The 72,089-nt window shown below is 43.8% G+C and overlaps 2 protein-coding genes across 3 annotated transcripts in view; one reads left to right on the top strand and one right to left on the bottom strand.

The window, feature by feature from the left end:
- Window positions 1-14,712: 14,712 nt before the first annotated feature.
- dpysl3 (dihydropyrimidinase like 3) lies at window positions 14,713-62,597 on the top strand. Of its 2 annotated transcripts, none has more exons than XM_041893618.2 (14): window positions 14,713-14,915; window positions 23,170-23,258; window positions 24,241-24,425; window positions 26,243-26,407; window positions 30,236-30,297; window positions 30,890-30,970; window positions 33,249-33,317; window positions 45,315-45,435; window positions 46,553-46,709; window positions 48,491-48,632; window positions 50,021-50,191; window positions 56,601-56,780; window positions 58,947-59,103; window positions 60,918-62,597. In XM_041893618.2, the coding sequence occupies exons 1-14, from the start codon at window positions 14,868-14,870 to the stop codon at window positions 61,004-61,006; spliced, it is 1,716 nt and encodes a 571-aa protein (XP_041749552.1). In that variant the 5' UTR covers window positions 14,713-14,867; the 3' UTR covers window positions 61,007-62,597. The 2 variants fall into 2 exon arrangements, with proteins under 2 accessions (XP_041749552.1, XP_041749551.1); XM_041893617.2 differs by having other exon boundaries at window positions 14,714-14,915; window positions 58,947-59,121.
- Window positions 62,598-69,990: 7,393 nt separating this feature from the next.
- stk32a (serine/threonine kinase 32A) overlaps window positions 69,991-72,089 on the bottom strand; it is a 98,177-nt gene continuing 96,078 nt past the window's right edge. The window contains exon 13 of the mRNA XM_041893616.2: window positions 69,991-71,945. Coding sequence (XP_041749550.1) covers window positions 71,828-71,945 — 118 coding nt within the window. The 3' untranslated portion in view covers window positions 69,991-71,827. The remainder of the gene's footprint in view (window positions 71,946-72,089) is intronic.

Raw genomic sequence — 72,089 nt, 5'->3', positions numbered from 1 at the left:
CGATCAATCAAGTCCCTGAAAATGTCATTCATGAACGCCTGAAACACTGAGGGCGCGTTGGTAAGTCCATAGGGCATGACACAATATTCATAATGCCCTCGATGTGTGATGAAGGCGGTCTTCCATTCATCCCCCTTCTCTAATGCGCACCAGATTGTACGCACTCCTGAGGTCCAGTTTACTGTAGATTGAGGCCTGCCCCACCTGCTCGAGGGCTGCCGGAATCAAAGGAAGAGGGTAACGATTTTTAATGGTAATGTCGTTCAAACCTCGATAGTCTATACAAGGACGCAGTCCGCCATCCTTTTTCTTAACGAAGAAAAAACTGGATGCGGCGGGAGACGTAGATGGGCGAATGGCCCCTTGCTGTAGCGCCTCATCAATATACTGGCTCATAGATTCTCGTTCCGGCTGTGACAAAGGATAGATTCTTCCGCGAGGAGGTGTAGCCTCGGATAGCAGATCAATTGCGCAGTCCCAGGCCCGATGAGGTGGTAACACGGTAGCCCTCTCCTTGGAGAACACCTGTGCGTAATCCTGGTATTCTGTTGGAACGACAGTAGACACCGCACCCTGCGCATCCTCCACAGTAGACGTTTTGCAAGGTAAATTAAGGCACTCCGCCCTACATACCTCACTCCAAGTAGTGATAGTACCAGATTTCCAGGAGATGACCGGATCATGGGTGACGAGCCAGGGGTGGCAGAGAACTAGCGGCTCCCGTGGAGCGGCGATGACGAACAGAATTATGTTCTCATGGTGCAGGGCGCCCACTTGTAACTTTATTACCTCTGTACGGTGCGTAATGAACCCAGTGCCCATGGGCTCACCGTCTAGCGCGTTGACTCGCAGGGGTGGTTGAATTGGGATAAGTTGTACTCCCAATTCCTCAGCGAGGCCCACATCCATAAAACTGGCAGCCGCCCCGGAATCAATAAGACCTTCCAACCTGCGCACTCTCTCTCCGACCGATAAGGTAACTGGCACATACATTTGTTTAGATGTAATGTTGAAAACTTGAGTCTCACTCACCGGTTTGGCAGTTCCGAGGCGATATTCTGGGGTACGGTTTGGTCGTACCGGACATTGACGAATGAAATGACCCGACTGACCACAGTACAGGCATAGTCCGTCTTGCCGACGTTGTTGTCTCACCAAGCTTTGTAAGGGTGACCGTCCCAGTTGCATGGGTTCCTCCTCAGATTCTCTCCTCCGCTCTGTCGATTGCTTAGGACCAGTGACCGAGGGCTCCCGGACTGCGGATACCTTGTGTTGCACTAACAAATTATCAATAGAGATGGCTATGTTGATAAACTCATGCAGCGCAGTGATATCTCCCCGACAAGCCAACTCAGTCTGCACTTCTTTGCGCAGCCCTCTTCGGAAAACGGTGAGCAACGCAGTCTCGCTCCATCCGCTACCGGCTGCTATTGTACGGAACTCTAATGCGTAGTCGGCTACTGTGCGACGGCCCTGCTGAAGTTCGCATAGTTGGTCTCCCACACTACGCCCAGATACTGGGTGGTCGAACACCTCTCGGAACAGTTTCTTAAACTGAACTTCCACATTCAACTCGGGGACCTCAGCTTCCCACAGCGCAGTAGCCCAATCCAGTGCTCTTCCCGTTAGCAGAGAAATCATGAAATCCACCCTGCTACGGTCATCGGGAAACATAGTACGATTATAGGATGTATACAGGAACGTCTGGAGTAGAAACCCCTGACATTTGCCAGGTTCCCCGTCGTACTTTGTCGGTAGAGAAATCGGAGGTGCATGACGAGGACTGACCGTGCTCGGGGTGGTGCCTTCAGCCGCACCAGCGTTGAGTAGCGGCAGGAGTTCATCCATCCGTCTCTCCTGTATCTCCCATCGCCTCTGTAATTCCGCTGGATCCATGGTAGGGGCGAGGTATTCTGTAATGAATACTCGGACAGAGTGGTAAGATCCAATCGCAGAATTGCGATGTTTTATTAAAGTACAGACAAGGGAATTGCTTAATCGTGGTCGGGCGAGCTGTGGTCAAAAACCGGGCAAGGCAGAGACAGGCAGAGGTACAAAGGGAGCGGGCGTAGTCGTAGTCGAGGGCACGGGCACAGGATCAGAGTACGGTAATCACTGGGAGAAACAAGCAGAGGATTAAGCAATTCGGGGAGTCAAACAACGAAGCACAGGTCTGATACACTGGTAATCAAAATAACAAACTCTCTCTCTCTCTGAACAAAATGCTTAGCAAGTCACGATGGAACAATACCTCGCACCGACTGAACTTCTGAGCACACCTTATATCCTAACTCTAATTACTGACAGGTGTGCTCAGAACTCAGGTGAAACAGATTGAGTCTGATGACTCCCCCTCTCTGTAGATCGGGGGAGTGTCAGACTCTGTCTAGACCCAGCCAAACCCCGATCCCTTATACTACCCACCATTGTGACCTGTACGCTCTCGTTGGCTGGCCCTCACTACATATTCGTCGCCAAACCCACTGGCTCCAGGTCATCTACAAATCACTGCTAGGCAAATCCCTGCCTTATCTTAGCTCATTGGTCACCATAGCAGTATGAAAAATGTATGCACTCACTAACTGTAAGTCACTCTGGATAAGAGCGTCTGCTAAATGACTAAAATGTAAATGTAATAGCAACACCCACCCGTAGTATGCACTCCAGCAGGTATATCTCACTGGTCATCCCCAAAGCCAACACCTCCTTTGCCGCCATTCCTTCCAGTTCTCTGCTGCCAATGACTGGAACGAACTGCAAAAATATCTGAAGCTGGAGACTCTTATCTCCCTCACTAACTTTAAGCATCAGTTGTCAGAGCAGCTCACCAACCACTGCACCTGTACACAGCCCATCTGTAATTAGCCCACCCAACTACCTCATCCCCATATTGTTATTTATTTTGCTCATTTGGACCCCAGTATCTCTATTTGCACATCATCTTCTGCACATCTATCACTCCAGTGTTAATACTAAATTGTAATTATTTTGCACTATGGCCTATTTATTGCCTTACCTCCATAACTTACTACATTTGCACACACTGTATATAGATTTGATATTTTTCTATTGTGTTATGGACTGTAAGTTTTTGTTTATCCCATATGTAACTCTGTGTTGTTGTTGTTTTTATCGCACTGCTTTGCTTTATCTTGGCCAGGTCGCAGTTGTAAATGAGAACTTGTTCTCAACTGGCCTACCTGGTTAAATAAAGGTTAAATAAAAATAAAATAAAATAAAAATTCCACCCAGAAATGTCCGGGAACTTGCAGGTGCCTTGGTAGAAGAGTGGGGTAACATCTCACAGCAAGAACTGGCAAATCCGGTGCAGTCCATGAGGAAGAGATGCACTGCAGTACTTAATGCAGCTGGTGTCCACACTAGATACTGACTGTTACTTTTGATTTTGACCCTCCCTTTGTTCAGGGACACGTTATTCCATTTCGGTAAGTCACATATCTGTGGAACTTGTTCAGTTTATGTCTCAGTTGTAGAATCTTGTTATGTCCATACAAATATTTACACATGTTAAGTTTGCTGAAAATAAACGCAGTTGACAGTGAGAGGACGTTTCTATTAGCTAGCCGCTAGAGAGGCGACTCCGGGATGCTGACCTTCTAGGCAGAGTTGCAAAGAAAAAGCCATATCTCAGACTGCCCATCCATCTTTTATTTTTATTGGCCAGTCTGATATATGGCTTTTTCTTTGCAACTGCCTAGAAGTTCAGCATCCCGGAGTCGCCTCTTCACTGTTGACGTTGGACTGGTGTTTTGCGGGTACTATTTAATGAAGCTGCCAGTTGAGGACTCTGTTTCTCAAACTAGACACTCTAATGTATTTGTCCTCTTGCTCAGTTGTGTACCGGGGCCTCCCACTCCTCTTTCTATTCTGGTTAGAGACAGTTTGTGCTGTTCTGTGAAGGGAGTAGTACACAGCGTTGTACGAGATCTTCAGTTTCTTGGCAATTTTTCGCATGGAATAGCCTTCATTTCTCAGAAGAAGAATAGACTGACGAGTTTCAGAAGAAAGTTCTTTGTTTCAGGCCATTTTTAGCCTGTAATCGAACCCACAATTGCTGATGCACCAGATACTCAACTAGTCTCAAGAAGGCTAGTTTTATTGCTTCTTTAGTCAGCACAACAGTTTTCAGCTGTGCTAACATAATTGCAAAAGGGTTTTCTAATGATCAATTAGCCTTTTAAATTGATAAACTTGGATTAGCAAACACAACGTGCCATTGGAACACAGGACTGATGGTTGCTGATAATGGGCCTCTGTACACTTATGTAGATATTCCATTAAAAATTAGCTGTTTCCAGCTACAATAGCCATTTACAACATTAACAATGTCTACACTGTATTTCTGATCAATTTGATGTTATTTTAATGGACAAAAAATTGCTTTTCTTTCGAAAACAAGGACATTTCTAAGTGACCCCAAACTTTAGAACAGTAGTGTTTGTTTGCCCATTTCAATGGAAATCTATTACAGTAAGGTACTTAATTGTTACCCAGAAATGATTTGATATTGATATAACAACGGCTGCATTGGGCCTTTAAAACCTTGGCATGGTTGTGTTTTTCCATCTCCTTAGCCAGTTGAATCCTTCAGTTGGTGACTGTGCTTGTCTCAGCACTCTGTCACTTTTAGACGTCCTAGAATCTTTCTTCCTGCGGACTGGACCCCTGTCTGTCTAATTTCTGCTTAATCAGGCCAGTGTCAGAGAACAGTGATGCTGTCCTCTGCAGGCTCAGCTAAGTGCTTAAATATATAGCTATTTTCTGGGTGATGGAGGTAAATTGTGTGTTTGAAGTTTGAACAGCCATTTCCACTGTCCAGTAGATATGAGCGACAAGGCCCTATGAACAGGTAGTTTCATAAGGTGTGGCACTAAAAGGACAGCGCCGAAGATGGGCGTGGCCGAAACACGTGCATAGAGAGCAACAACCCAGAATAAGTTTACCTGAATAAATGAGTATATCTTAGGCTACTCCCTTACAAAACAATAATACGTTTTAGGCCTATTCAGATGATATGACAGTTAGCCTCTAACACCATAATTTGAGGTGCAGTTTTTTAATAATTGAAACATTCAAGGTGGTCAGTGCATTGGTGTTAAACCATGTTTTACAATGACGTTTTATGCTGTGTAATGATGAAAATCTAAAACTTGTGACTGAACAGCTGGATTGGGTAAAAAGAGCTCGTGCTGCGTAGGTATCACTTTGTTGTCATCGGACCCAGGGCAGCACTGCCACCTCTGGTCTGGAAACCTACTTCCTCTGCTTTCTCCTGCCCTGTGAACAGCGCAGCTACACACTAGAACAGTTTCAGGACTACTTTCGCCCTCTTTCCTCTCACTACTACCACAATGGCTGAGCGTAAGCGGAATTGGGACAAGGAGGAGAATGATGACTTACCGGTGTATCTCGCCATTCCCGGAACTGCAGACCAGGTACCCCAGCAAAAATACGGAGGTATGTTCTGCAACGTCGAGGGAGCATACGAGCGCAAAACAATTGATTTTGATGCTCTGAGTGTCGGTCAGAGGGGGAACCGAACCCCTAGGACTGCTAAACGGGAGACCGCGCATGAGGCGAGAAGCCCTACAAGTGAGAGCTCTCCATTTAAAGAAAGTGTCACTTGGCACGACATGAAAGACTCCGGCAGAGATAAAAACTACCAGAGGCAAGGAAGTCATACAAAATCTGGTGATGAGAAGGTACGTTTTCCTCTTGTTTGCATGCTACAGATGTCTGCAGTAATCAACTGCACGTCACAGTACCTGACAATTTTAATAATGGTGATCTGAATACAATATTACCACAAAACATGCACAGCTGACTCTCAGAAAGGACTCTCACAACTTATATGCAGAGGGACATACAGATGAAAGTGTGTCATGGCAACATCAATTTGACAAATCATCATTCTGTATATATTAAAGGGGTCCTTGAGAAACTTGCCTCCCAGAGAGGCTTGGGTTTATGCCAACTACATGGTAAGTGCATCCAGATAATGAATGATGTAAGAGAGAGTCAGAGTTGATCAAGTGAAGCTGCAGTCTGACACCCTAAACACCTCAATACAGCACAATAGGCAATCCACTTAATTACAAAATAATCTATCAAATGTTCCTCCCTCTTGTTAGGGCTTGACTATTAATTGCCTGTCTAATAATCTTTCTTCAATGATTTGTTGTCATCCAGTTAAATGAAGAAAGCTTAAACTGTACATCACATCATGTAAACAATCTTTCATTTCTCATCCATAAGTTGCATGATGGTAATGTTGTACTGTTACAATTGTGTGTGTGTGTGTGTGTGTGTGTTGCCTCTCAACAGGCTTGTGGAAAATTATCAAAAACGTGAAACTTATACAGTATCCACCTGTACTTTATAAAACAACAAATATGTGCAAAAACTTTCAGGAGTAAAATCCCCTTTTCGACCAATGAAACTGGTTTGGTATGCAGAGGTATCTGAATGACAAAGATAGGCTATGAATGCTGCATTTTGATGCAGGCAGCAGTATACATTTTATTTGATTTGATTAGATTGGACTGTGGCTCTGGATCACCTGCTGGAGACATTAGAACCCTTTCTTCCTTTAGCTGCCACAGACACAGAGCATCGGTCATGTGAAATGCTTTACTCAATTAACTGCTTTCATGTTGTCAACACATCAAGCCTGGAGTTACATTCTCTTTAATCTCATGAAATGTGACTTTCTATCATAATTCCTCTCTCTTTTTCTCATCTTTATGATTTGTAGCCAACTTAGGCCATGCCAGTCAAAACCCATAAACCCATTTAGCCAAGTTCTATCATTCTTGTATCAGCCACATGATGTTATAATTGTTAAACTCAAATAAAAACAAATGTATTTCAATGATGATATTTCCACCTGTCATGTCATAAGAAACATATTCATATTAAAGGGATACAGTAGGCTATTTTAGAGAAATTATTCTGGCACTGGAATTCTTACATCATAACCACAACTCTCTCAGAACGTGTCAGTCTAGAGTTTCTTTAAGGTTTGAGCAATGAATACAACTTCTTAAGCATTCAAACATTTCAAATATTTTTCACTATTATGTTTGGAATCTATGCACATATTCTTATAATGGATATAATGGATGTTGGATTAGAGGGATTTCAGGACAATTCTGCAACTGATTATGTTATATCTACCATATAAGGAAATAAACAAAAAATAAAGCAGAACATTTATATTTTAGTAGATGCTCTTATCCAGAGCGACTTACAGGAGAAATTAGAGTTTAGTGCCTTTCTCAAGGGCACATCAACAGGTTTTTCACCTGGGAGATTCAAGCCAGTGACCTTTCAGTTACTGGCCCAATGCTCTTAACCGCTAGGCTACCTGCCGTCCCAACCAATAACAGACTTCAAAAGTTCTTGAATGTCATCGACAGTGTCTATTTTACATTCTGCTCTGAATACTTACATAATACGTTTGGCTTCCAGCTAGCTGTGGTCAATTTCGTCACAGGACACTTCCTGGTCACTTTAATAATGTTTACATAATGTTTACATATCTTGCACTACTCATCTCATATGTATATACTGCATTCTATTCTATAATACATTTTTACATTTTACATTTTAGTCATTTAGCAGACGCTCTTATCCAGAGCGACTTACAGTTAGTATATTCTACTAGGGAAGGAGGTTCTCACCCAAGATTTGATGGTACATGATACCGTCCATCGTCCCTTTGATGCGGTGAAGTTGTCCTGTCCCCTTAGCAGAAAAACACCCCCAAAGCATAATGTTTCCACCTCCATGTTTGACGGTGGGGATGGTGTTCTTGGGGTTATAGGCAGCATTCCTCCTCCTCCAAAAACGGCGAGTTGAGTTGATGCCAAAGAGCTCGATTTTGGTCTCATCTGACCACAACACTTTCACCCAGTTCTCCTCTGAATCATTCAGATGTTCATTGGCAAACTTCAGACGGCCCTGTATATGTGCTTTCTTGAGCAGGGAGACCTTGCGGGCGCTGCAAGATTTCAGTCCTTCACGGCGAAGTGTGTTACCAATTGTTTTCTTGGTGACTATGGTCCCAGCTGCCTTGAGATCATTGACAAGATCCTCCTGTGTAGTTCTGGGCTGATTCCTCACCGTTCTCATGATCATTGCAACTCCACGAGGTGAGATCTTGCATGGCGCCCCAGGCCGAGGGAGATTGACAGTTATTTTGTGTTTCTTCCATTTGCGAATAATCGCACCAACTGTTGTCACCTTCTCACCAAGCTGCTTGGCGATGGTCTTGTAGCCCATTCCAGCCTTGTGTAGGTCTACAATCTTGTCCCTGACATCCTTGGAGAGCTCTCTGGTCTTGGCCATGGTGGAGAGTTTGGAATCTCATTGATTGATTGCTTCTGTGGACAGGTGTCTTTTATACAGGTAACAAGCTGAGATTAGGAGCACTATGTGCTCCTAATCTGGGAGCCAGAAATTTTTCTGATTGAGAGGGGGTCAAATACTTATTTCCCTCATTAAAATGCAAATCAATTTATAAAATTTTTGACATGCGTTTTTCTGGATTTTTTTGTTTTTATTCTGTCTCTCACTGTTCAAATAAACCTACCATTAAAATTAAGACTGATCATTTCTTTGTCAGTGGGCAAACGTACAAAATCAGCAGGGGATCAAATAGTTTTTTCCCTCACTGTAATTGGTGAGAAATTACATTTTAACATGTCTTGTCCTTTAAACCATCATAATGTGGTTGAATTGAGGTTTGTGGGTTCTGTCATATATAGCTGCTGCTGAATGTCTCAATTTGGAACTGACCTCAGCTGAGCTTGTGGGCAACACAAAGTGATGATTCACTGTTTGTGTTCCAAATGGCAACCTATTCCCTATGTAGTACACTACTTTTGACCAGGGGCCATCCCCTTTGTAGTGCACTAATTTTGACCAGAGCCTATAGGGCTCAAAAAGTAGTGCACTACAAAGGGAATAAGGTGCCATTTGAGACAGAGTCACTGTCTCCTGCCCTGCTATTCTGTTCTGGCTCAGACATGAGAAAGTCCATTGGGTTGAGTGAGGATGATTACAGTTTAGTCATAGCTGCCCCGGTCAGTCCCAGATACACACCCAAACTAAGCACAGTCTGGAAGGTATACAAGTAAAGAGACAGACCAAGCAAAAAAGAGGTCACTACACTCCACGACACAAGGATTCGCCGCAGTGAAGAGTCCTCGCTCTCTGTCAGTTTGTGCTGTGAGGGCAGATTGTCTCTTGATGCGTAATAAATAAAGGGGACATTTCCATCCAGGCATCACAGTGAGGAACCTGTTGTGTGACATCATGGGTTGATGTACTATAGCTCTTGTGGCAGCCAGGGTCCCCATGTGGACAGATGTGGAACTGCAGTGCTGCAGCCCTGATCTGACTGTCTGATCTGACTCAGCGAAACATGGAAGGAGTCTGTTGTTGTGTTCTCTGTGTTGCTCCAATCTTGTGGTGGTGACATATCAGACTGACACCTAATGTCAGCCTAATTATGCCCGGGAGCATCCCTCTGTTGTGTCCTCTTATGCAAGCTAATGCCAAACGGAACTTCGATTGAAACATCTAGCTAATGCAAGTTCTGTTTCACACAAATGTGCACTTCTATCAGCACTGTATATAGTCAGTGTTTGATGAGAAGGTTATAATCATGCCCTTGAAAAATAAAAGGAGAGTCTCATTCTAGGTGCAATAATTTAATAACCAACGTGTGGACGGACAAGCTGTCTACATCAGGGTATAATGACAAACACTGCAGGTCACTAGTTTAATCATGCCCTACCACAAGGCCAGAAGCCTCACAATACAATATTTATGAAGATAGCTTGTGAAACCATGTGCTCCCATCTTCATTCAAATTCATTTTTTCGGCAGTCTCCTGTTACACGCCTAAGCTTTACATTAGCATACTGGGAATTAATCCCCTCTCTCTACTCCATTAAAAGCATTGATTTGTCCAGCAACACCAACACCACTAAGCTTGTGCCTCAGTGATACGGTATATACTTCTCCATAGAAACAACCAGAAATTGAGAGTAGCCCTGCTCTACCCTGCCTTAGATTGAGGGAGGTGGCCAGACCAGGGGAGGGTCTTTCTCTCTTTGTCCTCTGCCTGTCTGGGTATGCCCCAGCTGGGAAGGACTTTCTCTCCACATGCCCCCTGCATCCATGGAATTCCTGTCTGGTGGTAATGGGGTAGGGGCTATAAGGGGTAGGGGGGTTAATCCCCTTTGGCCCACAGGGTGGAAGGTGTCTGTCAGACCACTCTGTGTCTGGCCTGTACAGTGGCTTGCGAAAGTATTCACCCCCCTTGGCATTTTTCCTATTTTGTTGCCTTACAACCTGCAATTAAAATTGATTTTTTGGGGGGTTTGTATCATTTGATTTACACAACATGCCTACCACTTTGAAGATGCAAAATATTTTTTAATTGTGAAACAAACAAGAAATAAGACAAAAAAACAGAAAACATGAGCATGCATAACTATTCATACTTTGTAGAGCCACCTTTTTCAGCAATTACAGCTGCAAGTCTCTTGGGGTATGTCTCTATAAGCTTGGCACATATAGCCACTGGGATTTTTGCCCATTCTTCAAGGCAAAACTGCTCCAGCTCCTTCAAGTTGGAAGGGTTCCGCTGGTGTACAGCAATCTTTCAGTCATACCACAAATTCTCAATTGGATTGAGGTCTGGGCTTTGACTAGGCCATTCCAAGACATTTAAATGTTTCCCCTTAAACCACTCAAGTGTTGCTTTAGCAGTATGCTTAGGGTCATTGTCCTGCTGGAAGGTGAACCTCCGTCCCAGTCTTAAATCTCTGGAAGACTGAAACAGGTTTCCCTCAAGTATTTATCTGTATTTAGCGCCATCCATTGTTCCTTCAATTCTGACCAGTTTCCCATTCCCTGCCGATGGGGAAAACATCCCCACAGCATGATGCTGCCACCACCATGCTTCACTGTGGGGATGGTGTTCTCGGGGTGATGAGAGGTGTTGGGTTTGCGCCAGACAGAGCGTTTTCCACGATGGCCAAAAAGCTCAGTTTTTGTCTCATCTGACCAGAGTACCTTCTTCCATATGTTTGGGGAGTCTCCCACATGCCTTTTGGCAAACACCAAACGTTTGTTTGCTTATTTTTTTCTTTAAGCAATGGCTTTTTTCTGGCCACTCTTCCGTAAAGCCCAGCTCTGTGGAGTGTACGGCTTAAAGTGGTCCTATGGACAGATACTCCAATCTCCGCTGTGGAGATTTGCAGCTCCTTCAGGGTTATCTTTGGTCTCTTTGTTGCCTCTCTGATTAATGCCCTCCTTGCCTGGGCCGTGAGTTTTGGTGGGCGGCCCTCTCTTGGCAGGTTTGTTGTGGTGCCATATTCTTTCCATTTTTTAATAATGGATTTAATGGTGCTCCGTGGGATGTTCAAAGTTTCTGATTTTTTTAAATAACCCTGATCTGTACTTCTCCACAACTTTGTCCCTGACCTGTTTGGAGAGCTCCTTGGTCTTCATGGTGCCGCTTGCTTGGTGATGCCCCTTGCTTAGTGGTGTTGCAGACTCTGGGGCCTTTCAGAACAGGCGTATATATACTGAGATCATGTGACACTTAGATTTCACACAGGTGGACTTTATTTAACTAATTATGTGACTTCTGAAGGTAATTGGTTGCACCAGATCTTATTAAGGGGCTTCATAGCAAAGGGGGTGAATACATATGCACGCACCACTTTTCCATTATTTATTTTTTAGAAATTTTGGAAACAAGTTATTTTTTTAATTTCACTTTACCAATTTTGACTATTTTGTGTATGTCCATTACATGAAATCCAAATAAAAATCAATTTAAATTAGAGGTGGTAGGTAATGCAACAAAATTGGAAAAATGCCAAGGGGGATGAATACTTTTGCAAGGCACTGTACATGATACCCAGCTTCCTGTACATGATACCCAGCTTCCTCTACCTGATACCCAGCTTCCTGTACATGGTACCCAGCTTCCTGTACATGATACCCAGCTTCCTGTACATGAATCCCAGCTTCCTCTACCTGATACCCAGCTTCCTGTACATGATACCCAGCTTCCTGTACATGATACCCAGCTTCCTCTACCTGATACCCAGCTTCCTGTACATGATACCCAGCTTCCTGTACATGATACCCAGCTGTGAGCGTATGCTCTAGTCTAGTGCATAACTTTCAGAATATCAAAGACTATCATTGTCCTCTGTATTATGTATTAGGATTTTATTAGGATTTTAGTGGGAATATGAAATACATTTCTATCTGCATGGTTCAGTGTGCCCTCTGTCTGTCTGTGTTCAGCTACTGTAGCTTATTCAGCCAACTTTAAGTGCTTTGTTGATGCATTCTCCAGGGATAGAAAATGCTGAAGTAATACCTTGTCTGCCCACATGTCAGCAGTGTGCTGTTAGGAAGCCCTTTATCATTCCTTACTAAATTACATTTACATTTTAGTCATTTAGCAGACGCTCTTATCCAGAGCGACTTACAGTTAGTGAATACATATTTTTTTTTTATACTGGCCCCCCGTGGGAATCGAACCCACAACCCTGGTGTTGCAAACGCCATGCTCTATCAACTGAGCTACATCCCTGCCGGCCATTCCCTCCCCTACCCTGGACGACACATAACGTCATTATGGGTGCATTAGGGCAGGGGGTGGGTGGGTTAGAGGAGTGGTATGGGAGGGGAGGGGGGTCTGCTCTGCTGAGACCCAGACAATAGGGACTCATGGCAGGGTGGGGACAAGGAAAGGCTCTGACAGCTGTTACTCACCAGCAAGCTCCACCCTCTTTGTTCATAATAATACCAGGCAGACCAGTCTAGCCCAATAATTACCATCATCATGAACACAGATTTCAGCTTTCCCAGGAATACGGTATCTCAATATTTTGTAGCCATTAAAAAATGGGAACGGGGGAAATGCTAGAGATGTTGTGCTGTACAGCCCAATCATGCTTCCTAGTTATCACATGATACTGAAGAAACACAATAGCCAAGTCATGCATGGAGGTTACAATCAATTATACTTGATTGGTGGATTGTGGATACACTCAGGAAGTATTCTATTATGTATGAATAATGATTTGCATTGTGTCTGAAGGCTAGACCACTCCCAGTAAAATAATATTTTTTACATTTTAGTAATTTAGCAGACGCTCTTATCCAGAGCGACTTACAGTTAGTGAGTGCATTCATGTTTTTTTTTTTTTTCATACTGGTCCCCCGAGGGAAACGAACCCACAACCCTGGCGTTGCAAACGCCATGCTCTACCAACTGAGCTACACGGGAATGGTAGGCCTATTTGAGAGCCTTTCAACTGTATTTTAGCTGGAAAAAAATATCCCTTGACATTCACTGAGTGTACAAAACATTCAGAACACCTGCTCTTTCCATGACATAGACCAGGGGTGTCCAACCCTGTTCCTGGAGAGCTACCTTCCTGTATGTTTTCGCTCCAACCCCAGTTGTAACTAACCTGGTTCAGTTTATCAACCACCTAATTATTAGAATCAGGTGCGCTAGATTAGGGTTGGAGGGAAAACCTACAGGATGGTAGCTCTCCAGGAACAGGGTTGGGAAGCCCGGACATAGACTGACCAGGTGAATCCAGGTGAAAGCTATAATCCCTTATTGATGTCACTTGTTGAATCCACTTCAATCAGTGTAGAGGAAGGGAGAAGACAGGTTAAAGAAGGATTTTTAAGCCTTGAGACAATTGAGACATGGATTGTGTATGTGTGCCATTCAGAGGGTAAATGGGCAAGACAAAAGATTTAAGTGCCTTTGAACGGGGTATGGTAGTAGGTGCCAGGCATACCGGTTAGTGTCAAGAACTGCAACGCTGCTGGGTTTTTCACGCTTGACACAACTGTGGGAAGCATTGGGGACAACATGGGCCAGCATCCCTGTGGAATGCTTTCGACCCCTTGCTCTACAAGGTCCATGCCCCGACAAATTGAGGCTTATCTGAGGGCAAAAGGAGGGGGAGAGGGGGTTGCAACTCAATATTAGGAAAGTGTTCTTAATGATTTGTACACTCAGTAAAAATATCACCCTACTAGAAAATATGTAGGGTTTGTCACTTGCTGATCTTAGAAATAGGACTAGCCTACACAGGTGAAGTGGATTGGACCACCTGTTCCATCCTTGGCTACAGTAGTATCCTCCTCTAGCTCATCTGGAACAATGCAGCTGCAGCCAAAACAGTCAGGGCCACGCCCCTCTTGTTAGCGTCACCGTATATAGGCCTAGTCTACCACGTGGTAGACTACCTACTACTCCTCTTACCATTGGCTATCCATGGCCACACGTGTTCTTATGATCAATTCATCCATGAATTAACTCTTGCATTGATGTGTAGGGCCTATGCCTGCTGGGATCTAATAGTGCTGCATGCGTAGCATGTTGAACACACCAGTGAGTCTACACAAGACTGCTACAAAGTAGCCAGCTAACTGTCAGAAGCAACAAATGTTGCAGTCATTACACTGATTCTATTTCAGTGCAATTCTGTACAGTACACTGTAGTAGTCGCCTACACCTGCTGTTGAGCGTCCTCCTGTGGGAGGATTTGAGCATTGCAGCTGTAACCTACCAATGAGACTATTGAGGGAGGAGTCCGTCGGCGGACCAGAGTAGACGCTCAAGCTCACTGCGAAGCACTTCACATTGCACAGAGTTCACATTGCACAGAGGGAGGCGACCATTCCCTAATTTTCCCATCCAGCTAGTAGCCGCAGAAGCACCCAGAGGGGACTATTTCAAAGCTTTGTTCAGAGGTGGAATCTGTTTTCGACCAGTCGCAGTTATGTCTGGGCATTCTTATCAAGGCAAAAAGAATATTCCAAAGATCACAGTAAGTAGAAATAATAATATCTGCCTTAGTGGCTCTTGAAACGTGCATGCCTGATTGTCTCAAATCAATGCATTGGTTTTGTCTTGCCTAATTCCTATTTTATGTAACGGCTATTCAAGGCTGTGCCAATAGCAATTAATTAATGCATACAGGCATTTGTCATCAGTGTGGGGGTATTTTCCTTTCCATTAATGATAGTCAATTGAACACAGAAATAAATATAGTAGCGCAGAATGAGGTGGCATGATTGGCTACCATAGTGACAGTCCGAGAAACAGAACGAGGCGTTTTCTTAAAGGTAACTTGCATCTTCTTTGTTGAGGATGGCATGATACCCGTGCGCAGTGCATGTGGCTCATGTGCAATATATATAATATAATAAATACAATAATCTTCACAATGAACTGTTATAATGTAGTTATAACTGTATTTGTTACTAAATTGTGTCAACTTGAATGCTTGGGGAAAGATAGATGAAATGCTGTAGATGAATTACACAGCCTACATTACCGCGTTTTGGATTCGTTTTTGTAGAAATTCAGCCTTCTATGATAAGAAAAAACAAATAAATACAAAGGAATAAATCAGTTATAGCTGTGTGAATTGAGGAAATATATGGCCTATTCGTTTTCATTATTCAACATCCTGTGGTTTAATTATGTATCATAATAAACCACGTTGTACACACCCATTCTGTTAAAGAGAGATGTATTTGGCCAGCTATAGGCTATCTGAGCGTCTGGACTGGTGGTGCAGGGAGAGAGAAAAAACCTCCCACGCCCATGTGTGTGATCAGATGTGAAAGCACGCCCGTAAAAAAGAGCATTTCGAATTCAGCATCACTAGAACGCAATGTAATAGAATTCGCCGGTGCGGTGCTTTGCCTCAAGGGGTTGGAGTTGAAATCGGGGCAAGCAGCGTGGTGGCGGGGATGGTTGCTGCTGCTGCAGCACAGCTCTGGGTCTGTCTGAAATGGCTGCGTGTTCATTGTTGCGGCTCAGTGTGGTGATATATTCCAGGAGAGACGCCCTTTGTCTCGTCTGATATCACTGACGGATTGGGGGTGGATGCAGGCTGGCCTGCAAGGGTCCTCTCATAAAACATCAGCTATTCACTACAATGTTTTAGGGAAAGTTATGTGTAAATATTTTTTAACACATTTTATTTTTGTGTAGGCTTTGAACAACTTTGTGTGGCCTGTACAGGGAATACACCTGCTGCTCAGTCTAGGGACCTCTCAGGCTGCTGGCCCTGAGGGGCAATATTTTATGCTTCATCATCAATTCTACATATCAGCCTTCTTGTAGGTCTATTACTCTACTGTACTGTGCAACTTGACATAATGGAGATTCTAATATCTTTTAAACAAGTATTAATAGACAGTTTATTACAATGTAATTACATGTACAAAACATGCTGGGTTGTTTGGTTGATCCAACTGGATTGCAGGCATTGGGTCACTTAGTTGGGTTGTTTTCTTTCAAAACTGCTGGGTTATTGATGCTGGGTGCTGGCTTATTGGTGCTGGGTTATTGAGATACTGTATGACCCAGTGGGCCAGATCAGAAGACTGGAGGAGTGAATTTCATATAGATATTTTTAGACACCCATGAGTGTAAATGTCATTCCTGTTCATCTATTCTGTTGTATAGTTATCATGTTAAGGTCGAATATTTACATTTTAGTAGCTTTAATGAGGCTCACAGAAGTGTATACGTTCCTTAAAAGCCAATGTAAATCCCAATGTTGGGATACAATACGGTGGTATACCTTATTATAATATGTAATAAATAATCGTAATATTATAGAAGAATTAAGGAACATTTGAATTTGCCGTATGGAAACTTAATATGATGAACAATAATGACATTTACTCTCACGGGTGGCCAATAAGATCTAGCGGAAAGCCATGCACCTAATAAGCCACGCCTCCTGAAAATAACCTAAGGACTACATTCATAAAGACCCTGCTGCTAGGTCAACCCAGCATGGGAGTAGAAAATACCCAACTGATGATTAAATTAACCTATGTTTGGGTAATCCCAACAACCCAATTTGTTGGGTTATTCACACAACCCAACTGGCTGGGTCAGAACAACCCAACGTGTGTTCTGTCCAGTATTTACCCAGCGCTGGGTTAACAAATAACCCACATTTTTTTTGTGTGTAGGCTATTGCCTGACAATCTGAGAAATGAATTGTATTGGGAATGATTTTCCTAGTTTATTTCTAACCCCTATATTCCAGCTGTTTCCCTATGTCTGTCTGGGAGCAGGAGAGCAGTAAGGCTATGTCAGATTTCTAGGTGTGGTTGTGCTTTTTCCATGTTCTCACAGTATCCTACTGAAGTGCCATGCATGTCATCATTAATCCCCTCCAGCTGGAACCTGCATATGTGGGCAGGACTGACAGGCCTTACCCAGAAAAGAAACCTTTCCCCCCAACGGCACCACAAAACAGGGCCTCACCGTCCCCACACTGTCTTCAAAGTGAGCCTAACTGCAAGCAAAGTTTGTGGTCATACACACATCCTTAAAAACTTAGGTGCTGGGCTAATAAACAATACCTGTAAAGAACAGGAAGGCTGGCACACTGTTTATGCTCCCAATTCACCACTTTATTTACTACGTTTCAGACCTTCCTAACTGCAAAACATGCTGCTGTGACCACCCAGCTATTGCCATCCACTCTCCATGGCAACCAGCATACTATTGAGAAGTTGAAAATACCACCTCGGTTACCCTTGTCTCCCTGCCTCTAGCCTCTGACATGAGGCCATTTTACCACCCTGGATGGAGATTACGGTCAGGCCCAATCAGAACCAGATTTGAGTGTTGGGCTGCCTTGGAAACGGTGCTGCTTTGGCCTATCACAAGATCACGCTGCTTGAGACCGGCCTCTATGATGTGGCGGCTCGGCAACTTATTTAGATTGATAAGGCCTATTGTTTTGACTTTTCGACAGAAAAAAACATGTAATGTGCTTTTTAGCGAATAGTAAATATTTTTGTCACTAGGCAACAGCAGAGGCCCCTGGCTCCCATGCAGCAGGATGATTTTCCCCTTCCATTGGTCTCGGCCTGCCCGCCCGCCCGCCTGCCTCACACATAAGGGTCTCACAGTTAATAGACTCCTCTGGAATATCGTCTTGGCTCGGTGTGTTTTGGCTGCTGTGTTTTCCCTGTTAGCAACAACACACAGAGGCCCTGTTCCCAGTCAAACTCTCTGCAGATGTCCTCAAGAACTGCCTGTTGCAAATGCTTCTGTTACTATAATGTGTGCTCTTATCAATTTGGTCTGTGTCGAAAAAACCTTCACAAACCTTCCCAATACAGCATGTAGTACTTCCTTTAGACTATCTTTAGTCTTTTCTGGCTTGTATAATAATAGTGAAAGAGACAGTTTCCTGTAGGAAGATCTCTAGTTGTATTAATGTTCTGTGTTCTAGCATGACAATGACATGAATGTCATCACAGAGTCGTGTTTAGAGAACTTTCATCCTCATACTGGCTTCCGGTTTGCCTTTAGTAGGCTGACAAGAGAAAACAGACCTTGCTACGTTAAGATACAGTTTGGAATATATCGTCAAGAGGATGACGCGATACATATTCATCCCTTTTGACCTTCTCATCATTTCTGAAGTTCGATCTAAAGTCAATTCTTGTAATACATAGACTTATTTTGTTACTTCCAATGTCAAATTGCTGCAAATCACTGTTACTGTAGGCCTTTCTGACCTTTTATCACAAGCATGTCTCAAAATCTTAACACTTAAATTGTTCAATTTTGTATAAGCTTAAAACTATAAACCAAATCCTGTGATCTGTAACATGGCAACAACAAATCTCCCCACCCCAGTATCTGTCTGTGTGCCACGCCAGGCCAGTGCTGTGGAAGGGCTCCACGTAGAGTCAGTGTCCCAAATCATACCCTATTCCCTATTTAGTAACATGGGCCCTGGTCAAAGTAGTGCAATACACTCTTGGAATCTTCACCTGTCCCCATAGAAGAACCCTTTTTGTTTCCAGGGAGAACCCTTTTTGGTTCCAGGGAGAACCCTTTTTGGTTCCAGGGAGAACCCTTTTTGGTTCCAGGGAGAACCCTTTTTGGTTCCAGGGAGAACCCTTTTTGGTTCCAGGTAGAACACTTTTTGGTTCCAGGGAGAACCCTTTTTGGTTCCAGGGAGAATCCTTTTTGGTTCCAGGGAGAACCCTTTTTGGTTCCAGGTAGAACACTTTTTGGTTCCAGGGAGAACCCTTTTTGGTTCCAGGGAGAACCCTTTTTGGTTCCAGGTAGAACCCTTTTGGTTTCCATGGAGAACCCTCTGTGGAAAGGGTTCTAAATGGAACCGAAAAAGGATCCACCTGGAACCAAAAAGGGTTCTTCAAAGGGTTCTCCTATGGGGACTGCCGAAGAACCCTTTTAGGTTCTAGATAGCACTTTTTTTTTTCTTCTAAGAGTGTATATAGGCTATAGGGTGCCATTTGGGACGCCATATACACTACCCATTAAGCTCTTTTTGTTCTGTTTTACTGTAACTGGCTGTAGCCTGATTGATTGACAGGCGGGGGTAGGCTATATGGCACATGACTTAGTCGAGGTCAGCATAAGTGATCAGGGCGGGGCTTTGATGTCAACCAAAGTGGACAGCAGCACTAAACCAAGCACACAACACACACTCCTCTCAATTACTGTGGAAGGCAAAAGGAGACATTTTAAATGACGCGCAGTAGACTACTACTGTAAGTTAGCATTTTAATTGGAATAAAATGGTATTGGACAAAGAGTCAGTGAGGAAGACACTGTTATGCCAGAAATGTCCTTAGATATGGTATGGCTATAGTTTTCTCTCTGTGGGGTTTCCATGACAATTTCTTTTCATGGAATGGGATTTTAGCAGTACTGTAATGGTACAGTAAGTATACATATTTAGAGGATATTCATTTCAGCTGGTTCCATCCCTATCCTCAAGCGCTGCATGTCTTGTGGTTGCACCGATGGGACAGTCTGACTTGTTTATGAGTGAGTTTAACCGTGAACAATATTTTACAATCCCTGTCATGACCCATCGGCAAATCCACCAACATGGACCAATGCTGTGCAGTCACACCTCAAGGATTGTGGCTGGTCTCATATCAACACTACTGCAACCACTGGATTCTGTCAAAAGTGTTTAACCACCGAACATTTTGGGAATGCTAAGCCAAAGCCACATTATTGATTTGTGTGTGCATGTGCATGGTGTGTGCGGGCATGCGTGTGTTGCAACAGAATTCAAACTGCAGATTGCCGTATCGTTTTACTCTTTTAAGTTCTGTCCTATTTATGTTGTAACAAAGGGTGAGGAATTTATCTCTTCCTCGTTCGTTTTAGTGGGATTTCTCCAGATTTATGCATCTGAGAGTCGTATTTCCATACTGATTCCAGGGAAATCCCTGGGTTCTCTGATAATTATAATCACTTTGGAGATAATAATAATAATAATAATATGCCATTTAGCAGACGCTTTTATCCAAAGCGACTTACAGTCATGCGTGCATACATGTTTGTGTATGGGTGGTCCCGGGGATCGAACCCACTACCTTGGCGTTACAAGCGCCGTGCTCTACCAGCGGAGCTACAGAGGACCACCATTGTTTACACAGCGGAGACCACTGCTCTATGATAATAACAGTGCATTCAGTCAAAATTACCTCCAGAACTATTTGCCTTCTCTCATTTTCATTTATTGAGGAATTTATTCTGCTGTATTAATCCACGGAATAATTTTGATTGTGGGCAGAAGCCTAGCTGGTGAAATCTGACATGATGCATATTGCTTGGCGCCTACTGCTGTGAGTGGCCAGGGCTGAGCTAAGTGTACAGATGTAGGAACTTAATTTGATCACCCTGTTGCAGGAGAACTTTCCTGCAATGCAGGACATTTTAAACTTGTAGTGTATTTGAGGTTTAAAAATGCTTCTTAAATATGTATTTGCCATTTGGAAATTTCAGATTAATTATAATCCACATTAAATTTGCTAATAATGCTGCAAGATTATTTTCCTGCTGTAACAAACTGGCTCAAATTAAGATCCTACATCTGTAAGGGAAACAGAGGTTTTGCGACAGCGTCCAATACAAAAACCACACTGTATGATTACAGCAGGAGCTTGAATAATGATGTATTATTGAGAATTAATAAAGAAAGTCATATATCTTTATAATATTTTGGAGTGTGTGCAGTGTCTGCTAGTGAGTCAAGCAGTAGAGTACAAGGAAGTTAGTCAGATATGATGACAGCCTACAGTAGTGATCCTGGGTATGATTGGTGATGACAGCCTACAGTAGTGATCCTGGGTATGATTGGTGATGACAGCCTACAGTAGTGATCCTGGGTGTGATTGGTGCTGACAGTCTAGGGTTGCAAAGGGAGGGTTTATTACTGGAAACGTTCTAAATTTACCAGTAAACTACCAGAATTTTGGTATCTTTCAAGGATTTTATGTAATCTATCACAAAATAATAATAATAATATGCCATTTAGCAGACGCTTTTATCCAAAGCGACTTACAGTCATGCGTGCATACATTTTTACGTATGGGTGGTCCCGGGGATCGAACCCACTACCTTGGCGTTACAAGCGCCGTGCTCTACCAGCTGAGCTACAGAGGACCACAAGACATCTAGTGTTCCTTTTGGGAACTTTAGATTATCAGAGGTCTCTGTAATTATCTCTGGCCCTCTGTGTGGCCTTATCACATGTCAAATATAAGAAATAATTAAATAAGATGATTTTAAAATTGTAGAAAAATATGACAAAGCTGTAAAACATTATCCTAAATATAAACCATCAACTTAGTGAATACCATTGGTGTTTAATATGAGGGTTTCAGCATTAAATATATAAAAATAAAATGTACACACTTATTTATTTTACTATGTCAATATGTATTTGTTGTCAATGTTTTGGCGTCAAACTGGTGGCAGTTGTGAACAAAGTCTATAGTTGGACAAGTTGCAGAGTTACAGTCATTGAAAATAATGCCATTGATTAGATGCTTTTTTTCATGTACAGTATATGCTCTCTCTCTGTCACTCTTTCTTTCTCTCTCTCTCTGTCACTCTCTTCTCTCTCTCTCTCTCTCTCTCTCTCTCTCTCTCTCTCTCTCTCTCTCTCTCATAACAGTATGGCTTAATTTAAACCAGTAGAGAGGGGTGGGGTTCGTACTGACAAAGCGCCAGCCGGGCTCCACAACCAAGACAGTAGATCACTAATCACACCACACCATGTGCTGATGGGAAACTACGGAACGCTCGCATTCTGTTTCCTTACAGGGCAGTGAACTGAACCTAGGCATTTTACACAGTGTGATAATGGATACCTATCACACATATATTATTCATACGGTAAAATGTAAAAGAGCCATTTGCCTTTGGTTGAGGTCACTCCATCTCCTGGTGTTGTTGTAGAATCTAGTGGTCTGTCCGGTCAAGGAGAAGAGAAGAGACCTTGCCCAGGCAATGTACTGAGACACTAATGTCAACGTTCCCCTCATTCCCTCCCTCCTCCAGACTTTCTCTCTCTCTCTTTCTATGCCAGGGAGCAGTCATGGGCCATTCCCTGTTGCTCAGTGTTATGCCCTGTACCCTGTGAGGCGTGTCCTTAACAGGCATGCCAGCCCGCCGCTCCAGCCTCTCTGAGTGCTCCTAGCAAAGCGTTACCATGGAAATGGCTCGCTAGTGGCCAAGTGGCTGTCTCTGTCGCAGTAGCTGAGTAGCTAGACGACAACGCCCTGCTTACAGGCTACGTTATCTAGTTCAAGCTCATCTATGTGACTGCTAGGACCATCCATCCATCCAGCAGGGTGTAAAATGTAGGTTACTGTGTACAGTAGTTACTGTGTAATCTTTGTGAGTGGCAGGCCATTCTCATTAGCCCTCTCTTGTGTAGATGAGAGTGTCAGACATTCCAAACAAATGGCTCTTGTTTCACCCCAGCTGTTGAAATCAAGATTGCGCAAGAACAAGAACACATTACATTACATTTACGTCATTTAGCAGACGCTCTTATCCAGAGCGACTTACAAATTCCCACATCCTGAAAAAAATAAGCACAAAACAGAATGTCCGCCGGAATACTGATGAGATTGCTTTGGACTTTCTAACATTCTCTCCCTCCCTCCCTCCCTCCCTCCCTCCCTCCCATCCCCACCCCTCTCTTTTTCTATCTTCTCTTTCCTTCTCCCTCTCCTTCTTTCGTTCTCTCGCTCCAGAGCGACAGGCTTCTGGTCAAAGGCGGGAGGATCGTTAATGATGACCAGTCCTTTTATGCCGACATCTACATGGAGGATGGCGTCATTAAGTAAGAGAATGTTTGACCCATGCATTGAAATTTACATTGACATTGACGTTGACATTTTGATCATTTAGCAGACACTCTTATCCAGAGCGACTTACAATCAGTGCATTCAACTAAGGTAGGCAAGACAACCACATAACACAGTCATTTCAAGTGCCAGACAGATCCAGACAGATCCAGTCATATCCAGACAGATCCAGTCAGATCCAGACAGATCCAGTCATATCCAGACAGATCCAGACAGATCCAGTCAGATCCAGACAGATCCAGTCAGATCCAGTCAGATCCAGTCAGATCCAGACAGATCCAGACAGATCCAGTCATATCCAGACAGATCCAGTCATATCCAGACAGATCCAGACAGATCCACTGTCAGAGTCTACTCCAGTGCACAGTAGTTCATATGGTGTGCAGGGCCAGACGAGAGGCAATGTGGGTGCATTCCTGCCTGCTCTTGGAGGGGCACTCTTTTTCCCAGTTCCTGTTCCCACTCGATCAGCCTATTAGGCCCTTTGTCCTGTGTGCTCCCATAGAGGAGCTCTGATAGGAAAAGCACCCGCAGGAAGGTTAGAGCTGCATACCAATTAAACAGGCTAGCATCGACCGCGCTGCTGCTGGCACAGGAATACAGACGCTGTCCTCTTCCCTGTCTGTCTGTCTGTCTGTCTGTCTGTCTGTCTGTCTGTCTGTCTGTCTGTCTGTCTGTCTGTCTGTCTGTCTGTCTGTCTGTCTGTCTGTCTGTCTGTCTGTCTGTCTGTCTGTCTGTCTGTCAGTCAGTCAGTCAGTCAGTCAGTCATGCAACCCTCCATTTGATTTACTTTACTGTACACCAGTCAGTCATCAGCAAAACTACATTTCTTATGATATGATCATATATTCATTTCGGTTTATTCATTAGCTATTTAGCTATTAATGGCATGAATTTACAGTAATGTGTCAAGTCGATGATACCCCCTGACATGGCTCTTCCTGTCTAAACCTCCAGGCAGATTGGAGACAACCTGATCGTCCCAGGTGGGATCAAGACCGTCGAGGCCAACGGCAAGATGGTGATCCCTGGTGGCATTGATATCCACACCCACTTCCAGATGCCCTACCGGGGTACCACCACCGTGGATGACTTCTCCCAGGGCACCAAGGCTGCCCTGGCTGGGGGAACCACCATGATTGGTGAGGGGAGCCAGAAAGAGAGAGAGAGTGTCAAGGGCACCACACAAAGGGAGGGTGGGGGGCGCGGAGTGGCAAGGGGAGCCTACACAGTGAAACATTTACATTACATTTAAGTCATTTAGCAGACGCTCTTATCCAGAGCGACTTACACTTAGTGCATACATTACTTTTTTTATTTATTTTTTCATACCCCCCGTGGGAATCGAACCCACAACCCTGGCGTTGCAAACGCCATGCTCTACGAACTGAGCTACATCCCCTGCCGGCCATTCCCTCCCCTACCCTAGACGACGCTGGGTCAATTGTGCGCCGCCCCATGGGTCTACGGGAAACAATTGTCTACGGGTCCAAACGTTGTACCTGTTTCGAAATGGACCTGAGGCTTTCCCACCTGGACCCAATATACATAAATACATAGCTAGGTTATTTATCATTAAATATGATTACGTAATACCTGTCGTGACTGCATCAAACCAGGAGAAGCTAGTTAAGCTAGCTAACGTTAGCTAGCTAGGCTAACTGAGGCTGCAGTGCACGCGCATTCTCATTCTACTGTTACAAACAACAACAACTCCATTCAGAATATTAAGTAGCAGCCTACCTGTTGGCTCTTGGTCGTTGTAGCCTGTTCTTCTCCTTTAACTTTTAATTCCATCATTTTAATTCCATCTTCCATTGATTAGATATCTCCTAACTTTTGCCCCAAACGGAGCGAGGCTCTATGACTGTAGCCTATTGCCGCTTTGATGACCTATGACTGGCCAACAACAAGCTACACTCCGCTCTTGTGAAAAGCAAAGAGCAGCAGCATAAATGAAAACATTTCTCTCTCTCTCTCTACTGCCACAGTCACGTTCAGATCTGGACGGGCGCTTCCGGACAAGTCAGTTAAAGTTACACATACCCAAGACCCGTGACAATCATATCAGATCCGACCCAGACCCGTTACATTGTTTAGAATTCTGGATCCGGACTCACTCGTGTCCCAGACCAGGCCTCGGGTATTGGGGTACAGGTCGATCTGTGAAGACCTGTAGTGTGTGATGCACCCCGGACTGGGCCCAACACACAGATGAGCCCAAAGACTGGGCCCAACACACAGATGAAACAACTGGTAGATAGTAACTCTTCATTATGATCAACTGGTACTAAACTGTGTGGTGTCTGTTGCCCTGTGAAGGAAGAACTGCCTCCAGCACACTTGTGTACTATAGTAGCCTATTCATCCTCCCATTCATGTCTATGACACAGAGTTACAAGCGACAGCCTCGGTCAGAGAGTCAACTTAGTAAACAACAGAGCTTTTCTTGGCTGCTGTTGACTCAAGATCGCATTAACATGCACAGAGGGATCTGAGGAGATTGGGCGGCCTTTAATTGGATCAGGAAGTGGTCAGCTGTTCGGGACAGCAGGTGGACATATTACATCAGAGACTAGGACCACTATAGACATTGGAGGGGGTGGGGGTTCTCTTTATCTCTTATTACTGTGAGTTTATTTTCGATTAGCCTCACACTGACATGAACTGTGAGTTCGATGTAACCCAAACACACACTCAGACATACAGACATTTCCAATGATAGGTGACATTGTATTGAAAGCCGCTGGCAAAGGACACAGAGACACAGGCATTGTGAGTTATATAACACAAACAGAGTACAAGCAGCACGAGTAACATCCTCCCTCTCTCTCTCCCTCTCTCTCTTCCTAATCCCTATCTCTCTATGTCCACCCTCTTCACTCCCCTCCCTCCCTCCGCCCTACCTCCCTCCCTCCCTCCCTCTGCCCTCCCTCCCTCCCTCCCTCCCTCCCTGCAGTGGACCATGTGATCCCGGAGCCGGGCAGCAGTCTGATCGAGGCCTTTGAGCAGTGGAGGAGCTGGGCCGATGAGAAGACCTGCTGTGACTACTCCCTCCATGTGGACATTACCCACTGGAGCGACAGTGTCAAGCAGGAGGTGGACACACTGCTCAAGGAAAAAGGTAACGGCCAACTTCACAACAACAAGGGGAAGGTCTGACAGACAGTAAATGGAAATTCAAATGGGTTTTATTTCTATAGCACTTTTCCACATGCTCAGATCATATATTATGGGAGGAAACACATCGACTACCAAAGGGTTAGGCAGGGTTCTGTTCACCACAAATATCTGTCAGTCTGTATATCAACTGGATTGAGAGGACCATGCTTTTAAGTTTAGAGGTGAGGATCCACCTTGGATCAAGACAAAGTCCATAGTACTGGATCAAGCAGACAGACACACAGGCATGCAGACAGACAGACAGACAGACAGATAGACACGCATGCAGACAGAGAGACAAACAGACACACAGGCATGCAGACAGACAGACAGACAGATACACACGCATGCAGACAGACAGACACGCAGGCAGGCATACAGACAGACAGACAGATAGACAGGCAGACAGACACACAGACAAGCGTGCAGACAGACAGGCAGACAGACAGACACACACAGAAAGGCAGGCAGACAGACAGACACACACAGGCAGGCAGACAGTGCTATTATACCTAATCCTCTGGCCAAAGGCAGAGATAATGAGCAGGGTTACTGCTGGCAGCAGCTAGGAAACTCAATCAGCGGTGGTGGCTTCTTCCGCCTCCTTATCTCTGGCCCATAATCTGTCTGACCCCCAACCACAGCCACAGGCGTCCTGGTCCTGGCGTCCAGTACACTCACAGGACCTGTGGTCCATACCTGGCCCTGGCCCAAACACCCTGACCACCACTGTCCATCTGCAGGAGGGTGTGGTGCCCTGACAGGACCCCCCGTGGTTTCACACCCAGTTAGATAGCTCAGACACTGGACAGAGTGGACAGGTCCGTTTGGCCACCCCAGCATAGCCACATAATGTCCAGAGAGCAGAAGACAGGCCTCCTGGGTAATGATAGTTAGGCCCTAAATTCCAGTCACGTTCAATGAAGGGAAACTGGTTTGATGAGGGATCATCTGTTTGCTTCCAATCTAGAACCAGACTCTTTGAGAACTGTCCCTCTTTGATGTCACCAGAGTGACGTCATCAGAGTGCGCAGCTGAACACTGTATGCTGTTATTTTTATCCATTGGATGTAGTGATCACAATATATTAGCCATATCTAGGAAAACCAAAGTTCCAAAGGCTGGGCCTAATATAGTGTATAAGAGGTTATACAATACATTTTGTAGTGATTCCTATGTTGTTGATGTAAAGAATATTTGTTGGTCCGTGGTGTGTAATGAAGAGCAAACAGACGTTGCACTTGACACATTTATGAAATTGCTTTTCCCAGTTACTATTAAGCATGCACCCATTAAGAAAATGACTGTAAAAACTATTAAATCCCAGTGGATTGATGAGGAATTTAAAAATTGTATGGTTGAGAGGGATGAGGCAATAGGAATGGCAAATAAAGTCTGGCTGCACTACCCATTGGCAAACGTACTGCAAATTGAGAAATCATGTGACTAAACTGAATTAAAAAGAAGAAACTACACTACGAAACAAAGATAAATGACAAAAAGAATTACAGTAAAAAACTTTGGAGCACCTTCAATTAAAATTTGGGAAAAAAGGCAAACTCAGCTCCATCATTCATTGAATCTGATGGCTCATTCATCACAAAATGGACTGATATTGCCAACTACTTTAATGATTTTTTTCATTCATTGGCAAGATTAGCAAACTTAGGCATGACATGCCAGCAACAAACGCTGACACTACACATCCAAGTATATCTGACCAAATTATGAAATACAAGAATTGTAATTTTGAATTCCGTAAAATGAGTGTGGAAGTGGTGAATTTTTTTGTTGTTGTCTATCAACAATGACAAACCACCGGGGTCTGACAACTTGGATGGAAAATTACTGAGGATAATAGCGGACGATATTGCCACTCTTATTTGCCATATCTTCAATTTAAGCTTACTAGAAAGTGTGTGCCCTCAGGCATGGAGGGAAGCAAAAGTCATTCCGCTACCTAAGAATAGTAAAGCCCCCTTTAATGGCTCAAATAGCTGACCAATCAGCCTGTTACCAACCCTTAGTAAAGTTTTGGAAAAAATTGTATTTGACCAGATACAATGCTATTTTACAGTAAACAAATTGACAACAGACTTTCAGCACGCTTATAGGGAAGGACATTCAACAAGCACAGCACTTACACAAATCACTGATGATTGGCTGAGAGAAATTGATGATAAAAACATTGTGGGGGCTGTTTTGTTAGACTTCAGTGCAGCTTTTGACATTATCGATCATAATCTGCTGCTGGACAAACATATGTGTTATGGCTTTACATCCCCTGCTATATTGTGGATAAAGAGTTACCTGTCTAACAGAATACAGAGGGTGTTCTTTAATGGAAGCCTCTCCAACATAATCTAGGTAGAATCAGGAATTCCCCAGGGTAGCTGTCTAGGCCCCTTACTTTTTTCAATCTTTACTAACTACATGCCACTGGCTTTGAGTAAAGCCAGTGTGTCTATGTATGCGGATGACTCAACACTATACACGTCAGCTACTACAGCGACTGAAATGACTGCAACACTTAACAAAGAGCTGCAGTTAGTTTCAGAATGGGTGGCAAGGAATAAGTTAGTCCTAAATATTTAAAAAAGCATTGTATTTGGGACAAATCATTCACTAAACCCTAAACCTCAGCTAAATCCTGTAATAAATAATGTGGAAATTGAGCAAGTTGAGGTGACTAAACTGCTTGGAGTAACCCTGGATTGTAAACTGTCATGGTCAAAACATATTGATACAACAGTAGCTAAGATGGGGAGAAGTCTGTCCATAATAAAGCGCTACTCTACCTTCTTAACAGAACTATCAACAAGGCAGGTCTTACAGGCTCTAGTTTTGTTGCACCTGGACTACTGTACAGTCGTGTGGTCAGGTGCCACAAAGAGGGACTTAGGAAAATTGCAATTGGCTCAGAACAGCGCAGCACGGCTGGCCCTTGGATGTATACAGAGAGCAAACATTAATAATATGCATGTCAATCTCTCCTGGCTCAAAGTGTGGAGAGATTGACTTCATCACTACTTGTATTTGTGAGAGGTATTGACATGTTGAAAGCACCGAGCTGTCTGTTTAAACGACTAGCACACAGCTTAGACACCCATGTATACCCCACAAGACATGCCACCAGAGGTCTCTTCACAGTCCCCAAGTCCAGAACAGACTATGGGAAGTGCACAGTACTACATAGAGCCATGACTACATGGAACTCTATTCCACATCAGGTAACTGATGCAAGCAGTAGAATCCGATTTAAAGAAATATATAAAAATACACCTTATGGAACAGCGGGACTGTGAAGACACACAAACATAGGCACAGACACATGCATACACACACATGATAACATATGCTCTATACACACACGTACACATGGATTTTGTGTTGTAGATATGTGGTAGTGGAGTAGGGGCCTGAGTGCACACACTTAGTGTGTTGTGAAATCTGTTATGAATGTATTGTAATGTTATGAAAAATTGTATAACTGCCTTAATTTTGCCGGACCCCAGGAAGAGTATCTGCCTTGGCAGCAGCTAATGGGGATCCATAATAAATAAAAATACAAATACAAATCTGTTTGGCTCAATGAATAAACTGGAATTATCACAGAACTCTTCTCTGTTTGGGGTTTGGCTCATGTGCTACTTCTCTCGCTTTCTGTCTGTCTCTCTCTGTCTCTCTCTCTCTCTCTCTCTCTCTCTCTCTCTCTCTCTCTCTCTCTCTCTCTCTCTCTCTCTCTCTCTCTCTCTCTCTCTCTCTCTCTCTCTCTCTCTCTCTCTCTCAGGTGTGAACTCCTTCCAGGTCTACATGGCCTATAAGGACTTCTACCAGATGAGCAACAGTGAGGTACAGTATGCTAGCTAGCCTACAGCAACACACCATGTTGGTGAGCCCTACTCGGCTCTGCTTGGCAAGCACGTGAAACACAGTCCCGCCAAACTGTAATCAATGGAAAAAATGACCATGTCTGCAAATCATGTGGCCTATATGGAGGCATTGTGGTAATGATAGACTCGTTTAAACTGAAGCAGCCCATGCAAGCCTAGTTTAGCCGTGTTTTATAATAGCATACATTGTGTGGTTTCTATTTGTAGTCTGATGTGTGTGGACTGCGACCATTCACCTTACTGTGTTCTATTCATGTTTGTACTATGTTCTATTCATGTTTGTACTATGTTCTATTCATGTTTGTACTATGTTCTATTCATGTTTGTTCTATGTTCTATTCATGTTTGTACTATGTTCTATTCATGTTTGTACTATGTTCTATTCATGTTTGTACTATGTTCTATTCATGTTTATACTATGTTCTATTCATGTTTGTACCATGTTCTATTCATGTTTGTACTATGTTCTATTCATGTTTGTTCTATGTTCTATTCATGTTTGTACTATGTTCTATTCATGTTTGTACTATGTTCAATTGATGTTTCTACAGCTGTATGAGATCTTTACCTTCCTGGGAGAGATGGGTGGCATTGTGCAGGTCCATGCTGAGAACGGCGAGATCATCGCCGAGGTAACCCACCTGTCACAACAACCACCCACCCCCTCCTTTCTCCTCCCTGTTTTAACCTTTGACCTTTATCACAGTGCTGCCCCATACATTGTCATACATTGTCCGGTTCCCCCAGACTTATCTGACTCCCATATAGTCTGTATCAGAAGGAAAGGGTGAGTGGTGAGAGTGGCTAGTGCAGGAGTCACACTGACAGTAATGTGTGGATGCAGTTTATGTTAGTCTGTGTTAGGACTGACTGTAGAGTCCTGGGAGGGAGCTGGGTGGGCCTTAATAGCTGGTCTGGATTCCCTCAGATACTTAGGGTGTCTGGGATCTGTCTGTCCGGACTGTAAAGAGGCTTCCTCGCTGTCTGGGCCCCAGCTTTTAACCCACAGCATAGTATCATGTCCCAAAGATACCCCAAAGCTGTCCAGGGTGAATATGAGGGTGAATAGCACTAACTACACCTCTATATCAGCACTACAACAGTTAACACTCTCTCCATGCAATGTGTTATTGATGCAGGGTTCAATACTTTCTGCCATCTTTCTGTTTGGGGTGCTGGTGTGTGTGTATGTGTGTATGTGTGTACAGTGAGGGAAAAAAGTATTTGATCCCCTGCTGATTTTGTACTTTTGCCCACTGACAAAGACATGCTCAATCTGTAATTTTAATGGTAGGTTTATTTGAACAGTGAGAGACAGGAAAATCCAGAAAAATGCATGTCAAAAATGTTAAAAATTGATTTGCATTTTAATGAGGGAAATAAGTATTTGACCCCTCTGCAAAACATGACTTAGTACTTGGTGGCAAAACCCTTGTTGGCAATCACTGAGGTCAGACGTTTGTTGTAGTTGGCCACCAGGTTTGCACACATCTCAGGAGGGATTTTGTCTCACTCCTCTTTGCAGATCTTCTCCAAGTCATTAAGGTTTCGAGCCTGACGTTTGGCAACTCGAACCTTCAGCTCCCTCCACAGATTTTCTATGGGATTAAGGTCTGGAGACTGGCTAGGCCACTCCAGGACCTTAATGTGCTTCTTCTTGAGCCACTCCTTTGTTGCCTTGGCCCTGTGTGTTTTGGGTCATTGTCATGCTGGAATACCCATCCACGACCCATTTTCAATGCCCTGGCTGAGGGAAGGAGGATCTCACCCAAGATTTGACGGTACATGGCCCCGTCCATCGTCCCTTTGATGTGGTGAAGTTGTCCTGTCCCCTTAGCAGAAAAACACCCCCAAAGCATAATGTTTCCACCTCCATGTTTGACGGTGGGGATGGTGTTCTTGGGGTCATAAGCAGCATTCCTCCTCCTCCAAACACGGCGAGTTGAGTTGATGCCAAAGAGCTCGATTTTGGTCTCATCTGACCACAACACTTTCACCCAGTTCTCCTCTGAATCATTCAGATCTTCATTGGCAAACTTCAGACGGGCCTGTATATGTGCTTTCTTGAGCAGGGGGACCTTGCGGGCGCTGCAGGATTTCAGTCCTTCACGGTGTAGTGTGTTACCAATTGTTTTCTTGGTGACTATGGTCCCAGCTGCCTTGAGATCATTGACAAGATCCTCCCGTTTAGTTCTGGGCTGATTCCTCACCATTTTCATGATCATTGCAACTCCACAAGGTGAGATCTTGCATGGAGCCCCAGGCTGAGGGAGATTGACAGTTCTTTTTTGTTTCTTCCATTTGCGAATATTCGTACCAACTGTTGTTACCTTCTCACCAAGCTGCTTGGCGATGGTCTTGTAGCCCATTCCAGCCTTGTGTAGGTCTACAATCTTGTCCCTGACATCCTTGGAGAGCTCTTTGGTCTTGGCCATGGTGGAGAGTTTGGAATCTGATTGATTGATTGCTTCTGTGGACAGGTGTCTTTTATACAGGTAACAAACTGAGATTAGGAGCACTCCCTTTAAGAGTGTGCTCCTAATCTCAGCTCGTTACCTGTATAAAAGACACCTGGGAGCCAGAAATCTTTCTGATTGAGAGGGGGTCAAATACTTATTTCCCTCATTAAAATGCAAATCAATTTATAAAAATTTTTACATGCGTTTTTCTGGATTTTGTTGTTGTTATTCTGTCTCTCACTGTTCATATAAACCTACCATTAAAATTATAGACTGATCATTTCTTTGTCAGTGGGCAAACGTACAAAATCAGCAGGGGATCAAATACTTTTTTTCCCCTCACTGTATGTGTGTGTGTGTGTGTGTGTGTGTGTGTGTGTGTGGGTGGGTGTGTCAGAGCCTGGGGTGAATTGGTGTGAACATGGTCCCTCTGTCTGTCTGTCTGTCACAGGAGCAGGCACGCATGCTGGAGATGGGCATCACTGGACCAGAGGGACACGTGCTGAGCAGGCCAGAGGAGGTGAGGCTCTATACATAATAAGGTTGTGTGTGTGTGTGTTTGTGTGTGTGTGTGCGCGTGCGTGTGCCTCTGTCTCTGTGTGTGTGTGTCTACTTAATAAGGTTGTGTGTTTGTGCATGTGCATGTGTCTCTCTCTCTCTGTGTGTGTGTGCGTGTGTCTCTCTCACTCTGTGTGTGTGCGTCTCTCTCTCTCTCTCTCTCTCTCGCTCTCTCTATCTCTCTCTCTCTGTGTGTGCGTGTGTGTCTCAGCTGAATTTTGTGGAATCCGTTAAATAACTATGTACACACGTTTGTTATTACACACGTCTGTTTTCTGACAAATACAGACCAACAGTAAAAATACACAGCACTCTGGTAATTATCTCAATTGTAGTCGTTTATTGGAACTGTAATGTAGTAGCCGCCTGCGCCCGATTTGAGTACTCGGGACGCTCGGGGTGCACGTGGGTTGTATTGTATGGCAGTCATGGACTAAATCAAGCTCAAGTGCAGCGCTCTCTCTCTCTAGTAGTTATTTACTAGATATGCATAGCCAAAAGTCATAGCCATTAGTCATAGCCATAAGTCATAGCCATAACCTTACCAAGAGTACACCACAGGATATTACATTGGCGACGAGAAGGGTTGATGTGAACCCAGCGAGGTATAAATACTTTTTTCTCAGTTTAACCAACTACGAATGTCTTCGGTAAACAGCTAGCCTAACATCATCATGGCGCTCATTGGACACATGTCTGTCGATATAAAGGAGGATTTTGATTCTTACCTTGAGAGACTGGAACTCTGGATGACAGCTATTGATATCACCGAGGACAGTCAGTCATTGGTAGCAGGGCCTATGGATTGTTGAAAAGCTTGGTAGCCCCTAACAAACCAAGCGATAAAGACTATGATGAGGTTACCGAGGCACTGAGCACTCACTACAGGCCGCGGCCTTTGATAATAGAGGAAAGATTATGTTTACACCAACGTGATCAGAATGAGAGGGAAAGCATTGCTGATTATGTCCCCCTTTTGCAAAAGGGGGAAGGAGAAATGGGCATAGAGCCAAAATGCTACTGTTGTGGATAGAAACACAATTCTCAGAACTGTAGATACGAGTGCTCAAAAGTGTGCAGGAAAGCTAAAAATAGCAACAAAGCAATGCTAATCACAGAAAGCAATGAGACAGGAGAAAATGCAGATGATGACATGAAACAGTTTTCAGTGTTCAGAGCGACTGACACTACTCAAGGAATTGTTGTTGAAGTGAAACTGAACGACACACCAGTTGTAATGCAAGTAGACACAGGAGCTGCAGTCACCGTCATCTCAGAGAGCATTTAGGCTTTAGCACACATCCCACTGGAGAAAAAACTAATGCAATACCACTGCTGGGCAGACTCACAGTACCAGTGCAGTACGAGACGCAATGCGCAAAGGCAACAAACGAGCGGTACTGGGGAGAAACCGGTTAAAACACATCCGGTTAGACAGGGAGCGCATTTGCCAAGTGAATGACAAAAAAGCCACTGTTCCTCAACAAAGTGTTGGAGAAACACAAAGAGGATTTCAAAGAGGGTTTAGGCCTGATCTTGGAGTTCAAAGCGGACATCAAGATGAAACCAGAGGCCAACCCAAAGTTTCACAAGCCACGCCCTGTTCATTACGCCTTTACGAGAAAAGGTAGAAAAAGAACTGACAAGACTGGAGGGGGAGAACATAATCACCAAGGTACATCGTGGAGTACCTAGGGCACCGGGTGGATACAGACGGGCTTCATCCCACAGAAAAGAAACTCACAGCCATTGTACTGAAGCCCCTCCACAAGCTGCTACAAAGCAACAAATAGCGGCAATGGAAAAAACTGTGCGAATATGTCTTCCACAAAAGTAAGCAGATGTTACTGGACAGTCAGTGGTTGGTGCACTACGACACCAAGAGACCCTTACGCTTGGCTTGTGATGCCTCGTTGTAGGGGTTTGGAGCAGTGATTTCACATGTTTTTGAGAATGGGGGCGAAAGACCCATAGCATTTACCTCCCGAATCCTCAGTGCCAGTGAGAAAAACTATGCGCAGATGGAGAAATAAAGGTTGGCTCTCTGATCTTTGGAGTTAAGACATTTCACAAGTATCTTTATGGCCGCAGATTTACTGTAGTCACAGATCACAAACCACTCCTGTTCATCTTCGGACCGAAGACAACCTACTCTGTCAACCTCAAGAATGCCACCATTCTATCAGCCTACCGGTATGACATCGAATACCACCTCTCAGCCAAACACTTTAATGCTGACACATTATCCCGGGTACCACTGGACGGAATGGAGGCACCAGAAACGGCTGGTAATGTCTTCTACTTTGCAGCGTGGGACGACATACTACTACAAGCCACAGACATTGCCATGGGGACAAAGAGAGACGCGGTGTTGTTCAAAGTGTTGGACTTCACAATGCATGGCTGGCCGAGCTATGTAGAAAGATAGGAGCTACAGGGATACTTCACCAGAAGACTGCAGCTATCAACTGACAAAGGCTGTCTACTCTGGGGTTGCCGAGTAATCATACCCACAGAAATGCAAGTGAGTTTACTCACCGACCTGCATGAGGGGCACCCTGGAATGTGCCGCATGAAGGCACTGGGAGAAAACCATGTGTGTCTGCCAGCGCTAGTTAAAGACCTTGAAAACAAAGTGAAACAATGTGACATTTGTATGTCAGTGAGGAACCTGCCAAACCCTGCAACGCTACACTGCTGGAAATGGCCAAATTGAGTGTGGCAGCTTTTACACATTGGAATTAGCAGAGAAGGATCAACAGCATTTCCTTGTGCTGATTGACAGCCATTCAAAATGGATTGAAGTGGAAGCCATGACATCGACTACAGTGACTTGCGAAAGTATTCACCCCCTTGGCATTTTTCCTATTTTGTTGCTTTACAACGTGGAATTAAAATGGATTTTTGGGGGGTTTGTATCATTTGATTTACACAACATGTCTACCACTTTGAAGATGCAAAATTGTCACGCCCTGGCTCTGGGGACACTGTTATGTTGAGCCAGGGTGTGTAGATTCTATCTAGTATTGTGTTTCTATGTTGGCCAGAGTGGTTCCCAATCAGAGGCAACGAGTGTCAGCTGTTGCTGGTTGTCTCTGATTGGGAGCCATATTTAGACAGGCTGTGTTCCCACAGGTGTTGTGGGATCTTGTTCCGTGTTCCTAGTAGGTTGTGTTTGAGCTAAGGACGTCACGTTATCGTTTTGTTGTTTTGTTCGTGTTATCTTTCAGATTAAATAAATATGTTTGCGTTCAACCCTGCGCATTGGTCCTCTGTTCCCGACGATCGTGACAAAAATATTATTTAACATTTAAATGTTTCCCCTTAAACCACTCAAGTGTTGCTTTAGCAGTATGCTTAGGGTCATTGTCCTTCTGGAAGGTGAACCTCTGTCCCAGTCTCAAATCTCTGGAAGACTGAAACAGGTTTCCCTTAAGAATTTCCCTGTATTTAGCGCCATCCATCATTCCTTCAATTCTGACCAGTTTCCCAGTCCCTGCCGATGAAAAACATCCCCACAGCATGATGCTGCCACCACCATGCTTCACTGTGGGGATGGTGTTCTCGGGGTGATGAGAGGTGTTGGGTTTGCGCAAGACATATTCATTGATGGCCAAAAAGCTCAATTTTTGTCTCATCTGACCAGAGTACCTTCTTCCATATGTTTGGGGAGTCTCCCACATGCCTTTTGGCAAACACCAAACGTGTTTGCTTATTTCTTTCTTTAAGCAATGGCTTTTTTCTGGCCACTCTTCCGTAAAGCCCAGCTCTGTGGAGTGTACGGCTTAAAGTGGTCCTATGGACAGATACTCCAATCTCCGCTGTGGATCTTTGCAGCTCCTTCAGGGTTATCTTTAGTCTCTTTGTTGCCTCTCTGATTAATGCCCTCCTTGCCTGTTTGTTGTGGTGCCATATTCTTTCCATTTTTTAATAATGGATTTAATGGTGCTCCGTGGGATGTTCAAAGTTTCTGATATTTTTTTATAACCCAACCCTGATCTGTACTTCTCCACAACTTTGTCCCTGACCTGTTTGGAGAGCTCCTTGGTCTTCATGGTGCTTGCTTGGTGGTGCGCCTTGTTTAGTGGTGTTGCAGACTCTGGGGCCTTTCAGAATGGGTGTATATATACTGAGATCATGTGACAGATCATGTGACACTTAGATTGCACACAGGTGGACTTTATTTAACTAATTATGTGACTTCTGAAGGTAATTGGTTGCACCAGATCTTATTAAGGGCTTCATAGCAAAGGGGTTGAATACATATGCACGCACCATTTTTCCGTTATTTATTTTATATACTTTTTTGAAACAATTAATTTTTTCATTTCACTTCACCAATTTTGACTATTTTGTGTATGTCCATTACATGAAATCCAAATAAAAATCAATTTAAATTACAGGTTGTAATGCAACAAAATAGGAAAAACGCCAAGGGGGATGAATACTTTTGCAAGGCACTGTACATCCACCAATACGATCGACTATATGAGGAGGATCTTTGCAGCCTATGGGATTCCTGAGGAGGTGGTCTCGGATAATGGCCCCCAGTTCCGGTCTACAGAGTGGGCCCAGTGGACCAGAGCAAACGGCATTAAACACACCCTGACCCCACCGTACCACCCAGCCACGAATTGCGTAGCAGAACGCTCAGTGCAGATACTGAAGCAAGCTTTGGTTAAGGTTGTTCCTCAGGAGCACATAACACAGACCCACCTGTCTGAAACACCACAGGAGCACAACCCACTCACTGACTGGGAGGACGCCTGCGGAACTGTTCCTCAAGCGGGAGATCCAAACACAACTGACTTTGTGTCATGTGAATTTCTATCTCTAATTCAACCTAAGCTTGAATCATTACCAGAGGTTGTAAAGCTCTGGTTTTAATCATCAATGATTCAAGGTCCACAATCCACAAGTAATTATCGGTAAATTTTATTCAAGGAGAGCTCTGCTCAAAAACACAAATATCCTGTTTTTTATACCCCTTGACAAACAAAGACACTATGCTCCTCCCACCTTTAGGTGGCTTTTCTTAAACAGTTCCCGCCTTCCCCCTTGAATGGTTAGTAACGCCCCCTCTGTTAGTGGGTTGACACTACATGATAATTCTAACATTTATACTGTGTTTGGGGTGAAATTCTTTAGTCATTATTCTTAAAATCCAAATTAATCTAACAATCCACCCCTTTGACTAAATATTCCCACATTCAGGATAAATGTATTTTACAAGCATGATTAATCTCAGAGATCACATCAGAACTAATAAACATTTCATCCAATTGCGGTCTTTCAGGGTCCAAATCCTCGTCATCCACCAAGCCTGGAGGATTGTTTTTCACATTCCCCTGGTCAGAGTCCGGAGTCAGTCCATCTCTCATCATTGTTTAGATACTGCATTTCATCAACGCCTGACTCACCAATCCTCGGACACAGGGAACAAGACAACAACCACATAATACAAGAATACCCATACAAACACTGATCGCTCCTAAGATGGTGGCTGCTAGGGTTTTCCATTTACCAAATATTTAATCAAACCACCCTATCCACAATGTACTAACTTCTGAGTTCAGTTCATCCTTCACTTAGTGCAGTTAATTCTGTAAGAGCTCTGGTGACTGTCCCATCCGGTGTGGTGTTGTTAGGGATAAATATGCAACAATGGCTTATCTTTCTATAGACACCGGCCCTTTCTGCCTGATCTAGAACCAACCTCTACTAAGTTATGAGCGGGATGGCGGATAATCGCTCAGAGATCCCCTTTACTGCATCACTAGTCTTGTCAATAAATCGTTGTTGGTTGTAATAGATATAACTTATCCAATCCATATTTTTGTTTGTCACCCACCAGAATTTTTTTGTAGTAAAACTCTCCCATATTTGATTTATAGCTTTGTATTCGTCTGGAACACCCCTGGGGATGCCTATACCATCTATCCAAATTGGGCTATTTCCTTCCTGACTTATTTATTTTTCTCCTAATTATTCTTCCTGTCACTGGTCTTTGATGACCAATTCTTACAGGTTGGACCAAAAATACTGGTGCACAAGTACCCACCCATCCCTCTGGTAATGCCTGCCGAATGCTCCCTTTTTTAGTGTACGCCCACCACACATCAGTCAGAGGGATGGTTAGGTTCCTAATTTTTTTCCCCCTTCCTTCCTTATCTAAATCAGTCACATTAATTATCTCCTTACAGCCATCAAAATCACCCAAGTTACGGGTGCCATTTCTATGTCTGTAACACTGGTATTCGCCAGGAGTTAAAGTGAATCTAGGTGGGCTGGCCGAGTATGTCAATTTTGCCAGCCCAATCCCTGTGCAATTTGGCTCTTTTTGATTGGACCCCAGGTCTAATACACAGGGAAACATTGCCTTTGGCATTGGGGCGGTCAACATTGTTGGTCGCCCAATGGAGCATGCATAACAATTGGTCTCCCCAAGGCCCTAGCGGTGTATTTCATCCACTTTAACCAGAGATTCTCATCAGGGACCCCTCCACTTCCCCATTGTTCCATTCTTGGAGGAGAAAATCTTTCATAGTGGACGGGTTAGTTGAATTGACTCCGTCATCCCTTGACTGATTTACTCGGTCTTTTGCTGTTAGTGGATTAATGACAGTACCTGCTCCCTCTATATCTTTTGACTCCATCAAATATAATCTTAGACAAGTATCCCGTCCGTATACGTCCGCGCAAGCCCAGTAAGTTCTTCTCATGTCCTCTTTAGTGACTTTTACTATTGTTACTACCATTTCCGTGGGCTGTCGTTATACCTTCTTATCCTCCATCTTGACGTCCAGCCCCCCCCCCCGTCTCATATCTCCGTCCCCCAGTATATCTAAATACCTGAGCCCAGGAACAATCTGCCGAGGGAGCTGAACATAAATACAACGGGATCTTATAATCCCCTGTTGCTTGCTTATCCGCTCTGATAAGATCCCTAATCCTAATTTTGAATCTTACTCCCCACCCCTCTCTGACTCCTATTTTGTAGATCACTCGCCCTTGACGGTCAGTATGTCGGGTCGCTTCCCTTTATTTCTTAAAAATGTTGTAAGGCCATAGCGTAATTGGTGCGAGGTGGTGGTGGATTTTGACCTACCACGACTATCGCCGAGACTATGATGCAGCTCAGGGTCACCCATATTCCCAAAAACCGCCAACCCTCTCCTGTCTTGAGTCCTTCTTCTCGGTACCACCCCATACTCACACCCTAGGAACACACTACAGTGATGATAGGTCTGGGTAGGAGATCTTTGTTGACAGAGATGACCCCCGCACCCTGTGGCGCAGTTTCGCTCGTCAACTCTGCGTGTGCTAAGCGGTGCTTGTATGTGGTCCTACCTTCGTGCAGTGGGTAACATGGACCCGGGTTCCTCTCTCTGCTATTCTAATGGCCAAGGTGGTTACCAACATAACCTGATAGGGCCCTTCCCAACAGGCCTGCTTCCAGTTTTCCTTCTAGTGACTGGATGCTCACCAGTCACCTGGTTAGATAGTGGGTCACCTTCTCCTTTAGTTCACCTGTGGGGCACAAAACCTCTGACATACGGGTGTGGTTAATAAACTATCTTCACACATGTTCAGATTAATGTAACAATTTCTGACTGCATTCTCTTTTTAGACTATCTAAAAAATGTTTTTTTTTTTTTGTATTTTGTCCTCTCCTTCGTATATTATCTAATACAATTAGCCTCTTCCCCCCTCTTGACACATAGTTCTGCTTATGTGTCAATTTTTTCCACCTTCCTAAACATTCCCTTAGGTTATTTATCAACCAATTGCCATGCCTTTCATTTTTGAGATTGTCTTTTGCTTCTTTATTGCTCCTCCCACTTCCTTTGTCTTTATGGCGGCTAAATTCGACTTTCATTCAGTTCAGAATCAATTAGTAATCCAATCAAACAATCTCTTATCTTGTAAAAACTGCAATAATTATCAATAATAATTATAATAACTATTACGGATTATATTGTCCTTTTTCTGATGTTCCAGTTGTAGTCTATTCATTTTAGTTTAAAATATAAAGTTATTTATAACAAATCTAGAACCCACCACAGGCTGGCGCTATTCCCCCAGCACAACAGCCAATGCCACTTGCTTCCTTGTAACGAAAATAAATTATAGTTTTAAAATTTTCCAATTATTTGTATTCCATGCCTTTCATTTTCAGTTCGCTATTCAATATATTTAACAGTTTTCTCTGATTCGGCCCCAATCAATAAAACAAATGCTTGATATTATTTATCAGCATACACTTAATGACATTCCTACCATTTGAACAATGTCCTGTCTCTCATTCCCCCCCTCTCCTGCTCCTTCCTACATTATGGGGGAGGCGCGGGAAACTTCCCTACAATCTATCTTCTTAGGAAATAATGTCATTCGTACTTGTAACATATTTTCATAGATTATTTAGAATACTACTAAAGTTATCTTATGCAACTTTTAATACACGTAAAAACTCTCTCTCCACCCATTCTCTATTGAATAAGTGCGTCTTCCTAGTTACCCCATAACCACGCCTCAAATCTTTTATTTAGCATTTAACCAACCAAATACTAAGTAGTATCCGGTTATCATTCATACCCGCCGTTGAATTTCCTCATACACACATATTTCACCTTATGCCATTCAAATGCCCAACACAACAGAATAGTTCAATTCAACTCTCTATTGGTTTTTCAAGTCGCTCCGGACCAGAGCGTCTGCCAACTGACCAAAAACGCAAATATTCTCCACCTTCTCACCCATTACGTACGTCTACGTTTGAGTGCGAAAGTTCAGACACATGCATAATAATATGCCATCTAGCAGACGCTTCTATCCAAAGCGACTTACAGTCATGCGTGCATACATTTTTTATTATGTGTGGTCCCGGGGATCGAACCCACTACCTTGGCGTTACAAGCGCCGTGCTCTACCAGCTGAGCTACAGAGGACCACATCGTTGGACTTTATAGGTACCTCTCAAATAATCGCTTTGTGGTGTTTTTAACCAATTCTTAATTGACACTAATCATTTTTTCAAACATTTTACCCGTTGAACCAAATATATTGACTGCCATCCTCCTTTTCCCCTGCAGTCACGATGGTTAAATATTCCTTTGTCCCCGTTAAAGCATTTTCGCGCTTAAAAAAAACACACTCGCTGTCTTTAGCCCCTCCTTCCGCTGTTCTTTCAACTTAGTTCCAGTCTACATGCATCTGTTTGATCATAAATTCTAATTTTTCTACTTCGAGATGCCCAATAAATTCATACCTCTTCTCCCAAATGGATCCATAAAACATATTTCTTTCATCTCCCGTTAATTCTCGGACTTGTTTAGAAGATGTCTTTCCCATGGCGGAACAATAAGAAATCCCTCCCCCCTTTTTGTTTTTTAAATAATTCACTCCCGAATTATTTTCGTAGGAGCTAATCTCTTAGTGCGCCTCTTGCTTTTGTAATTAACCCTTTAAAATTATTTAACCCCTAACCCAGAGTTTCTATTTAAAACTCCGGTTTCATGAAAAGAGTAAGTTACCCAATTTTCCTCACGCGACTTATTTTTTCCTCCACCCCTGAAATAATGATCACGTCTCCCGAGGGATTAAGTCTCACACATATACGACCTTATCATCTGTCAAACTTGTTTGCAAAGTTCTAGCAAATGCCCAGTCGTATATAGAACTCCTGACACATCCCTCTCACACGATGATAATTATTTCCCTGTTTATACTGTCATACTGCAATTCGTACAATGACAATATTAACTAGTTTACATTTGTGATTGCAATTCACTTTCATGTCATTTCGGACTAGTTTTTTTTTTGTAATAGCTATTTACCTCTAGGATCAATTGCGGACCCTTCCTGTCGTAATAATTATTACCTTCTTTGACTTTGGTAACTAAGTTCAACTCATTTTACCAAAAATCCATGAATAAAAATTACTGACCTTTTCCTCGCAGTCTGGATTAAAATGCTTTTTCAAACTTGTTAACGTCTTTATCGTTCATAAAGAGTAATCACCGGCCTGTTTATTAACCTTAACGTCGAAGGCCAGGACTATTCTTCACGGATGCGATCACCCGGCCGTGCACGGATTTCGGTGTCTCTAGAACGATAAAGATGTATTAAGCTCCGCTCGAAGGACCAATCTGTCATGTGAATTTCTATCTCTAATTCAACCTAAGCTTGAATCATTACCAGAGGTTGTAAAGCTCTGGTTTTAATCATCAATGATTCAACGTCCACAATCCACAAGTAATTATCGGTAAATTTTATTCAAGGAGAGCTCTGCTCAAAAACACAAATATCCTGTTTTTTATACCCCTTGACAAACAAAGACACTATGCTCCTCCCACCTTTAGGTGGCTTTCTTAAACAGTTCCCGCCTTCCCCCTTGAATGGTTAGTAACGCCCCCTCTGTTAGTGGGTTGACACTACATGATAATTCTAACATTTATACTGTGTTTGGGGTGAAATTCTTTAGTCATTATTCTTAAAATCCAAATTAATCTAACACTTTGTTAAAACCACAATTGGAAAAAGCTGTAGATGCACAGCGGGACAGACAAAAAGCATCCCATGATGTGACACATCACACAGTACATCAGATTGTGGAAGGTGAAAAAGTCTAGGTGAAAAACCGGAGAGGGGGGTGGGTGTAAATGGGTGAAAGCAGTTGTAGAGCAAAAGAGGGGACCTCAGTCATTTGTGGTCAGAATCGGTGAGGATCTGAGGCTCCAGCACCTGAATCATCTGTGGAAGGTAACTTGGGAAGACATGGTGGATGAAGGGGTGTCTCAACCGCAGGGCCTGGAGGCCCTACCACCACTAAGGGGAGCACCGGCAGTGACTCCTCTGCCACATCTGCCAAACCCAGTGGCAGTCAAACAGTCAGAGACAGAAATAGAGCAAGGGGAACAAGGGCAGATGCCCACCACAAGCCCCACATCAAGCCCACCTGAAGACAGGCGATAGCCTGTCCACCAAAGGAAAGCCCTTATGAAACTTACCCTTAACAAAAAACAGGGGGAAAAAAGGGTGAGACCCAAAGACAGTAAAAAAAAGACATTGTTCTAAAGAGAATGCTTTGAGTGTTTAAACCATGGACTTTGAGAAGAAAAAAAGACTTAACTTGTTGTGTCATGAATGTTTAGAGCTCAGTAGCCGCCTGTGCGCGGTTGAGGTGATCGGGGACACGCGGGGTGCGCATGTGTTGTATTGTATGGCAGTCATGGAATAAACTATTAAACACTCTGAATCTGAATCTGAAAAAAAATCTAAGTTCAGTAGTTATTTTCTAGTTATGTATAGCCAGAAGTCATAGTATAACCTTCTCAAGGGTACACCACAGGATATTACAGGAACAAACAAAACAATGTAAGGCATACAGAATTTGTCTTAATCTGCATTTACTGTAGTTAATTTAGACAACACCACTAGCAGAGTGGAGCTTGGTCCCATATCAAGGCTGGCATTGCTCTATCAGTGATCATTTGCAGACTGGGTTACTGCAGAACACATTGGGTGCATCCCAATAATATCTCCTTTCTAAAGTGTGTACTTGTTCACTTCCCTTTGTAGATTTGAAAGGAAATTGTTGGTATATGGAAACTCCGTCTAGCCCATGCCTACGCCAATCCAATGCTTTGAAACATTTGTGGGGAGGAGTGAACGAGTGCACACTTTAGGAGGAAAGATAGATTATTGGGATGCACCCCCAGGATATGTTATTCCACCCTCCAGACAGTCAGACAACGCATGGTTCTCTCACACTGTATCTTCTCCACGTATCTTTCATTATTTCATCGTCAATGAGTGTGTCCAAGTGCACTGGCAGTAGTGGACATTACCAGTCCAGGGTTAGTTTAATCTGTTCAGAGACTAATTGATTGTTCTGTCTGCCTGTCTGTCTGTCTGCGTGTGTGTGTGTCGCGGTCTATCTGTCGATTCCCCCATCTAGCTGGAGGCAGAGGCTGTGTTCCGCGCCATCACCATTGCCAGCCAGACCAACTGCCCCCTGTATGTGACCAAGGTCATGAGCAAGAGTGCTGCCGACATCATCTCACAGGCCAGGAAAAAAGGTACACAGATTTCCAGTGTGGCTGTGATTGTGCTTTAATTACTGTGTCAAGTAGGCAGCTAACTTAGATATTTGTTAGTCACAATGAATGCATAGAAACAAGATAATCTATCTTTCATATCAGAACACGAGAGCTATGTCTTTACCTGCATGTCCCTTGAAGGTAGTTCAAGGTTGTCCTCACCTCTTAGTGCAACTTCACTGTTGCCTCCTAAACTCTCCTATTCTGTCAGATGATAGGAATGCACCTATGCCCTTATATGCTGATTCTGGTGTCTTGGTTCACACTCTAGATTTACACTATAGGTCTGGTCTGGTAGACACACCGGATACAAGATGGATCCCTAACTTATCACCCGGAGCTCACCGTAGCGAACTGTCAGAAACCTGTCTCTGCCATTCATCAGGAGCCCACGGCGGAGCAGGGAGAGAGAGTAGGCTTCTTGTACGTGGTGGAGAGAAAGATATACACTTTTTGAAATGAGAGGAAAAAGAGAGGAAGGGAAAAATGCTGTTTGCATGTCCTCATGTAGGAAACATGTGAGGGTCGCTTGGTGCAGAGATGTGCTCCCAGGAGGCCTTGCTTTCATCACTGGCTGGCCCCGTTCCTCAGCGCTGACATACGATTCGTCATGTCAGAGCCCAAAGAGGGAAAGAGACTTGCAAATAGCAGCAGGAAAGATAAACATGAGGCAAGGCTAGGAGACCAATCAGATCTTTCCTACAAGCTGCTTTAGCTGGATTTCAGACCTTTTAGTTCCGTTAGATTCTCCCTTAAGTTCTTATGTTTCAAGCTTTACTTGTCACATGCACAAGTACAGTGAAATGCTTAACTTGCAAGCCCTTCCCATCAGTGCAGTATTCAATATCAAAATAGTATAAAAAAAACTGGAGAAATGAGAAAGGAAGAAAAAAACTGGAGAATTGAAGCTATACATCTTTACAGGGTCAGTGCCAGTACCACATTTAAAATGTGCAAGGATACTGGACATTGTAAATTTGCTACTGGCACTGACCTGGGATAAACCTAGCAAGTTAACGAGTGAGTACATTTTTAGGAACTTAAGGTGAGTTGATTTAATGTAGTCTCACCCTGGGTGATAACATCTTGTTCCCAGGTAACGTTGTGTTTGGCGAGCCAATCACGGCCAGCCTTGGGACTGACGGGACACACTATTGGAGCAAGAACTGGGCCAAGGCCGCCTCCTTTGTGACATCACCCCCCCTCAGCCCGGACCCAACCACCCCAGACTACCTGAACACATTACTGGCCAGGTAAAGAGCGCCCCCTGTTGACTGTATGACACTCCACTGACCTATCATGTCCTCGCTGCATCTTTCCTCTCTGTGTTCTATGTCAATTGAAGGGTGCAAACATATTAGACTGAAAGGGTTCTGGAGGCGCTTCTAACCTCATGATGGATTTATTATTTATTGAACCTTTATTTTGACAGGGAGTCATGCTGAGACCAAGGTCTCTTTTACAGATCAATACACATCAATATACACTAAACACATCAATAGACATCAAAATACACATCAATATACACTATACACATCAATAGACATCTAAATACACATTAATATACACAAAAATATACACTATACACATCAATATACACATTAATATACACTATACACATCAACAGACATCAAAATACACATCAATATACACCTTGATATACACTATACACATCAATAGACATCAAAATACACATCAATATACACCTCGATATACACGATACACATCAATATACACATCATTATACACATCAATATACACTATACACATCAATATACACATCAATATACACTATACACCTCAATATACACATCAATATACACTATACACATCAATATACACCATACACATCAATATACACATTAATAGACATCAACATACACATCAATATACACTATACACATCAATATACACATTGATATACACTATACACATCAATAGACAATAAAAATACACATCAATATACACCTCAATATACACTATACACATCAATATACACTATACACATCAATATACACACCAATATACACATCAATATACACATATGGTTGCACAAGTTGGTCTGTTTGTCTGTTAGGAATGTAAGAGTGCTGTGTAAGAAAGGGAAGACATCTATAGCTGGAAAGAGGAGACCTTGGCACTTGACTCAGAGTAATCTATCTACTTTAGTCCCAGCTCTGCTGTGTTGTCTCAGCTATTCCAGCTGGATGTGAGCTTTTCCAGCTTTTCTGTATCGAATAAACTTTTTCCAGTTTGACATTGACATTTAAGTCATTTAGCAGACACTCTTATCCAGAGCGACTTACAAATTGGTGCATTCAACTTAGGATAGCCAGTGGGACAACCACCCTTTCCCCCTAGAATGATTGCTGTTATACTATTCCAGGTATTCCTTAAAGAGGTAGGGTTTCAAGTGTCTCCGGAAGGTGGTCAGTGACTCCTTAAGGCAGGGGTGTTAAACTAATTCCACAGAGGGCTGAGCGTCTGCAGGTTTTAGTTTTTTCCTTTCAATTAAGCCCTAGACAACCAGGTGAGGGTTCCTTACTAATCAGTGACCTTAATTCATCAATCAAGTACAAGGGTGGAGTGAAAACCTGCAGGCACTCGGCCCTCCGTGGAATGAGTTTGACACATGTGCCTTAAGGGATCGTAGATCACAGCTATGAAGTAAAGCAATTATTTCAGGTCTGAAGCAGTACCTGTCAGAGTTTTACTCTGGTAGGGGTGTTTTAATAATTGAATCTGCTGCTGAAAGCCACTGTTGTGTGCGATGTACAACATACTGCATCTCAACACATTTCTTACTACTGTTATCTGCTAAATGACTAAAATGTAATGTAATGTAAATAGCATGTTTCAGCTGCACAGCCATGGCTAAGTTCTCTCTCACTCTCTCTCTCTCTCTCTCTCTCTCTCTCTCTCTCTCTCTCTCTCTCTCTCTCTCTCTCTCTCTCTCTCTCTCTCTCTCTCTCTCTCTCTCTCTCTCTCTCTCTCTCTCTCTTCTCTCTCTTCTCTCTCTCTCCCTCCCTCCCAGTGGTGACCTGAACGTGACTGGCAGTGCCCACTGCACCTTCAGCGTGGCCCAGAAGGCCATAGGGAAGGATGACTTCACTCAGATCCCTGAGGGTGTGAACGGAGTGGAGGAGAGGATGTCCCTCATCTGGGAGAAGGCTGTGGTGAGGATGGATGGATCGATGGACACCTGTCTGCATTGCATATGTCTCGCTCTCTTTCTTTGCATGCGTCCAAAAAAGCACCCTATTCCCTTTATAGTGCACTACTTTTGACTTGGGCCCATATGGCTCTGGTCAAAAGTGTACTATATAGGAAATAGGGTGCTATTTCGAATGCATACTCCGAGTCTGTATTCATGTCATAATAAGGAATTCCCCTCGACCATGCCCACAAATTGGGGAAAGCAAACATTATTTTCCATTGACCCCCAGTGTAAAAGAGACTTTGTTGTCGATTTTTTAAAATACTTAAATTGTGGGGACCTGTTGTCCAAGTAGGCTACACATAGCTATGTGTGTGGAAAACATTTCATTACAGGTAAGATATTTAACTTGTTTAGTATAGTCCGTGTGTAACTCCACTCACTACTTGTAGCTGTATAGTCCGGTTGTTTGTGTTGTTGGTCTTGGTTAGCTTAATGTTCTGGTTGGTAGCTAGCTAGCACTCACTCACGGTGCTCATGAAAAGGGGCATGAGGGAAGCCCTACAATATTTAGTTTTTCTAAGTAGTGAAAACACTTGGAAGCAGACAATTTTGAAAGTAATCTTTCCTTACAAAGAGTTTTGTAATTGACTTAAACAAGCAGACAACAAGAACATTATTAAAAAATTGTCAAGTTTTTGCTGTGAGCCAATGGGGTATATTTTGCTGTGAGACGTGGGTTGTTTTCCCCCAAGGTGGGCGGGGCCACAACGTTCTATTTAATACCTACTGGGACCATCCTGTCTCTTTCTTTCATGTCCTTGTTTTCTCCGCTTCGCTAGCCCTCACTAACCCTCTCTTTACATTGTTCCCTCTGAACCGTCTTAGCTACTCTGAGTACTTCCTCCAGTTAATGCTGCACATTCTCCACAGTTCACTGCAGCTCCTCCTCTGTCCTCTTCCCTAATGCCTCTGGTAGTGTGGTTTAGTGTTTCTATGAGTACTCTTGTTTTCGCTCTCTATCTCTGGATCTGTCCCCCCACAATATAACAGTATAGATCTATTTTTTTTTCTCCTAATTGTTGTTCTTGCTCATTCATGTGCAAACAGACTTGGGTTTGTATTTTCTTGACAGCTGTGTTATGAATGAAGAGTTGTGGTGCAGCTTTGCCTCAGAATTATGGCAAAAAACACATGGTCTCAGCTCTAGCATTGACAGGGTGTGTGTGTGTGTGTGTGTGTGTGTGCGTGCGTGTGTGTGTGTGTGTGTGTGTTCTTGCGTGCAACTACAAGAGTACCACCACCCACCAGTCAGCTGGAAAAGCGTCTTTATTTAACTTCTTTGTTTAGGTGGCACTTCACCATTATAACATTTTGACAAGTCAGCATTTTTTTCTGCTCACTCAGACCACTGGCAAGATGGACGAGAACATGTTTGTTGCTGTGACGAGCACCAACGCCGCCAAGATCCTAAACCTGTACCCCCGTAAGGGCCGGATAGCTGTGGGCTCCGATGCTGACCTGGTCATTTGGGACTCAGATGCTGTCCGCACCATCACCGCCAAGACACACAACTCGGTAAGAGGTCAAAGGCTAGGGGTGAAGAAAGTTCACATGTATTAATTTTTTAGGGAAAGTGGTTTTGCCTCTGGAAGCAACGTCAGCACAAGAACTGTTCGTCGGGAGCTTCATGAAATGGGTTTCCATGGTCAAACATAAAAGACTTAAAAACATAAAACATACATGAACAATTGACAGCGACTACAAATCAAATCAAATCAAATTCTATTGGTCACATACACGTGTTTAGCAGATGTTATTGCGGGTGTACCGAAATGCTTGTGCTTCTAGTAATATCTAACAATTTCACAACATATACCCAATACACAAAAATCTAAGTAAGGAATGAATTAAGAATATATACAGTGAGGGAAAAAGTATTTGATCCCCTGCTGATTTTGTACGTTTGCCCACTGACAAAGAAATAATCAGTCTATAATTTTAATGGTAGGTTTATTTGAACAGTGAGAGACAGAATAACAACAGAAAAATCCAGAAAAACGCATGTCAAAAATGTTATAAATTGATTTGCATTTTAATGAGGGAAATAAGTATTTGACCCCTCTGCAAAACATGACTTAGTACTTGGTGGCAAAACCCTTGTTGGCAATCACAGAGGTCAGACGTTTCTTGTAGTTGGCCACCAGGTTTGCACACATCTCAGGAGGGATTTTGTCCCACTCCTCTTTGCAGATCTTCTCCAAGTCATTAAGGTTTCGAGGCTGACGTTTGGCAACTCGAACCTTCAGCTCCCTCCACAGATTTTCTTTGGGATTAAGGTCTGGAGACTGGCTAGGCCACTCCAGGACCTTAATGTGCTTCTTCTTGAGCCACTCCTTTGTTGCCTTGGCCCTGTGTGTTTTGGGTCATTGTCATGCTGGAATACCCATCCACGACCCATTTTCAATGCCCTGGCTGAGGGAAGGAGGTTCTCACCCAAGATTTGATGGTACATGGCCCTGTCCATCGTCCCTTTGATGCGGTGAAGTTGTCCTGTCCCCTTAGCAGAAAAACACCCCCAAAGCATAATGTTTCCACCTCTATGTTTGACGGTGGGGATGGTGTTCTTGGGGTCATAGGCAGCATTCCTCCTTCTCCAAACACGGCGAGTTGAGTTGATGCCAAAGAGCTCGATTTTGGTCTCATCTGACCACAACACTTTCACCCAGTTCTCCTCTGAATCATTCAGATGTTCATTGGCAAACTTCAGACGGGCCTGTATATGTGCTTTCTTGAGCAGGGGGACCTTGCGGGCGCTGCAGGATTTCAGTCCTTCACGGTGTAGTGTGTTACCAATTGTTTTCTTGGTGACTATGGTCCCAGCTGCCTTGAGATCATTGACAAGATCGTCCCATGTAGTTCTGGGCTGATTCCTCACCGTTCTCATGATCATTGCAACTCTACGAGGTGAGATCTTGCATGGAGCCCCAGGTCGAGGGAGATTGACAGTTCTTTTGTGTTTCTTCCATTTGCGAATAATCGCACCAACTGTTGTCACCTTCTCTCCAAGCTGCTTGGCGATGGTCTTATAGCCCATTCCAGCCTTTTGTAGGTCTACAATCTTGTCCCTGACATCCTTGGAGAGCTCTTTGGCCTTGGCCATGGTGGAGAGTTTGGAATCTGATTGATTGATTGCTTCTGTGGACAGGTGTCTTTTATACATGTAACAAGCTGAGATTAGTGTGCTCCTAATCTCTGCTCGTTACCTGTATAAAAGACACCTGGGAGCCAGAAATCTTTCTGATTGAGAGGGGGTCAAATTCTTATTTCCCTCATTAAAATGCAAATCAATTTATAACATTTTTGACATGCGTTTTTCTTGATATTTTTGTTGTTATTCTGTCTCTCACTGTTCAAATAAACCTACCATTAAAATTATAGTCTGATCATTTCTTTGTCAGTGGGCAAACGTACAAAATCAGCAGGGGATCAATTACTTTTTTCCCTCACTGTACATAGATGGACGATGTAATGACACAAAACATTTCCTGAGCTAATAATGTAAAAAATAATACATAAAAAAACTAAATACCGCAACGTTTCCTAAGAGCCAGTCGCATAGGGGGATACAATGAATGCAAGAGACTGAATACACCAAAGTTGAGGAGTCCTCACATGATAGTCAGCATCTCAATGACCTTATAGTGCATTTTACATTTAAGCCATCAATGTGCCAGGGTCCGTCAGGTCACTGTGGTTTAACAGGACAAGGAGGAGTGTCTGTTAAACCACATATGTGCTGACAGTCACATCATAGCAGGCCTGGTGAAATCTGTCTGCTGATCTCTGACACATTCCGTTTTTGTCAGAGATCTGCGCCGCTGCAAGGGAAACATGGTTTTCCAACGCTGGCGTGCTTCCAGTGACCTTTCAGTTTCTCCGAATGGAAATGAACTCCCTGTAGACTCCCTGCACACAGGAGCCCAGAGCGTACACTACAGTGCTGGGTTAAACACAGGAAGTGTCCACTCAGGAAATCAAGCTCTTCCTGCTGCAGACACAGAGAACGAGGGAGTGAGCGAGAGAGAAAGAGACAGAGAGAGCTAAGAGAAAAGCTGAATAGTACAATGAAGAGGTGTGGAAAGACAGAAACACGGAGAGAGTTAGAGAACGACAAAGAGAGGAGGAGAAAGAAAGAGCTGGAAAAAGATGGGACAAGTTTTCAATGGCTTTTCCATACATGGTAAAGATCCAGCGAGACCCAAGGTTCTTGCATAATGATGTCAGCTTGTCATTTCCTGCTTGTAGCCCCTCCAGACAACAAAACAAGCACATAAGAACACAGAACAAGGGCTCCTGTCCATGTTAATGATGGCTACGGTGATCTAAGGTGCACGGTAGTTAAGTGCTTTACAACATATCTGTGTATCCCTCCCTCTGTAGTAAATGCAAGTATCTGAAATGTTTTGATCTGGTTAGCTTTGTTTATGTTGTTGCACATAGAACACAGCCGTGACATCATACTTGGTAGACATGGAGCCTTATGTCCAGTCTAGAGGAGGCTGGTGGGAGGAGCTATAGGAGGACGGGCTCATTGTAATGGCTGGAATGGAATCAATGGAACAGAGTCAAACGTGGTTTCCATATGTTTGCTGTGTTTGATACGGTTCCATTAATTCCATTCCAGTCTTTACAATGAGCCCGTCTTCCTATAGCTCTTCCCACCAGCCTCCTCTGGTCCTGTCCTGGCCTGAATCTGTAACACACTAAACAGCAGGGCCGTGTGCAGAGGAACACACAGACCATAGAAGAGAGGGGGGCAACAGATTGCAAAAAACGATGTTGAGAGAGACAGAATGATAGACGGAACAAGAGAGTTTAGTGGCAGGAGAATAGAAAGAGGGGGAATGGATCAGAGAGGACCAGCGAGAGTGAAGGAGAGTAGGAAGGAAGTGGGAGAGAAAGTGGTAGAGAGAGAGGGAGGGAGCGAGAGAGAGAGTGTAGAGAGACAGACAGAGACACACACAGAGAGAGAGAGAGAGAGAGAGAGAGAGAGAGAGAGAGAGAGAGAGAGAGAGAGAGAGAGAGAGAGAGAGAGAGAGAGAGAGAGAGAGAGAGAGAGAGAGAGAGAGAGAGAGAGAGAGAGAGAGAGAGAGAGAGAGAGAGTAGAGAGAGTGATGCTTGGAGTCATAAGCCCCAGCTGTGCGATGGCAGCTGTTTGTCTTTATATGCCAAATGGAGGTGTATGAGAAACAGGCCGACTGGATGATGAGGAATTAAGAGGAGGAGGAGGGTTATTTCTCTCTCTTCTCCAACACATTGTTAATAAAGGCAGAACCATCGTCTTATCTCTACAGAGACGGCCTGCCTGCCTACCCAGCCGCCCGACAACCCGCCTCCTCTTTTCCTCTGTCCCCACAGCCAAACTGGGTCTGTATCTCCATGACTCTACTTCCCTCAATACGTTCTCTGTCTCACTACAACACATAGAATGGCCTCTCATCAGACCAGTTTAAAGAGCGATATGTCCAAATCTGATTTACTTCAGTGGAATTAGCCGGCTCTTCATCTGAATTAGTGTTTCGGCTCATAATGTAAATCACAGACAGTCTTTGGTGCGTGAGGGCATGCGTTTCAGAGTCCCTTTATTGTAAATGTTTTCCATACATGTAAACTCTCCGGCTCCATTTGTGTCAGACGAGTGACTGTCAGACTGCAGAAAACTGGAAATAGTTGCGTTTACGTGGGAGCCAGTTGCTTCTGCATTGCTGTATTGTCATTTCCTCTGCTTGAAAGAGCGTTATGAGCACTTGAAAGGTCATGCAGCTGCTCATCGTTTGTTGAACTGGGTTGTGCTTGTGAATCGCTACAGTAAGGAACAGCAGCATAACAGAATGTACTGGGGTGCAACAGAGGGAAAAGTAGGCTAGAGTTTTTGTTTTTGTCATTTTGTCATTTGTCATTCTCCTCTCTTTAGTTGGCCTAACACCACTGACCAAGACATACAATATCCAGTTAAAGATGCACTATGGTTGCTAAAATTGCACTATTTCCTGGTTGCTAAAATTGTAATAGTTCGCCTAATTTCAGTTTATGTGACAAAAAAAGCAAGTATAGTGTAGAGAATCATTGTACTGCTGTGAAATATATTTTCCATAACCAAAAATATTGTATTTTCAGCTGTTTGAAGCTGGTGTACAAAACCGAAACACATAGAACAGATACATCTCATTCCAAAATCATGGGCATTAATATGGAGTTGGTCCCCCTTTTGCTGCTATAACAGCTTATACTCTTCTGGGAAGGCTTTCCACTAGATGTTGGAACATTGCTGCGGGGACTTGCTTCCATTCAGCCACAAGAGCATTAGTGAGGTCGGGCACTGATGTTGGGTGATTAGGCCTGGCTCGCAGTCGGCATTCCAATTAATCCCAAAGGTGTTCGATGGAGTTGAGGTCAGGGCTCTGTGCAGGCCAGTCAAGTTCTTCCACACCGATCTCGACAAACCATTTCTGTATGGACCTCGCTTTGTGCACAGGGGCATTGACAGAATGCTGAAACAGAAAAGGGCCTTCCCCAAACTGTTACCACAAAGTTGGAAGCACAGAATCGTCTAGAATGTCATTGTATACTGTAGATTTAAGATTTCCCTTCACTGGAACTAAAGGGCCTAGCCCGAACCATGAAAAACAGCCCCAGACCATTATTCCTCCTCCACCAAACTTTACAGTTGGCACTATGCATTCGGGCAGGTAGCATTCTCCTGGCATACGCCAAACCCATATTTGTCCATTGGACTGCCAGATGGTGAAGAGTGATTCATCACTCCAGAGAACGCGTTTCCACTGCTCCAGAGTCCAATGGCGGTGAGCTTTAAACCACTCCAACCGACGCTTGGCGTTGCACATGGTGATCTTAGGCTTGTTTGCGGCTGCTCGGCCATGGAAACCCATTTCATGAAGCTCCCGACGAACAGTTCTTGTGCTGACGTTGCTTCCAGAGGCAGTTTGTACCTCGGTAGTGAGTGTTGCAACTGAGAACAGACTATTTTTACACGCTACGCGCTTCAGCACTTGGCGGTCTCGTTCTGTGAGCTTGTGTGGCCTAACACTTTGCGGCTGAGCCGTTGTTGCTCCTAGACGTTTCCACTTCACAATAACATCACTTACAGTTGACTGGGGCAGCTCTAGCAGTGCAGAAATTTGACCAACTGACTATGACGATGCCACGTTGAAAGTCACTGAGCTCATCAGTAAGGCCATTCTACTGTTAATGTTTGCCTATCATTTTACATTTACATTTTTGTCATTTAGCAGACGCTCTTATCCAGAGCGACTTACAGTTAGTGAGTGCATACATTATTTATTCATATTTTTTTCATACTGGCCCCCCGTGGGAATTGAACCCACAACCCTGGCGTTGCAAACGCCATGCTCTACCAACTGAGCTACATGCCAGCCATACCCTCCCCTACCCTGGACGACGCTGGGTCAATTGTGCGCCGCCCCATGGGTCTCCCGGTAGCGGCCGGCTACGACAGAGCCTGGATTCGAACCAGGATCTCTAGTGGCACAGCTAGCACTGCGATGCAGTGCCTTAGACCACTGCGCCACTCGGGAGGAGATTGCCTGGCTGTGTGCTCGATTTTATACACCTGTCAGCAACGGGTGTGGCTGAAATAGTCGAATCCACTAAATTGAAGGGGTGTCCACATACTGCTGTATATATAGTGTGTACTGCTTCTTAGACTTGCTTGCTTTCAATGAGAATGGCAGATCTATAACTCACATTTTTACGTGAATATGGTCGGGTCACACAAAAAGTTATATATTGCAGCTTTAATGTATAACGTGTGTGTTTGTCTGTGTGTGTTTGACTGTGTGTTTGTTTGTGTGTGTTTGACTCAGTGTGTATTTGACTCTGTGTGTGTTTGACTCTGTGTGTGCACATGTGCCTGCGGTCATGTCTCTGCTTGTGTGTTTTCAAGGCTGCTGAGTATAATGTGTTTGAGGGCATGGAGCTCCGTGGTGCCCCCTCGGTGGTGATCTGCCAGGGGAAGCTGGTGCTGGAGGATGGGAACCTGCACGCCACCTCCGGGGTCGGCCGCTTTATCCCCTGCATCCCCTTCCCGGACTTCGCCTACAAGCGCGTCAAGGCCAGGAAGCAGGTAAAAGATGCTCACCTCTCTCCTTACTTTCTAGTCAACATCTGAGTAACTGTCTCTGGACTCTGAGTAACTGTCTCCATTTTATACAATTATTGAACAATATAAAAGTATTTCCAATGAACATATTCCCAACGCTTCAGTTCTGTCTTAGAATACGTTTTATATGGATTGTTTTGTCACGGGACAGTGTTAGTATGTGACACTGAGCCAAGGTAAAGGACTGTGAGGTCTGTGAGGCGGCATGTAGCCTAGCGGTTAAGAGCGTTGGGCCCGTAAACGAAAGGTTGCTGGTTTGAATCCTTGAGCCAACCAGGTGAAAAATCTGTTGATGTGGATAACAGTTGCTTAATGACTAATAAAAAAGGTCAGTGAGTTGGGGACATCTGTGAGTGTTTTCTCAGTGGTTAGGGATTAATCACCACTAATCTGATGCAGAGCTGAGATGAGCCATCCAGCACCCACAAACATGGAAGATGGCACTACAGCTTTCCATTAAAGACAGCTTTACGCAAATGCATAATGCTGCTGTGGCTCAGCCCATGCCACACATCATCAGACTTACCATCAATCTCAATGTACTTTACATACCTGAATGGTAATCCGAAGTGTGTTCAATGGAGTCAGATTGTAATCAGATTGCTTAGCTGTTTATCACACCAACCCGAACTGTACACAAAGGGCATCTGTCCTCTCTGGCGGCAGTGGCACTATCTGTCTGTCTGTCATGGAAAGCACAAGATAAAAATAGCTAACAGAGTGTGTAATGCAGATGGGAATTGCCAGAAACTGCAGTAATGGTGTCCTAACTACCTCTATGGGTGATCTCATTATATCCAGGAGGAAGACAGACATTTGATGTAGGTGATGGAGAATGGGGGGATGGAAGGAGGGTAAGGGGAATGGGGGGATGGAAGGAGGGTAAGGGGAATGGGGAGATGGAAGTAGGGTAAGGGAAATGGGGGGATGTAATGAAGGTAAGAGAAATTGGGGGCATGGAAGGAGGGTAAGGGGAATGGGGGGATGGAAGGAGGGTAAGGGGAATGGGGGGATGGAAGGAGGGTAAGGGGAATGGGGAGATGGAAGTAGGGTAAGGGGAATGGGGGGATGGAAGGATGGAAGGAGGGTAAGGGGAATGGGGGGATGGAAGGAGGGTAAGGGGAATGGGGGGATGGAAGGAGGGTAAGGGGAATGGGGGGATGGAAGGAGGGTAAGGGAAATGTGGGGATGTAATGAAGGTAAGAGAAATTGGGGGCATGGAAGGAGGGTAAGGGGAATGGGGGGATGGAAGGAGGGTAAGGGGAATGTGGGGATGGAATGAGGGTAAGGGGAATGGGGGCATGGAAGGAGGGTAAGGGGAATGGGGGGATGGAAGGAGGGTATGGGGAATGGGGGGATGTAAACAGGTGATGGGGGATGGGAGGATGGGGTGGTATGTGTGGGAGATAAGTGTTATCTCAGACTTGAGGATTCATCTCAGGGGCGTTGGCTGTTGGCTGTGGGTTGCATACTGTAACAACTGACTGCCAGGGAGTGCCTGTTGTAGCAATGTGTAATGGTTTTGAAGGGATACGATGTGTCCATGGGGTTGCTCATATTACTGGTGTTGGTGGATACTCAACAGGAAGTGTGCTATTTTAGGTGGATATTTCAACACAGTGGGTTATATTATATGAGTTGTGTTCTACTTGAATGGGCTACCCTCCAATTCTGGCATCATTCTGTTTTTCCCTAGACTATAGAGATGTTTCTTTGGTGAGACCTATGTATTAATGCAATTTTGATCTTGGTTTCGGTAAGTGTTTTCTGATGCTCCTAGCTCAGCTTCCAGGGATTCCTTAGTCACATGACCCTAGGACAGAGGACAGCTGCTGGCATGTTCAATAAGAAGTGAGTCTGTCAGTAAATCTGGAAGTGCTTTCCTTAGGAAAACACTGGGTGAAATATGCATTTGCACAAAGCATTCTACAAACAACCCCATGAATCTAATTCCAAACAGGTATTGTCATGGAGAACTGTTATAAAGTTACCAACAGAAATTATTATCTCTCTCTCTCTTTATCTCTCTCTCTCGTCTATCTCCCTCTCTTTGTCCATCTCTCTCCTTCTCTCTCCCTCGATCTACCCACTCTCTCTCTCTTTATCTCTCTCCCCCCCCCCCTCTCTCAGTTGGCAGTTCTGCGGGCAGTGCCCAGGGGCATGTATGATGGTCCTGTGTCTGACTTCTCGCCCATGTCCCGTGGCGGTACCCCCTCAGCGTCTGCCCGTAACTCCCCCACCAAGCAGCCTGTGAGGAACCTGCACCACTCCGGCTTTAGCTTAGCAGGTAACCCTGCACAGCGTGGTGAGCTTCAGCAACCTTTTCATTTACCCATCTGTCTTCCCATCCCTGGCTGTCATAGGAAGTGCCAGGAACCTGACCCACACACACACATACACAAGCAAGCAAGCACACACACATACACACAAGCAAGCACGCCCACACACACACACACACACACACACACACACACACACACACACACACACACACACACACACACACACACACACACACACACACACACACACACACACACACACACACACTCAACAGTCAGCATTGACATATTACAATGCACTTCACACATCATACAGTAGGTCAACTTTGCCATTTGTCTGTGAAAGTTACAATAACTTTCAGGTGAAATCTGACATTTTACCATAATCACATTTTAAGCCTTAATTTCATAATTTGTTTGTGGTAAGTAATGCACACAGCACAATACTTTTGTCCCTCAGCCGTCCTGGTGCTTCCAGACAGTGCTCTTTATGTCCTTCAGCTGTCCTGGTGCTTCCAGACAGTGCTCTTTATGTCCTTCAGCTGTCCTGGTGCTTCCAGACAGTGCTCTTTATGTCCTTCAGCTGTCCTGGTGCTTCCAGACAGTGCTCTTTATGTCCTTCAGCTGTCCTGGTGCTTCCAGACAGTGCTCTTTATGTCCCTCAGCTGTCCTGGTGCTTCCAGACAGTGCTCTTTATGTCCTTCAGCTGTCCTGGTGCTTCCAGACAGTGCTCTTTATGTTTCTCAAGTCATTTTGTTATTTCTTTACTTTCTGTCACAACATTGATTTGATTGATTTCAGCTTCACACAGATTTATCTTGGTTCTCTCTCTCTCTCTCTCTCTTTCTCTCTCTCTCTCTCTCTCTCTCTCTCTCTCTCTCTCTCTCTCGCTCTCTCATAATATCTTTATGCATCTTAATTAAATATACAGTATGTTCTAAGATCTTGCATCTCACTTTCTTAGTCATTGCCTGCCTAATGAAGCTTGTCTAATGAGTGGGTTGAATGAGGCTGATGATAATTTATTTAGCTAAAGTTACATTATTCACATAACCAATAGCAGAGACTAGTTGAGTGTTGAGTGACAGGGCGATTGTATACATCTGCAACCTCGTATCACTAGGTACAACCTTTCAGGGAGGAGCCAAGTAAACAATAGTTTAACTGGAACAATTGATGTGTGATGTACTGATGCAGGAGGTGGAGGGTGACCAGCATTGGAAAGTATTTAGTGAGGGTTATTCCCATCCCTTCCAGAGAGCCAGAGAGCCTGCTTTCCTTCCCCAGCCTGTGTGTTTATAATACAGGCCTGGCCTATTCACTCCCTCTGGCTTCCCACTGTTAGGCTACTAGCTACTCATTCTGGGAATAGACATCCTTCTCACCCACCTCCAGTACACAAAAGAACACACACACACACTTACACCTACGTGCACACAAACCTACAGGGTTGATATACTGGATATATTTCTCTGTCTTCAGATGTGAAGTAACCTTGTCTGTGTTTTGTCATGCAGAGAGAGTGAATTCTGCCTAGCATTCTACAGTTCTACAGTATACTAGACCCTGGCCTGGAGTGAGTTTAAGATTTAAGACAGTAGGCGTAAATCTCTCCTTGTCCAATATGTCAATTTAATCCAGGGCTAATCCCAATCCCGTTGGCCTTTATTCCAGAGGTCTCCAAGGAGGGCCAAGGTCAGGTCACCTAGTTGGTTTGTCGTGTGATGAACGATAGTCGCTAGTGGAGGAAACTGGCTGGAGCTGGCTTTGTTAATGGGAAGCTTAAAGAGACTGTGCTATAATCCTGTTTGTCTGTTAGGTCCCCCCACCACAGAGGATGTCCGGCCAGCGGGACGCCGCATCGTAGTTCCCCCTGGTGGTCGCTCCAACATCACATCCCTCAGCTAAGAGGTTGAACCAGGAGAGAGACCAGTCAGAAGATGGCAACAGCCATTGGGAGAAGATGGAGACATGATTAGTTTAAACAAGTTAAGTTGAGTAAAACACTGAATCCTCATGCCTTACCAACCACAATGCTACCTGCTTAAGCTTCTAAAAGCACAGTACTCCTCCTCCTAGGGAATTGCAGGTCAGTCACTAGAACAAAATATTAATACATTTGTTTACAAAAAGATTGGGTTTGCATGCTCTGGAATAACAGGAGCATGTTCATAACCAGAATATAGGTGATCAATTTGTATTACTGTCCCTCACTGTCTACATTAGTAATTGTGTCAACTGTGTATTGACAGTTTAGGCTGTACTCTGAATCCATAATATAGTTAAATAAACCTCATGATACCAATTTCCACAGTGTTCTGATGCTTGTTACCTAGGAAAAGTAATACTGCCTTTTTCTTCCACCATGTTTGGCTTTCAATATCACCCTTTTTGAGTACTAGTCTGCAGATATAGTTCCCTAGCAATGTAATAATAACATGCAGTAACGTCCATTACTGCTAGGTGGCATTGTGAGTACGTATGGTAGCTGTAACGTAGCTTTGTGAATGATGTTGTCGCTGCCTCCCTGGGTTGTTGAACCAGGAGTGACAGTCATTAAATATTGTCTTGTTTCTTATTCTTTTTCTTGAAGATTAAAACTAATCTGGTAATACAATAGCATGTTATAAGGTAGAAATGGTTGTCATGTTTAATTTCCCCCTGCGCTCCGTTCCATCCTGGCTATAGATTACATTGCGAGAAACCGTCCTTTGCATTTGCTTCAAGCTTAATGCCTTTTCCTATTCATACCGTTTAGCAAGTCAACTGGGTGGTAAAAAGGAAAATGTAACCCTTGCACAAGAAGTAAAACCAAGCTTAACTTCCAAGGCCTGGGTCGTGAAATTGTAATTATGAGCTTTGTGAACATTAATACATAAAAAAAAAAAATATGATAAAAGTAACAAACCTTTGAAATAACAGTAATTTACCTCTGGTTTTATTTCTATTTTCCTGACAATGCGGGCTCTCGTTTTGAAGCAACAGACCGTCATACCCTGCATTCAACAACAAAACCTTGGAACATAATGTTGTGCTGGTTTAAATCGCAACACTCCGAAGGTCTCCACATTGCTGTACACTTTAGCTGACTGACAGCCCTTGGTTTGGTAACTAACTAACACCAAGGGGAGTACAGACAGGCGTAACCCTGGGTCTTTTCTATGCTTCTGGTCTGTCTACCTGTCCCAGACAAAGCCGGGGATTGTAGTATGTTTTTAGAATGAGGCGAGGAGGAGGAGGATGAGAGCTTTATTTTTGCCATCCCAATCAGCTGAGGAAGAGGTCGTGAGGAGGTCGTTGTGTTTTATTGAGTGATGATGTGGAATTCCAAGCAATCCAAGTGGTGATTATATTTATGTTAGTTTGACTTGATCTTTTTTATAGTTTTTATGTTATTTTTTTACTGTTGTATCAAAACCCAGAGAAGGCAGGTCAAAACAACATTGAGGTGTGATGTGGTGGTATGAACTGTTCCTGAATAAACATGAGTTGCAACTGACTGGTTGTCACTGTTTGATTTCTCAATATACAGTATAGTAGATATAAAAATATACCTTTTAATGTACTCTGAACATGACTGGTCCAGGATGAATCACATTCTTACCAGAGCACATTGTTAACATCTCTCATAGAAATGTGATGTGTAGATCTGACAGTTAGTTGCCATTTATTAGATAGAATATGTAATATAACAGCAATCTATCTGCACCATTCTGGGTTAATAGCTCTATTGTGTTGGGAATTTCCAATTTTCAGACCCATTGTTAAGCCTGGCAGTATTCTTGTCACCACTCTGTTATAATTGTTATGTTTTATAGCCAGTTAAAGTCTCATGACATCACTTTTGATGGGTGTAATAATGACAGGCTGAGAAGATTTCGGCTATAAAACACCATCTCAGTCTGCAGTGGGAGATAGAGTATAAACAGAGCCAGTTCACAAGAAGAACTTATATAAACCCTCCCAAGATAATGTAGCTGTCAGTGGCCAGTTATTTTATATGCCCATTTACAACAGATGAGCTTGTATGGGGGGAGAGAGATCCGTTGAGGAGATATCCCATTAAGACAACTGTTATTCTTATCATAGGTGATCCTCCAGCTTGACTTTAACTTGGCTCTATGAGGAGCATACACTGAGCGTACAAAACATTAGGAACACCTGCTCTTTCCATGACATAGACTGACCAGGTGAATCCAGGTGAAAGCTATGATCCCTTATTGATGTCAATTGTTAAATCCACTTCAATCAGTATAGATGAAGGGGAGGAGACAGGTTAAAGAATGATTTGTAAGCCTTGAGACATGGATTGTATATGTGTGCCATTCAGAGGGTGAACGGGCAAGACAAAATATTTAAGTGCCTATGGTAGTAGGTGCCAGGTGCACCAGTTTGAGTGTGTCAAGAACTGCAACGCTGCTGGTTTTTCATGCTCAACAGTTTCCTGTGTGTATCAAGAATGGTCCACCATCCAAAGGACATCCAGCCAACTTGGCACAACTCTTGGAAGCATTGAAGTCAACATGGACCAGCATCCCTGTGGAATGCTTTCGACACCTTGTAGAGTACATGGCCCGACGAATTGAGGCTGTTCTGATGGCAAAAGGGGTTGCAAGTAAATATTGGGAAGATGTTCCTAATGTTGTGTACACTCAGTGTATCTCATTCAAGGACACACACAGATTACCCTGTGAATGTAGGAAAGTGCTTGATCAGTTCAGATCTTAGAGCCCACCGTGGAAAAGTGATTGGGGTTTGTCTTGAAGGGGATCTGGGGAGAAGCTGGCCACAGTCAGAGCTGCAGTGAATGGGAAAACCACATTAAGTGTGTAACTTGCTGTATTAACAGGTAATGTCTCCTGCTTCATCTGTTGAGGAACACGACTGAAGGTGAGAGAGCGAGAGAGAGGTCACATAATGAAGTCTGGGTTCGCGACTTGAGGACTATAGCTTTGACTTCATATCTGACAAGATCAACAACACAAAAATACAGCCTTTAGTATCCGGGCCGAGGTAGAACCAAAAACTAGATTACAATACCTGTTTGTCCTTCAGTATAGGACAGATAATAATCAGATATAGGCAGCATGACTTTGACTGTAGTCCACAATGACCTCAGCAGCTCTGAACATAACCTCTGTTTTTCTAAGGGGTGTAGGAGCTCAGATATAATGAGAGGTGCATAGAAGTGTGATAAACAGCATAGGCTACATAAAGCCCTGAAAGTACCCTATGACACAACCTCAGCTCATGCACAGCTTTGAAGAATACAGTGTGATTCACTAAGGAAACAGTGGCTAAAATGGTTCACCCCAAATTACTTGGTGAGCTCACCATTCTTTCTACAGATGTAGGATCTTAATGTGAGCCAGTTTGCTACAACAGGAAAAAAATCCTGCAGCAACGGGAAATGTGAATCATTATGTGGATTATAATGAATGGTGTTTTTTGTAGGGGTTGATTCTTCATCAGGGAAAATCAAGTCTGACATTTGTGGAAATTACAAACTTTAGAAGCCTTTTTAAACACTACAAGTTTTACATTTCCTGCATTGTAGGAAAGTTATCCTACAACAGGGTGATCAAATTAAGATCTTATATCTGTAACAACAAATACTGGAGCCAAATCTGGAGGAGGAAGTGCACCCAAGCCCTCTCATAAAAACACAGCAGGCAAACAAATCAAACCTAAACTATACTTCCTGTTTCCACCGGACTACACTTGATTGTATGGGTAGTCTGGGGAATGTTATACTTAGCCTATTCTCTTTGGTGCCATTCTCCAGTGTGTCTCTGTCCCACCCAGTGCTGTGTATGGGTCTGATGTATCACTGTTTTCATCGGTTTGCCCTTTTGACTCATAGTGATAAGGTCCCTAATGTGTTAGAGCCCTGTCACTCATCCAGATAGCTACCTGTTAAGGCTACTGAGGGATTTACACATAACATAAGAGTGTTCCAGAGAGACAGAGAGCACACAGCTCTCTATCTCTAGATTATTCTTATTTTGGGTGTCCTGTGGTTCCCCCGTGCAAATTCAGGCATAAAAGGAAAAATCAATACATTCTCAGTAGTGCTTACCTCGGTTCCAACATATCAGTGACATCATTAACACAGACTCAGTCAATGTACACAACGCTTTCATCCCCATATTTATTTGAAATAGATTACTGGATTAGCACAGAGACAGAAATAAAGGTGAAAGGATTAAATATGGTAAACACCATATTTCATTTCATGTCTTTGACACTTGAGTACAACAAAATTCTGTTTTCTCAGCCTACTGTCTGCAGGGACTAAATAACCTGCCCGTGATGCCAAGGTAAAATGTTTAACTACACATGAGCACTACCACTCACAAACACGAGGTGGCAGTGTTTCATTGTAGTATATCATAGAAAATTGACCACACACCAAGCATAGAGATGGAGAAAAGGCTTGTTTGAAAACAATTTGAAATGCATTTGTTTATCTATCTGCCATCAGTAATTCTATAGTCTTCCCTCTAGTTTCCTGTTGCTGCTAATAAGAAAACCAACACCACACATGATCAACGACAGATCTAGCATTTAACCCTCAACGACAGGTCTATCATTTAACCCTCTGAGCTATTTCTCTGGCTAACTCATCATCTTGTTTTTCGCAGGTTATGTACACAACTCTCCTTCTCCCTCTCTCTCCCATCCCTCTGACTCCCTCTCTCTCAACATCTCCTCTCTCTCCTTTCTCCACCATTTCTCTCTCCCATCTACTCTCTCTTCCTCTCTGTCACTCTCTCTCTCTCCCCCATATGAATTCAATTTCAATTTATTGGCATGGGAAACACATGTTTACATTGCCAAAGCAAGTGAAATAGATGACAAACAAAAGTGAATTAAACAGTAAAAATTTTACAGTAAACATTACACTCACAAAAGTAAAAAAATTATAAAGACATTTCAAGTGTCACACTATGTCTATATCCAGTGTTGTAATGATGTGCAAAAAGTTAAAGTACAAAAAGGAAAATAAATAAACATAAATATTTGTTGTATTTAAAATGGTGTTTGTTCTTCATTGGTTGCCCCTTTCTTGTGGCAACAGGTCACAAATCTTGCTGATGTGATTGCACACTGTGGTATTCCACCAAATATATATGGGAGTTTATCCAAATTGTATATGTTTTCGAATTTTTTGTGTGTCTGTGTAATCTGCGGGAAGTATGCGTCTCTAATATGGCCATACATTTGGCAGGAAGTTAGGAAGTGCAGCTCAGTTTCCACCTCATTTTGTGGGTAGTGTGCACATAGCCTGTCTTCTCTTGAGAGCCAGGTCTGCCTACGGCGGCCTTTCTCAATAGCAAGGCCATGCTCACTGAGTCTGTACATAGTCAAAGACTTTTGGGTTAGTCACAGTGGTCAGGTATTCTGCCACTGTGTACTCTCTGTTTAGGGCCAAATAGCATTCTAGTTTGCTCAGATGTTGGTAAATTCTTTCCAATGTGTCAAGTAATTATCTTTTTGTTTTCTCATGATTTGGTTCGGTCTAATTGTGTTGCTGTCCTGGGGCTCTGTGGGGTCTGTTTGTGTTTGTGAACAGAGCACCAGGACCAGCTTGCTTAGGGGACTCTTCTCCAGGTTCATCTCTCTGTAGGTGATGGCTTTGTTATGGAAGGTTTGGGAATCACTTCCTTTTAGGTGGTTATATAATTTAATGGCTCTTTTCTGGATTATGATAATTAGCGGGTATCGGCCTAATTCGGCTCTGCATGCATTATTTGGTGTTTTACGTTGTACACAGGATATTTTTGCAGAATTCTGCATGCAGAGTCTCAATTTGGTGTTTGTCCCATTTTGTGAATTCTTGGTTGGTGAGCGGATCCCAGACCTCACAACCTTAAAGGGCAATGGGTTCTATAACTGATTCAATTATTTTTAGCCAGATCCTAATTGGTATGTCGAATTTTATGTTCCTTTTGATGGCATAGAAGGCCCTTCTTGCCTTGTCTCTCAGATTGTTCACAGCTTTGTGGAAGTTACCTGTGGTGGTGATGTTTAGGCCGAGATATGTATAGTTTTTTGTGTGCTCTAGGGCAGCGGTGTCTAGATGGAATTTGTATTTGTGGTCCTGGCAACTGGACCAACTGGACCAACTGAACACCATTATTTTTGTCTTACGAGATTTACTGTCAGGGCCCAGGTCTGACAGAATCTGTGCAAAAGATCTAGGTGCTGCTGTAGGCCCTCCTTGGTTGGGGACAGAAGCACCAGATCATCAGCAAACAGTAGACATTTTACTTCAGATTTTAGTAGGGTGAGGCCGGGTGCTGCAGACTGTTCTAGTGCCCTCGCCAATTCGTTGATATATATATACATATACATATATTAGTCATTTAGCAGACGCTCTTATCCAGAGCGACTTACAGGAGCAATTAGGGTTAAGTGCCTTGCTCAAGGGCACATCGACAGATTTTTCACCTAGTCGGCTCGGGGATTAGAACCAGCGACCTTTCGGTTACTGGCACAACGCTCTTAACCACTAAGCTACCTATATGTTGAAGAGGGTGGGGCTTAAGCTGCATCCCTGTCTCACCCCACGGCCCTGTGGAAAGAAATGAGTGTGTTTTTTGCACATTTTTGCCACACACTTGTTGTTTGTGTACATGGATTTTATAATGTTGTGTGTTTTTCCCGGAACACCACTTTCCATCAATTTGTATAGCAGACCCTAATGCCAAATTGTGAACGTTCTGAGAGACTCTGGGTTGAGGTCAATGATAAAGTAGTCTACAGTACTACTGCCAAGAGATGAGCTATAGGTGTACCTACCATAGGAGTCCCCTCGAAGCCTACCATTGACTATGTACATACCCAGTGTGCGACAGAGCTGCAGGAGTTGTGCCTAGGGGGTCATATGGGGGAGGGAATGCTGTCACCTTCAGGTATGTGTTTGTCCCCCTTTGTGCTGAGGGTGTCAGGTTCTTGTCCAGTTCTGGCATTTATGTCGCCACAGACTAGTACATGTCCCTGGGCCTGGAAATTATTGATTTCCCCCTCCAGAATGTAGAAGCTGTCTTCATTAAAGTATGGGGATTCTAGTGGGGGGATATAGGTAGCAACCAGAGGGGAAAAAACTCTAGACCACCTTTACTCCACACACAGAGACGTGTACAAAGCTCCCCTTCGTCCTGCATTCGGAAAATCTGACCATAATTCTATCCTCCTGATTCCTGATTACAAGCTAAAACTAAAGCAGGAAGCACCAGTGACTCGGTCAATAAAAAAGTGGTCAGATGAAGCAGATGCTAAGCTACGGGACTGTTTTGCTAGCACAGACTGGAATATGTTCTGGGATTCTTCCGATGGCATTGAGGAGTACACCACATCAGTCACTGGCTTCATCAATAAGTGCATCGATGACGTCGTCCCCACAGTGACTGTACGTACATACCCCAACCAGAAGCCATGGATTACAGGCAACATCCGCACTGAGCTAAAGGGTAGAGCTGCCGCTTTCAAGGACTTATAAGAAATCCCGCTATGCCCTCTGACGAACCATCAAACAGGCCAAGTGTCAATACAGGACTAAGATCGAATCGTACCACACCGGCGCCGAAGCTCGTCAGATGTGGCAGGGCTTGCAAACTATTACAGACTACAAAGGGAAGCACAGCCGCGAGCTGCCCAGTGACACGAGCCTACCAGACAAGCTAAATTACTTCTATGCTAGTTTCGAGGCAAGTAACCCTGAAACATGCATGAGAGCATCAGTTGTTCCGGATGACTGTGTGATCACGCTCTCCGTAGCCGATGTGAGTAAGACCTTTAAACAGGTCAACATTCACAAGGCCGCAGGGCCAGACGGATTACCAGGACGTGTACTCTGACATCACTGACATTTTCAACCTCTCCCTGTCTGAGTCTGTAATACGAACATCTTTCAAGCAGACCACCATAGTCCCTGTGCCCAAGAACACTAAGGTAACCTGCCTAAATGACTACCGACCCGTAGCACTCACGTCTGTAGCCATGAAGTGCTTTGAAAGGCTGGTCATGGCTCACATCAACACCATTATCCCAGAAACCCTAGACCCACTCCAATTTGCATATCGCCTCAACTGATCCACAGATTATGCAATCTCTATTGCGCTCCACACTGCCCTTTCACACCTGGACAAAAGGAACACCTATGTGAGAATGCTATTCATTGACTACAGCTCAGCATTCAACACCATAGTGCCCTCAAAGCTCATCACTAAGTTATGGACCCTGGGACTAAACACTTCCCTCTGCAACTGGATCCTGGACTTCTTGACTGGCCACCCCCAGGTGGTAAGGGTAGGTAACAACACATCTGCCACACTGATCCTCAACACGGGGGCCCCTCAGGGGTGCATACTCAGTTCCCTCCTGTACTCCCTGTTCACTCATGACTGCATGGCCAGGCACAACTCCAACACCATCATTAAGTTTGCCGATGACACAACAGTGGTAGGCCTGATCACTGACAACGACGAGACATCCTATAGGGAGGAGGTCAGAGACCTGGCCATGTGATGCCAGGACAACAACCTCTCCCTCAACGTGATCAAGACAAAGGAGATGATCGTGGACTACAGGAAAAAGAAGAGCACGCCCCAATTCTCATCGACGGGGCTGTAGTGGAGCAGGTTGAGAGCTTCAAGTTCCTTGGTGTCCACATCACCAACAAACTAACATGGTCCAAGCACACCAAGACAGTCGTGAAGAGGGTACGACAAAACCTATTCCCCCTAAGGAGACTGAAAAGATTTGGCATGGGTCATCAGATCCTCAAAAGGTTCTACAGCTGCACCATCGAGAGCATCCTGACTGGTTACATCACTGTTGGTATCTCTCTCTCATCCCCCCCACCCCTCCCTTTCTATTTATCTCTCTCTCTGTCTCTCATTCTCTCTCTAGGTCCTACAGGGCAGGCCGGTGCTCCAGGAGATTATGATTCCCACTCTGTCAGTAGTGTGATTGGTTGCTCTTGACTTCCCCCCCTAGGAAGAGCCAGATAGCTCTACAACTACAGGATTCCTCCCCACCATAACCACTATACCCCATATAGAGGAGTGGGAAATATATACCGCCTCTACCTGAAGTGTTGTGGTATGACCCAAGGCAGTATGCATAGGAGGAAACGAGTACAATCCTTTTTTCTCTTTTACAACTATGTTTTTCAGTCTTTTTAACCAATGCCTCCAACTGTTGCTAAATCCACACAAGGCCACAGTTCTTATCTAGCTATTTATTAAATAGAAACAAATGAGCAGTTAGTTAGGTAACCCCTAAAGCACTTTATTACTGTGAACTTTTCAATAGCAAAAAACACCGGTGAACTTTTTCTTTTGAATTCCCAGGTGTTACATAACTGCTCATTGTGTGTATTTAATAAAATAATAAGGCTGGGGTCTCAAAGAAAAATAATAAATTAAGACACACCTTTTATAATCACTGCTTGACCACATTTACAGGTAGTAGTCCACACAGTGACAACAAAATAGAGTACTCATTTTACAACTCTGCTTTCATTGGGCCCTTGAATGGCATACATTTCTCGAAAACCTAAAGATAATTTGAATATCTGTACCAATAATGGTTGTTATAAAGGTGCCAATAGTAGATCTGATAACCAGGGACAGGTAAAGCCTTGGATACTATTTAATTGTAATGCAGAAAGGGTCAAAAGAATGGCAAAGGTATTTTCCAAAGCACATATCGAACAACAAGATGGTGACTTAAATTAGACTACATATATGATTATAATTGTCTGCATGGGGAAACCCAGTATGTACCATATAGTAGTTCTAAGGCACCCCTATATAAAACAGAAGAGAATGAAGATTCATTCACTACACTTTGACCTCTACAATTAATGGAGAAGCGTGTGCAAAGCAATTTTCTGTGCAGAACAGACAATAAATATCTATTTATCTATAAATATTTATATCCAAATGTCCATGTCGAGTACCCGTCATCTTGGTTTGCTTGAGTGGCACAAGTGATGCCTAACGTTATCACAGAGACATTAAATAAACTGCTGAAGTCAGTGGTTCTCTTTGTCTTCCAAAAGGAATCTGTGGTTGGTGCCTTTAAAACAAAGGCCTCATATCTCATCTCTAATCTTAATTAATTTTGTGTGAGGCAACTCACAACCCCTATCTCTGCCAAAAGCAAGCCTGCACTGTTTTCATGTACTGCAACCGTAGTCTCCTATTTGTCAACATCAGGCTTCATTTTCTTCCTGGCCTGAGCCTCAGCTAAGCAGGCATGGTGGCTGTATCCTGTCTGTCTCTGCTTCCTGCTGGGTTGGCAGGCAAGTCACTTCCTGGGCCTGGCTGACTTGGTGGAGGGAGGGGAGCTCCAGGGGATCATGGTGCATCAGGCCAAGTCAGACCAGGTCAGGGCAGCTCAGGCCAGGTCAGACCAGGTCAGGGTAGGGCAGAGTGTAAGAAGGGGTGCCCACTGAGAGGCCACATCCCTGGGCTAGGAAAAGAGGAAAGAGCCAGGGTCTGTCTGTCTGTCTGTCTGCTCCAGGTCAGGTGCCACACACTCTGTAAAGTAGTCGTCTGGGCATAGAGGCCGACTGTTGGGGAATGTGTCATGGTTAAAGGTCGATTTGAGTGCCTGCACCGGCCGGGGGCAGAGGAAGAGTGGGGGATTAGGTAGTGCTGATCTACAAGTTGCGGCCAGGTACGTGTAGCGACTTGGGGCTAAAGCCGTAGTCCACTATCCTGATATGTAGGCTGCCGGGTCCACGTTGTTGTTCTGTCCGTCTTCGATGGCCTTGATCTTCTCTGTCGTGGTGAGGTCTGTTGCTTCTGTTCCCACTACAGCCTTCTTTGACCTATCAGGTGAAACCCACAAAAGCTATATGTTTTGCTATCTGGTAATGATATTTAAATAAAAAAGGGTTTTCATGAGATTCTATCATGATACATACATTTAATGAGTTATGTTACTCAGCAGTAGGGGACACATTCAGGAATCA

Source organism: Coregonus clupeaformis, chromosome 13 (assembly GCF_020615455.1).
Source record: "Coregonus clupeaformis isolate EN_2021a chromosome 13, ASM2061545v1, whole genome shotgun sequence".
Classification (NCBI taxonomy): domain Eukaryota; kingdom Metazoa; phylum Chordata; class Actinopteri; order Salmoniformes; family Salmonidae; genus Coregonus; species Coregonus clupeaformis.
The sequence above is the reverse complement of the archived record's forward strand: the minus strand, read 5'-3'. Positions and strand labels throughout refer to the sequence as shown.

Bases quoted from the DNA above. Each gene is read 5' to 3' on its own strand.
- dpysl3 (XM_041893617.2), top strand. From the start codon at position 14,868: ATGTCTGGGCATTCTTATCAAGGCAAAAAGAATATTCCAAAGATCACA. The intron at 33,318-45,314 runs GTGAGGCTCTAT...TCCCCCATCTAG, and splicing joins TGCTGAGCAGGCCAGAGGAG to CTGGAGGCAGAGGCTGTGTT. The intron at 45,436-46,552 runs GTACACAGATTT...TCTTGTTCCCAG, and splicing joins CTCACAGGCCAGGAAAAAAG to GTAACGTTGTGTTTGGCGAG.